Raw genomic sequence first — 72089 nt, forward strand, 5'->3', positions numbered from 1 at the left:
TCAGATTTGACATCTGAGCAGCGGATTTTCAGTTCATCCCTGAAATAGAATCTTTGAGGAAACCCGAGGGAATCTAAAAGATTCCTTGAGCTCCAAATTTTCAACCTCTCTGAATTCGGATTTTGTATAGTCGTTTCAGCACGACGTCAAAAATTTGATGGTGTATTTAGATTTGTCTTTCTTTCATTTCTTATTTCAGACACTTTTCTAAGTGCCAGTGCAGATGTCCATCTTCATGTGTGAATAGTCTTCTTCTTGCGATCGATGTTGTGAGATCGATGTTTCAGCAAGCTTCAACACTTTAATAGCCTTTACTTCAGATGGACTTTAGTGGTGAGGTATATGATGTGTTCATGTACTTCTTCTTTTTGCATTATGTTGTATAGATCCATGATCGATGTTGACGCAAGATTTTGTTTATTACATGTTGTCATGATTCCTTGCTTGATTTGATGTGGAATATTTTATGTGATGTACTTGTTGTCATAACTCATTATGTTATGTTTTGAGATCCCTTGTTGTATGTTGCTGGGATACTCTTGTTGTCATCATGCATGTGTTTATTCTTTGACATCCCTTTTTTGCCATGTTGGTGGGATGCGCACCATGCTTGTTTTTGTGTCATACTGATAGGAGTCTTTTGATTGAGAGTTCTAGTTGTGGAACATCTCTTAGAGTCACTCCTGCGTGAGGGCATTCTTCCTTTTATGATCGAGACATCATCTCCATGTACATCATCTTTATTGACAACACATAATGCAACAGCCTACACCATCTTGACATCGGGGCCCGGAGACGTAGTCCCTCCTAGACGAACTCCGTTATCAACGTATTTTGTTTTCATGTGCTAATGATTGTTATGTTCCTTTTCTTTACAGTATGCAAGTGTATTCATTAATGTTCTTTTAAAAGCAATTTTAACACATCATGAAAGTAAAAGGTTTTGGAAGGGTCCTTCTTCACACCCAGACCTGGATCAAAATCATTCCTTTGTGGAGTTACCCAAGCCCGTCATTCCATGGTATCAGAGCTATAGGTCCTAATTTATCATTTTTTTCTGCTATGTAACTGTTAACTCCTACTATTTTCCTCAAAGTTATCCCTACTCTATCACTGGTGTTACTATGTCCCTCTACATTCGAACGACACGTTATTTGTTGAAAAATATTTGCGTTGATCCTTTTACATTGAATGTCGTACTTTATATGTTGCGTTGGTTCATATCTATATATATATAGATATGCATTGAAATGCATTGAAGTTGTTTCTTTTCTTGTGAATATCAATGAATAATGCATTTGGATATCTCGAAATAGCATGGGAATGGAGCCCTTGTATGTGTGTAACTTCTATGCTATATGTGCATTGTAAACATTGTATATTCATTAGATATTAAATTGCATTGAACTGTCATTGACGTTGAATGTTGTGCTCACTATAAATTGGTCATTATATACTATTATTGATCTACACCTGCATTGAATTGGTCGGTTCATCTCTAAAGTCTTGATGGTCATGAGTCGTAATAAATGAATCGTAATTGCTACATTGAAGGGGTATGGTCATTGTAACATTAAACTCTATTGACCGCCATGCATTAAACTATGTCTCCTCCCTCTTTGTTGATGCCATTGTCCATATATGGATTGGGGCTTGGTATGGTTTGGTTCTTGTTTCATATATATGATTTTTCATGTATGGTATGCATTGATCTTGTGCCAAATTTTCATTGAGAGTAACACTTTTCAATCATTTATATATACATTAAACCATTTATGTAGTTAATTTGGATTATATATACATGGAGCATGGATATTTAAATGTTCTTGTTCAAGATAAAGAACTTGATGTCAAATTCTAGCATTATTTGTCTTCATATATTTAAGATTAGAAGCCAACATTGTTTTTTGAGTTATTTTGAAGATTATTGCAAAGACATGTCAGATTTTTGTTTCAAGTATTGTGACTATTTAGAGCCCAATTTAAAATTTCAATAATGCATTCACTCATATCCATATTTAGAGTAGTTCTCTTTGTGAAAGATAATTACCATGAATGGTCCATAAATATAAAGCAAAACCCCATTTTTAATGAACTTTGGAAAGGAATTTGAGAAGGAAAAGGCAGAAAACCACCTGAAAAACCCACATCTGAGAAAGAGCTCGCTATATGGGAGAACAAGAACAAAAAGGGCTATGCATTGATTGCATAATCAATCAATGAAGAGGTGATTCATCATATTACATCATTAATAAATGCTTTTGAATCCTTAAAGAAGCTAAAAGGCTTATATGAATCACACTCTGAGCTTGGAGTAGTCCAATTATCAAACTGTTCAATATAGAATTAAAATATGATGATCCCCTTGCCTTAGCCTATGAAATAAGAACCATTATGCATGATATAGAAGCTACCAGAGTTAAAATATATGTTTCTCTCACAACTTTTGTCTGTAGGTTTTAACCCCGTACAAAATTACCTGCATACAAATTCTAAAACACAGAAAATAAACAATCATGCAAGATCATAACACATAAAACACATATACACAGAGATTTTCCCCTGGATCCCAAAACCGAGACTACCAGCTTGATTTTTCATTATGTTCCTTTTAATGTTATAATACATATTTATACATGTCGAAGCATCCAATACCATGGACCGAAAACCATCGCATCCAAAACCATGGACCAAAAACCATCGCGTCCAAAAACATGTGCGAAAATCATGCACAAAACCATAGGTGGGTCCCCCCAACCTAACATAGGTTCCAAAACCAAAATTTTCTAGGGCGCTGCCCCGGACCCCATAGAGTGGGGTTACTTGCACCCCTCAAACCCCCTATGATAGCCCCGCTACGCAATCAGCGCAACAAAGGGGGGGCTCTGCCCCCGTTCTTACCCCCCAGTTAACTATGTGGGCTAGTCGTGGAAAGAATATAACACAACCCAACATTCTCCCACTTGTTGTTTTCTTTCCACAAGGGGGGCCACAAGAGAGCTTAGTCATTTATCCAGCCCTACAATGCCCATTGTTTCTCTACACCAAGAGAATTTCTCAGAGCTCACAGATTTTTTCAATGCATCTGCAATATTCTTCAAACTGTCCACCTTTACCAGCAACACCTTTTTGTCTTCTATCATATCCCTCACAAAGTGATACTGAACATCAATGTGCTTTGTCTTTGAATGATATGTAGGGTTCTTTGCCAAGAAAATTGCACTTTGGCTATCATAGTCTATCCTTATAGCTCCCTATACTAACCCCATACTTGAACACAATCTCTGCAACCAAACTGCTTCCTTGCTTGCATGAGTGGCTGCCATGTATTCTACCTCTGTAGTTGATAGTGCCACTACAGATTGTTTCTTACTCATCTAACTGACTGCACCTCCAAATAGGTTAAGCACATACCCACTTGTAGATCTTCTGTGATCTAGATCTCTAGCCCAATCTGCATCAACAAAGCCACAAATATCCAACACTCTTTCCAATCCTGGTCTTCCTTGGTAGCACAAAATATAATCACTAATGCCACGCAAATACTTGAAAACCCACTTCACTGTTGTCCAATGCTCCTTTCCTAGTTTTGACATAAACCTGCTCAATACTCCCACTGCATGTGCAATGTTTGGTCTAGTACAGACCATTACATACATCAGGCTATCGACTTCACTTGCATATGGAACACGGGACATGTCCTCTTCTGATCCGGATCTTGGGAGGGAGGCCCCTAAGATCTAAAAAAAAATTGAAATGGATCTTGGGGTAGAGTCCCCCAAGATCTGAAAATTTGAATTGCCAAAAGAAAAAGAGGAGAATGCCCAATGAACAAAACCACAAAGAAACTTTTTATTAAAAACCGATAATAACTGTAAAGGCTACATTGTGGCGGACAATCTGTCATTTTACAAAATGTGACTTGTTACTTATAGTTTTTTTCAGTTACAATACCACGGGTCAATTCCATGGGTGAATGAATACCATGGGTGGATTTTACAATACCACGGGCAGATGCCATTTACAATACCATGGGTGGATTTTACAATATCACGGGCAGATGCCATTTACAATACCATGGGTAAATTCCATGGGTCAATGAATAATATGGGTGGATGAGTACCATGGGTTGATGCCATTTTCCATTTGGATCATTCCTCCATCCTTAAGAAGCAATGTTCCCCATTGCGTAAAGTTCCCTCCTGTGAAGCCTTTATTGAATATGAAGAGCCATTGAAGATAATGGTTTTATGTGGTTAACCCAAAACCCTGATAAATGAAGATCCGAGGATAGAGATACCCTATAATGCTTGTGACCAACTGTGATTCTGATAGTGTGCGGCCTAGCAAATGGACTTCGATGACAAGGATTTTATGCGATTGACCCATAACCATGATGTTGGTTGCTGATGAAGTAGCAGGTGTCTACACAGCCTGGGGTGGGAGGGCACATCTCCAAATAACCCAAGCCGAATGCTGCTATGTTGAAACTGATGAATGTGAAGCAGGTGCCTACTAAAGTGGGGTGGGAGGGCACGTCTCCAATGGAAACCCATTCCGAATGCTGCTCCAGAATTAAAATGGACATAACTCGGCCAATATAACTCAGAATATTTATTATAACCTGTTTTTAGAAGCAGAAGGATCATTTTGCATCTTCCCATGAGTTGGAAATATCTGGACACTCTGAGATCTCATATTCGCGCTGCAACAGTTTCGTCGTCACAAAAATTCTGATAAAATAGCTGATTTTAAATCAGCGATATCTCCCACATCCGAACTCCGATTCGACCCATTTTTTTTTTGGAATTGGGTGATTTTTCGAGAGGAATCCAGATATGCTATTTGTTTTTGTAAATTATGTACCAAATGTTTCATATCTTATCTTCAAAGTCGCCGCCCAAAAAAATTTCAAACAGTAATGGAAATAAACCAGCTAGGGCGATGGTAGCTTATCTCTGAGAAGAGATGTGGTGGCTACATGCCTCTGAACTGTAAAGGCTACATTGTGGCGGACAATCTGTTATTTTACAAAATGTGACTTGTTACTTATAGTTTTTTTCAGTTACAATACCACGGGTCAATTCCATGGGTGAATGAATACCATGGGTGGATTTTACAATACCACGGGCAGATGCCATTTACAATACCATGGGTGGATTTTATAATACCACGGGCAGATGCCATTTACAATACCATGGGTAAATTCCATGGGTCAATGAATAATATGGGTGGATGAGTACCATGGGTTGATGCCATTTTCCATTTGGATCATCTTCCTCTTCTTGTGTCTTGGGACACTGTTCAGTGGATAACTTTACACCTACAAGAATAAGAACCTTCACTGATTTACTATCATGCATATTAAATCTCTGCACTATTGTCTCGACATACTTCCTCTGGTTTAACTAGAGCTTCCTCTTTTCCCAATCTCTTTTAATTTCCATGCCCAAAATATAGTTTGCAGCACCAAGATCTTTCATGTTGAATTTGGAGGACAATTGGGTCTTCAAATCCTGGATAAATTATTTTTCATTTCCAACCAGCAACATATCATCCACATACAAGAACAAATAAATAACACGATCGCCAATTAATTTAAAATACACATAGTGATCTGCTTTGCTTCTGGTGAAGCCAAGTCCCCGTATAAATGTATCAAATTTATGATACCACATCCTCGGTGACTGTTTTAACCCATACAGAGACTTATTTAACTTGCATACTAGTGCTTTGTTACCCTTCACCGCAAAGCCTTCAGGTTGCTTCATGTAGATCTCCTCTTCCAGATCCCCGTGAAGAAATGTTGTCTTCACATCCATCTATTCTACGTCAAAATCAAAAGCAGCAACAACAGATAAAAGTAATCTAATAGAAGTTACCTTGGCAATAGGAGAAAATTTATCACCAAAATCAATTCCCGGCACTTGGGAATAACCTTTTGCTACCAACTGAGCTTTGTATTTCTCCACCTTTCCTTCTGCATTTGTCTTCTTCTTGAACACCCATTTGCTACCAATGGGTTTCCTTCCAGTCGACAACTCCACCAGATCTCAAGCCTAATTTTTGTGCAAATATGCCATTTCATCAACCATGGCCTCTTTCCAGAGTTTTCCATCCTTTGAATCTACTGCTTCCTTCACAGTTCTGGGATCATTATCAGTAATAGATATAGCAAAATTTGAATATAAAGTAGATGGACTATACCTTTCTGACTTCCTTCTTTCTCGAACTGATCTTCTCACACCCGGTGTTTGTGGCTCTTCATCTTCTGATTCCTCCTCTGTTGTAGAGTCTAATTCTTCCTCCTTTAACTCAAACTCTATCTTCTCAAGTTCCTTTGGTTGGACTTCATGTTTAATAACATCTTTTACCTCTATGAACTCCATTTTTATGAGGTGTGTATGGAGTAGTCTTCTACCGTCCTAGACCACATTTCTTACAAAATTCTTCAAATTCCTTACTGCAAAACTCTCCACCGTTATCTATCCTCAACACCTTTATCTTCTTCTCTGTCTAGTTTTCCACCAGAGCCTTGAATTCTTTAAACCTGTCATAGACTTCATATTTCTTCTTAAGGAAATATATCCATGTATTTCTTGAGAATTCATCTATAAATGATACATATAACACAAACTTACCGAGTGATGGAACTTTCACAGGTCCAAACACATCACTATGCACAAGCTCTAATATATGTTTCGCCCTCTTACCACTAGAGGGGAAACTCACCCGATTCTGCTTCCCTTATACACAATTTTCACATAAATCAAAATCCAAAGAGCTATTACTCATACCTTCTACCATACCTTTACCATGAAGTATTTGAAGGTCCTTCTCTCCAATATGTCCAAGCCTTTGATGCCACAACATGGTCTTCTCTCCAGATACCACTAGATTTTCTGCTCCACTTTCAAGAACCATAGAACTATTTCACCCATCAACAACAGTGCTACCTTGCAGCTTGTATAGAGTTCCAATCCAAACTCCTTGCATCAATACCAGTGCTCCCCGAACCATCTTGCAGGTATCCTTCTTGAACACTATTTTTACACCTGCATCATCCAGCTTGCTTACAAAAATCAGATTTCTAGCTATTGTAGGAATATGCAGAACACCTGGAAGTGTTCTAACCCTTCCACCTTGCAACTTCAACTTTACTTTTATGTGGCCAATGATTCTAGCCTTCCTGTCATTCCCTAAGAAGACATTACCACCATCATATTTCTCATACTTGCAGAACTACTCTCTATGGGGAGTGAAGTGAAAGGATGCACTTGAGTCAATCAACCATGCCTTGTGATCTACATGTGTACTTGAAGAAGCTAAGTACACATCCCCACCTTCATCTGAGGTGGTTTTTGCCTCTGCAGAAGGAGCATCATCATATCCATTTCCTTTGTCAGGAGCTTTAGATTTACAGTCCATTTTGTAGTGCCCTTCCTTTCCGCATTTCCAGCACACCACCTTTACAGGTTTTCCTGGATATTTAGATGTCCCTTTAGATTTAGACCTCCCACTTGATGACTTATTTTTGTTTATGTTCTGGGACCGTCCTCGTACAAACAAGGCATCACCATTCTAGCTCTCCATATTTTTCCGTCTCATTTCCTCCGTCGGCAAGGATGAGACTATTTCATTAAACTGCAAGGCAGTTGCAATGCTACCTATTGCAATAACCAGACTATCCCACGAATCTGGTAGAGAACACAACAAACTAATGCACTTACCTTCATCTAAAATTTTGATATCAACAGACAATAACTAACTTACCACAATATTAAACGCATTCAAATGCTCTATCACCGAGTCTCCATCTTTCATCCTCAGGTTATACATCTTTTTCCATAGGAACAATTTATTCACCAGAGACTTAGATTGGTACAAAATCCCTAACTTGTCCCACAAAGCCTTCATCGTAGCTTCCCCTGATACATTCAACAATATTGAATATGAGACACACAATTGTATTGTGCTCTTTGCCTTCTGATCCAACTTCTTCCATTCTTCATCAGACACTCCCATTGGTTTAGTACCTAGATCTACCACGATCCACTGATCTTTATCCACCAACAGATCCTCCATCTTGAGTTTCCACAACTCAAAACTCTGACCATTAAATTTCTCTGTCTCTATCTTTCCACTGATCACTGTCTTCTTTCACCACCAGAATTGATTTCGCAGATCTCCCACTGAACAAGGTCTACCATAGGCTTGAGCGAAACCCCTTATCAACAAAGGCATCCCCTTAAAGCCAAAACAACTTTGATACCAAATGTAGGTTTTAACCCCGTACAGAAATTACCTGCATTCGAATTCTAAAACACAGAAAATAAACAATGCGAGAGCATAACACATAAAACACATATACATAAAGATTTTCCCCTGGATCCCAAAACTGGGACTACCAGCTTGATTTTTCATTATGTTTCTTTCAACGTTATAATACATATTTATACATGTCGAAGCATCCAATACCATGGACCAAAAACCATCGCGTCCAAAAACATGTGCGAAAATCATGCACAAAACCATAGTTGGGTCTGCCCAACCTAACATAGGTTCCAAAACCAAATTTTTCCGGGGCGCTACCTCGGACCCCATAGAGTGGGGTTACCTGCACCCCTCAAACCCCCTGTGACACCCTCGCTACGCAATTGACACAACGAATGGGGGGCTCCACCACCCCTCTAACCCCCCGGTTAACTACATGGGCTAATCGTGGAAAGAATATAACACAACCCAACATCGTCAAGACTCTATATCCCTGATTATCTTGAATCATTAGAAGCGAGTGGTAAACTTAAGGATATTTCCTTTGACTCTCTTGTGGAGAAGTTTGTTGAAAGAGAAAAAGATTTTGGGAAGAAGAATATAGTTGCTCATTCTTCTGAAGAAGCTTTGTGCCTTGCAAAGAAATAAAATAATTAGGCACAATATTCTTTTAGAGGAAGAGGTGGTAGAAGAGGACTTGGAAGGAAGAATAATAGAGGCAGGGGGGTAGACATTACCAAGGAGGAAGACTTGATCTTCATTGTGTATGGTGCAAAATAAATGGACATGATGCTTTAAAATTCAAGCTCTCTTGGTATGTGAGAGAAAGGAAAATCACCAGATCCAAGAATATGCTCATTATATTGTGGCACATTGCAATATTGGAGTAACTGAAAACTTGTTTAATGCTTCACTTGCTTCGTTGAAAGATGCATGGTTTATTGATTCAAGAGAATCTTGCCACATGACCTTTCAAAGAGATTTCTTTGAAGAATTCTATGAAAAAGTTGATGGAGCAGACTACTTTGCAGACAAGTCAAAACCCAAGCCATCCATGATTGGCACCAGCAAACTCAAACTACCTAGTATCCCTAAATTTCTTCTACATGATGTTATCTATCTCCTGGAGTTGTGGAGAATTTTTTTATCCTTGGTACACATCCACCAACAAGGACACTCCATTCACATATTTGATGGCAAGGTTGAGGTTATAAAAGCATCAAACAACTCACTTGTCATGATTGGGATAGAAGAAGAAAGACTCTTGAAGATGCAAGGAACATCTGCTCATGCAAAAAAAATTGCACATAGTTCTCAATATGATGAAGGTAAAATTCCATCCACTCTCTTATGACATGCTAGATTTGGACATTTGAACTATGGCACCCTTTGTTTATTGAAGAGAAATGGTGTTACTAGTTTTCCAACCATTCCTAGGAAACTTAAGGAATGCGATGCTAGTATCTTATGAAAACAAAACAAACAATCTTATCATGATTCTCATTCTAGAGTGCATAGAAAGATTGAACTGATTCATTCTAACTTGTGTGACCCTATGCTTATTCCTTATACAAATGGTAATAAATACATGATGATGTTTATTGATGATTACAACAGAATGTGTTGGGTAAATATGTTGAAGAACAAATATGAAGCTTTTGAAACTTTCATGCATGGATTGAAAATGATATACAATCTCATATTGCCTCTATTCACACTAATAATGGAAAAGAATATACTTCAAATGAATTTGAAAAATATCTTTGCCAACATGGGATCAAACATCAAACAATTGTTCCTTATAATCCTCAATAGAATGGTCTAGCTGAAAGAATGAACATGACAATCTTAAATATGGTACGTTCAATGATGTTTAAACAAAATATAAATCTAATGTTTGGGTTGATGCATTTCTATGTGCAATTTATATTAAGAATAGGTGTCCATCTCATGCTCTCAAAAACAAAACTCCCTATGAAATGTGGTATGGCCATATCCCTTCGGTGAGGCATATCAATTTTTGGGGTTCCACTTGTTATGCCTTGATACCTAATGAAAAGAGAAACAAACTTGGTGCAAGGAGTTGAAAATGTATCTTCTTGGAGTACTCAGACACCTCCAAATCATATCGTATCTTTGGTGAAGTAAATAATTAGTTTATACTATTTAGATATGTGATATTTCTTGAATCTTCCATGACTAAAAATGTTGTTAAGTGACAACTTAATCGCTTGGACAAATTTGGGCATGCAAAATATTTTAGGAATTTGATAATGATATTCTACATCTTGAAGGAGGGATCCCTTTCCTAGATCAATCTGTGGAATATCCTTCTGAAGCACTCTCTCCCCCTCATGAAGCTTCAACCAATGATCAAGAAGACACTTTGAGTGATGTTATTAAGAGAACTCGAAGGATAAATATTTATTCAACCCCATCTCAGTCAACTAAACAAACTAAGCCATCTTAGAAAGGTCTTCCAAAATGGCTCTCTAAGATACTTGAAAGTGTTCATCTTGACGAGGTTGGAAATATATGAACAAGAAGCTCTACTAGAAAAAATAGAGGTGATGTAGATGATGAGCACTAGTATTGTAGCAAGAATGCTGCAACTCTTGGGGTTGCCAACTTTACTTTATCAACCCGGGGTTCGTACAAAATTGGAGGTGACAGTGATGTATACACAAGTAAAAGTGATGGTTCTGCATTTTGTCACTGCTTAGCTAGCGAGAGACCACTAGGGTTTTCAAGCTAGACTTCTATGGACTCAGAAGAAGCTTGATTATTGATGAAAGAGAGAAATATACTCTAGGAGAAATCTTGTCTACTGCAATAAGGAAAAGGACTAAAATCAAATGCTAAAAACACACCATTTCCTAACTAATCGCTGAGAAACTATGCTTTACAAGAATGCCAAGCTAAGATGTATGAAATGCTACTATCCTAAGAATGGAAGTTCAAAACATCAAACATCATTACTGTGCATGTAAAGAACTGAAATAAATTTGTTTTTTTTTTTCCTTTTTATTCTTTTTATGGGAAAAATAGTGTGAAAGCTAATGTCTTTTGGTGGTGTGGCAGGTGGCTTAGGAATGTTGATGGATGGTTGGAAGGTTTAGGAGACCCTTAGGTGACCTTGTGTGGCTTCCTGGAGGTTTTCCCTCAATTCGGCCTCAAAACAGGCCACTACAGGAAAACCTACAGGATGTCCTAAAAACTTACAGGATTCCCTGTATTTCTACAGGATACAGCCGAGAGCAAAACGATGGGCGTTGAAGGTGATGGAAGACTCAAGGAAGGTGGTTCGTGGATGGAATGGAGTGATAAAATGCCTAGGATCACTCAGAACTCAAAACCAAGGTTGGGAGATGGTTGGATTTGCTCAACATGCTTGGAGAAGTTTCCATGTAAAATGATGAAATTGGTGAAGGTCTTAGTGAAAGCAAGGAATGATTATGGATGGATGAAGCTGGAAGGAGGTTGCTTGCTATGAAATCTTTCTCTACTTCTAAAACACCTGCACTGCATCAAACAATGATATTTTCCCAAAAATCATGTAAACAAGAAGAATTTCAATGAGCTAGAAAAAACAGAGTTTAATGGGCTAGCTGTCTACTTCACTCATGAGGAAAATTTGTAGAATAAGATGAAATCATTGATGAGATCTACTATAAGAATGAAAATGGAAGAAATGATAATTAAATCCTACACTTGCAAACTGATCAAATGTTGGTTCAAGTACAGTAAACTCTAAATTCCATGGGAAAGTAGAAACTTGTCTTTTTGGGGCTGCATAGGGGTCCTTTCCTCAAATCGTGATCCCTAAAGGAAGAAGTGAGGCCAAGAAACATATTGACAGATTTTTGGTGCTCCTTTTATCCCCTCTAACCTATTGCTGAAGTAAAGCACAAATGGAAGCAAACTAATAAACAAACTAATCAAATCTATACTACTTGCAATGAAATACTTCTAAGGACAATTTCACCATGAATCTATGAAACTAATCTAAGCATACAAATACAAGAAGAGGAGTCTTTGCTGCTAGGGTTGGGTCCTAACCCAAGAGATTCAACCCTCTGAGTTAACTCAGTATTGGATCATGAAAAAACTCATTCTCATTATCAAAATGGAAAATTACATAGCAATGGCTTCCACAAGTATGGAGCTAAAAACTAACTAGTGTTTTTAAAACAAAAATTCGAATCCTAATAAGGCTCTAGGCCTATTTATTTATCCAACTGAAGTCTCCAACGACATCCTTAAATCTAGGGAGTCTTAGCTCCCAAACTCCAGATGAACTAACTCTTTGAATATCACTTGCTCGGCTGCCTTTTGATCTTCATGACTTAGCTACTTGTACTTCGAGCTAGTGTGATTGATGGAGGAATATTCGAATAAGGGAGGAGTAAATGAGGATGATTTACCTCCTACAATCTCTCTTCCTTGTCCCATTCAAGTTTCAACCTTTAATCTTGCCAAAATTCCCCGATTTTCTCTCACAAACCTGCATTTAATGCACATTAGTCCACTAGGCATAATATCTCTCTTTGACTCATCTCATTAAACAAAATATAATCAAAACATGTAATAAATTGTGAGAAGATTTGATTTGACTAAGCTAGGAGGTGAATTAAGGTCCATATAGTTACCCAATGATGAGGCTCATCAGTAGAAAATTTTGATTCACTTGTTGATATGGATGTTTCTTATGATTGTGAATTAAATTTGTCTACAGATTTTGAACCAACTTCCTTCAAAGAAGTTGTTTCTCATGATGAATGGAAAGAAGGCATTTAGAAAGAGTAGCATGCTTTCATAAAGAATCGAACCTAGAAGCTAATGGACTGTCCATTGGGAACCAAACAGATTGGTTGCAAGTCAGTCCTTAAGAACAAGTATAAATTAGATGGCTCACTTTACAAGCATAAAGCTAGGATTGTGGCAAAAGGATTTGCACAGAAGGAAGGGGTTGATTATGAGGAGACATTTTCCCCCACAAAAAAATGGGCTACCATCTAGACTCTCTTTGCCTTGGCATCTTAGAATGGTTGGAAAGTCCATCAAATGGATGTAAAAATAATTTTCTTGAATGTAGATATGAAAGAGAATGTTTTTATGTCTCAACTAGAAGGATTTATTGTGAAGGGATAGGAGTACAAAGAACATAAGCTTTTCAACTCCTTGTATGGCCTTAAACAAGCACCGTGAGCCTAGTACGAGAAATTTACTAAGAATATTCTGAAACTAAATTTCAAACACTATGATCTTGATGATGCAACTTTGTTTGTCAAGAAATTTGGAAAAATTGTTGTATGTCTTGTGGTGTATGCAAATGATCTACTGATGATAGGGAACAATGAAAATTATATTGCATCAGTAAATAATAATTGAGGAAATGTTTTGATATGACAATTTTGGGATATGTTCACTATTATTTGGGTATTGCAGTAACCCAACATCCAAAGTTTATATTCCTATATCAAAAGAAGTGCATTGGATTGTAGAAAGTATTAACTACCTGAATACTACCAGACCAAACATTTCATTTGTTGTTGGAATCCTCTCTAGTTTTATGAAAAATCCTTGTGAGGGTAAGTTGTCTACTACAAAAAGAGTTCTGAGGTACATGAAGGGAAGTCAATACTTTTGACTCAAGTATACACAAGTGGATGACTTCAACTTGATTGGGTACTTTGATTCAAATTTTGATGGAGATAAAGAAAATGGAGTATCTACTTCAGGTTATGTTATGAGACTTAGATCATAATTCGTCTCCTAGAGGTCATGCAAATAGTCATTTCCAACAAATTCCACAACTGAGGTAGAATATGTGGCAGTTGTAGAAGTAACGAAGGAAATTATGTGGCTGAGAAAAATTCTTGAAGATTTTTAGGAGAAAAAAGGGCATTCTACTCTTGTTTTAATTGACAATACTTCTACAATAAAATTTTCGAATAACCCAAAGTTCCATGATCAAACCAAGCACATAAATACAAAATATCATTTGATTCAACATCATGTTGAGGCCAATACTATTCACCTACGCCATTATTCCACAAACGAGCATATTCCAAACATCTTCACCAAAGCACTTGGAAGAGAAAAGTTTGAAAGATTTAGAATGATGCTTGGACTCATCAACATCCCTTCAAATTGAGGGGCGTAATGTTGACACCTAATCCTTGGGATTGGGAAAATTGTAAATATTGTAAATAAGAAAATGAGAAGGTGAGGAGACACTGGAATATGAATTCCAAGAGTCTCTCTCTCAATTTATGTATCAATAATTTCTCTTAATTAAAATCATTCATTTTTGGAGTTACCCAAGCCTGGCTTGACATTGGTGATGTATGTTGATGATATGTTCCTTAGTAGGGAAAAGAGGCTCATTTTTAGTTGCAAGAGGGATTTGGATTCAAAGTTTAAGATGAAGGATCTTTCTTAATGCATTATTTCTTAGGATTGGAGGTGTGGCAGAGATATGGTGAGATATTTCTTAGACAAGGGAAGTACATAGTGAAAATATTGAGGATATTCGATATGATTACATTTCATATTTAGATTTGGTGGATCCCAAAATGTATAGGAAAATGATTGGATCCTTGATCTACCTGGTGAACACCATGCCACATAGTTGCTTTGCAGTGAACACCCTGAGCCAATATATGGTTGAGTAGAGGCATGTACATTGGCTTGTAGTGAAACATGTGTTGAGGTATCTTCATGGTACAATTGGATATGGTCTCAGATATTCCTTAGGTGTCGAAGGATGCAGGGGTATACAAATTATGATTGGGCTGAGTGTGGAGGATAGAAAGAGCACCTCAAGGTGTTGCTTCAATTTGGAATCAACTATGATATATTCGTTTAGTAGGAATGATACTTCTATCACACTCAATAAAACATAAGAAGAGTATATCGCAGCCAATTCCACAAGTTAGGAAGTAGTGTGGATTTAGAAGCTACTTGTAGGGCTATTTAATCAAGCGATATAAATGACCTTGATATATTGTGATAATCAAAGTTGTATTAAGTTTTTGGAGAATCGATTATTTCATGGCAAGTCAAAGCATATTGAGATAAAATATAAATTCATTTGAGACATGGTGCATAAGGTGTAAATGAAGCTCCAATACATATCGACATACGAGTAGATTGTGGAAATTCTCATAAAGACTTTGTCTAGGGAGGGAATTTTGTATACTTCCGAGATAAACTTGGTGTGATGAAAAATATCTCCCTCACTGAGAAGAAATGTTGATTTTTTTGCAACATTGGGAAGTCATTCTCCTATGGGGTCATGTTGATTTTACTAGTGGGGGGATGATACATTCACCCATATCGCCATGCTGATTTGGCTAGGGGTGAATGGCCTAGGAGAATTCTTTTCCCCAAAACACCATGTCAATTTGTCTGGGCCATGTTGATTTGGTCAGGGGATAATGGCCTAGGATGCTCATATTGAGCTTCGAGATTGATCCAGATTCAAACAGGAATGGAACAACTTACAAACATAATCATAAACATAGAGATGCAGCAGAAAAACACTTCATTTCATTAATATCAAATACTAAAGTATGCTTACAAACAGAATGGAAAGAAGACTAGCTCGGGCGATGATAGCTTATCTCTGAGAAGAGATGTGGCGGCTACATGCCTCTGAACTGAGTTAAAATGAGGCTCAAGGGCCTTTTATTATTGAACAATAAGAGAAAACCCTAAACAACCAAAACCCTAACTCGAGGAGATGTAACACCAAGAATTTATGGGCCTTGTTGGGGTTAGTTAGGCAACCAACTTCCCGGGGTCGTAGCTTGGTCATATTATCTCTGTTTGACGCATATGATAGCTTGTTGGAAAGAGCTCTCTAAGGACTACAATTGCTGAAATGATTGATATAGCGATCGCAAAAGCCATTTTGTCAAAAAAATGTCATTTAGGGCCTCGAAACAGCTCTAGAAGTTCAGGACCCAAAAAACTGCCAAAAATAATAAACTGTGCTACAATTAAGGAAATTGAAAAACTGAAAGAGGCAGTGGTGGGGGTCGAAGTCGGATAGGCAGGGGGCCACCAACATCTACTTTGATCATTCCCCTCCCTCCCCTTGTAAACAATGGTCCCCATTGCATTGAGTGCCTCCATGAGATGAGGAAAATTTTGCTGAACTTGGTCCCTTGTGAGATGTTCTGCAATCTCTGATGTAATGGATTGCAGATTTCTGTGGTTTGGTTTTTTATAATCTGAACTCGGATAATCCACAATTTTCATTCTTTCTTTGTCGACGTTTCGAGTCTAGACCAAGACTCATCATCAGGACTTGATTTACAAAGGAGAGAGAGAAATGAGTTGATAAATAGGGTTGAGGCTGAATTGTCAAGAATGAGAGCCGACCAGTTTCATGCTTGAATGAACAGGATTATTTTTATTATTTTTTTTTATCTATCTAATATATATTCTATTAGGTTCTTTTTAATTTCATTTATTATTTATTATTTAAGGATAATTATTATAGTTATATATTAATTTTCTTTTAGTGAATAGTTTTTGTAATAAGTTTTTTATTTATAAATGATGATTTTGTTTTAATTATTTGTAACTTTATGTTAATTATGATATATCTTTAAATTGTTAGAAGGTTTCTAAGGGAAATGTATTAAAGGATTTCAATATGTTAATGTTTTTTATAGTTTTAATAAATTAAAGTTATTTTTAATTTTTATTTATTATACATGTAAATACTTATTTTCTTGATTAATACGAATTTCAATTAATAAATATAAAAAGATTATTATGCATGAATATTCTTTTTTAACCAAATAGATTTTTTTATTTTCTAAATAATTTATTATAAAGATTTGTTTTATTTACTTGAAATATTATTTATGTTTATATTTCTTTTAGTCTTTTAATATTTTATGATTTTTTTATATTACTATTCTTATAATTTTGATATTTTAATTTTATAACTTTATTAATAATACATGAATATACTTATTATACATTATTATTAATTGCTTGAGATTTTTTTATTAATTTTTTGTTTACTTAATAATTTATCATAGTGATTTGCTTTTTACCTTATTGTAATATTTTATATCTTTGTCTATTTTTCCTTTAATTTATTTAATTCATGTAATATTTTAAGAGGATGAAGTGTTATTACAGATTAGGCCTATAAGCTAGATTAAGAAGGTGTTTATATTACATTAATCTTTTAATATTTTTATAATTTTGGTATATTAAAGCTTATTTATAATTTTATTTATTATACATGAATATACTTCTTATTATACATGCTTATTAATAGCTTGAGTTTTTTATTATTAATTTCTTGTTTACATGGTGATTTATCATAATGATTTGATATTAACATATTTTAATATTTTAAATTTATGAGTCTATTTTTCTTTAAATTATTTGACTCATGAAAGGTTTTAAGAGGATAAAGAGTTATCAAAGAAGGGTTTATAGGCCTATAAGCAAGATAGGTTATAAACAAAGTTATAAGGGGAGGGGGCAGATTCGATCTAAAGAAGGGAGGATAAGAAGCAAAGAAGGCAAAAGGAGGGCCAAATTTACTCTATGGGGGTGAGGAGGGAGGTCCAATTCCTACTAATTTCCAAGCCTCCATCTCTGTTGAGGTTATGCGGGTGTTTTATGATCTCAAGGGCCTCCCAGACTTTACGTTTGAACTGGTGTTTTTCATTTGCAATGACTTTCGTGTTTTCAAGGCATATATGGTGGTTTGTCTTACCTGCATGTTCTGCCAAGGCCGAGGAACGGGTTCTTTCTCTTCGGATATCTGCACTATGCTCTTTTAGCCTGATACTGACTGATCTACCTGTTTCCCCGATATATTGATCTCCACAGGAGCAACTGATGATGTAGACACCTTTTTGTTGGATATCTCCAGTAATGGTGGGAAGCATGGTCAAGGGCAGTCCACATTGAACACTCGGTGCAAGAAAATGAATGGGGGAACGTTGTGCTCCAAATCATTATTTCCCACAACCTTAGTAATGGTGTAAGGACCATACCGAAGTGGTATGAGCTTCTGATGGGCTATTGTAAGGCGTTCTTTCTGCAAATGCAACCAGACTTTGTCGCCCACCTAAAACTTGTGTGGCACCTGATGTTTGATCATGTCACTACTTGTACTTGGCATTTTCCAAAATGGAGCGGCGATATATTGGCCCATTGGGTAGAGGTTCTCCGAGAGTCAGATTGAACGAATGCTTGACCTGACAATGCAATAGTACCCCTGTGGGTGAGGAGAAGATGTCCCTGTTTCTTTCATGACCGTATTCACCTGCTTCTGCTACGTGGAGGAACACTTCCCAGGGGCCATGGATGTGGCTATGATCTTCCCCTTACTTTGAGAGAAAATCATAAAGAAAATAAATTTCCTAGTTTGGGAGATGATCTTACTTCATTTCTTAACAGAGATCAAAGAGGTGGCGATAGGTGGGGCTACCTCCAGTATCCTGTATAACTTGTTACCCAAAGAAATAATCACAGAGCGAGGTCTAGACTCATATACATCATGTCACTTCCACAAGTATGTTTGTCCTAATAATACATCACAAACATCGAGAGGAGAAACATCACATAATACCTTATCTGTGGAGGGATTGATGCTCTAGGAAAGGCGGCACTGCTGGCTGACACAGAGATCTCATCCTTGGTGAAGCCACCCAATGTTGTACAGTTGCGGTGTTGTATGGTTAGTAGGCTCAGCCGCTTCACGACCTCTATTGAAATGAGGTTCTTTTGGTTCCCACTGTCGATAATGAATTGCAGCAGTGAACCATTCACCCAAATCTATGAGTGGAAGAGATGTTCCCCTTCCTCTGGATCTTTGGGCTCATCCTTCTAGATCTTGGTGGTGGCAAAAGTGGTGTTGGGCTCCACATCAATAATCTGCTTTCCTTTTTCATTCCTCTTGTTGAGTTTTGACTTAGAGTCGGAACATGCATCTGAGTCTGAAGCCTTCAGCTTGGACACTAGTGATTGCTTGGCCCGACACTCACTTGTGTTGTGAGTGGGGCTCTTATGGAACTCGCACCACTTTCGTGTGTCCTTCTTTGACTTCGTGGTGGTGTTCTTTTCTTACAGCTTCGACGGGTCGTCTTAGGTCACCCCGTCTTGGCTTGGTCCCTTGTTCTGTTGTTTGGGGAATATTTCCGTTGCTTCGGATTCGCAAATCCAAAGTCTCACTTCTTCTATTTAAACTTCTACTCAATCTTGACAACGTCTCTATACGCCATGCCAAGCAAGGAGATGTCCAAGAACTCCATCTCATCTTGGATGTACCTATGTAGGCAGTCGCAGTATTTGAGTACCAAATGCTGCTCAGAATCCTTAGTACCTAACTTTGTGCAAAGGGTATGAAAAATATTGGTAAACTTCACCATGTCTTGGTCCCTTCCCTGCCGCATCATGGTCCACTTTATGTATTTATCCTCATAGCTTCTGACAGGGTAGTACTGCTCCTTGATGACATCCTGAAATAAATTCCAACTGGATGTGGCTGAAAATAGTGAGGTCGTACTTTTATCCTTCTGATCATAGTAGGTTTCCCACAAGTACTTGACATGGGGGTTGGCTTTGAGAAGTGCAAAAGTGATCTTTTCCCGGCTCCAAAAATCATGAACAAAAAAATATCATTCTAGTAAATTTAACCATTTATCTATGACATTCGCATCTATCTGACCCTCAAATATGGGAATGTCAAAATTAACTTGTAGCTTAAAGGATGTGGCTCTTCCAGAGTAGCTACTAGAAGTAGATGCGTTGCCCCTGGGTAGCCACTGAAGAATCTAGGCAAAGGTGTCGATCATCACATTCCTTTGTCACTTGAGGGATTCTTCGAGCAAGATTTTGATAGGATCCCCTACCCCCTTGTCTTTCTTTTCATCCGCCATGGGAGGCCGTCAAGTTTTTCGAGGCTAAACCTCCAATGGTTCAACCAAATCGAGCCCTAACTCCTTTACCCTTACCTTGTTTGGGACATGTAAAGAAAAATAGAGAAAGAGCAGACCGCTCTTATACCACTAATCCAGATTTAAAAAGAAACGCAACAACTTACAGATATAATCACAAACACAAAGATACAGAAGAAAAACACTTCATTTCATTAATATCAAATATTGAATGCTTACAAACAGAATGGAATGAAGACTAGCTCAGACGATGATAGCTTATCTCTGAGAAGAGATGTGGCGGCTACATGACTTTGAACTAAGTTACAATGAGGCTCAAGGGCCTTTTCATTATTGAACGATAAGAGAAAACCTTAAACAACCAAAACCCTAGCCCGAGGATATGTAACACCAAGAGTTTATGGGCCTCGTTGGGGTTAGTTGGGCAGCCAACTTCTCGGGGTTGTAACTTGGTCATATTATCTTTGTTTGATACGTATGATACCTCGTTGGAAAGATATCCCTAAGGACTACAACTTCTGATGCAATTGCTAGCAATTGACTTAAGCCATTTTTCCAGAAAAAAACGTCATTTAGGGCCTCAAAACGGCTCTGGAAGTTCAGGACCCGAAAATTTTCCAAAAAATAGTAAATTTTGTTACAATTAAGGAAATTGAAAAGCTAAAAGAGACAGTGGTGGGGGTCCAAGTGGGATAGGAGTGTGGCCACCAAAATCCATCTGGATCAGAGATGCAGTGATATATTTTTTATAGAGTAGGTTTGATTTGTTTACCTAATGGGGGTTTTCACCCATTTGTAGGGTAAGATTTTATAGTCTAACGTTGGGTTGACATGTTGGTTCCATTTATGATGGATCTCCTTATGCTCAGGGGTTTCCTAATAGGGCCTAATCCACATTACAGATATATATAAATAGATATACATGTGAGAGGAAAATTATCAACATAGCAAACTCACTTGAATCTTTACTAGTGGAGGAGAAATGTGTCCAAGAAGAAATATGTTGTTAGGAAATATCTTTATCATTTTTATCTCTCTTGTTCTAGTCGCACATGCGAGTGAAGACTAATTTTGACCAACCTTTTATAGCCAAATGTATGGAGGATTGACCGAGCTACTTTTATTGAGTTTGAATGAAACCTTTGACCAAACATTGACTAAGTTGTTTGACCATAGAAGTTTGACTGCACGTGACCATTGACTATAGGGATGAATTTAACCAAGAAAATTTTTGACCATCATTGACTAATAGTTGTTTTGATTAGGTTTGATTGATATTTTGACTTGTATATTGGCACATATTTCTAGACAAATAACTGATTTGCAACCTTGCTAAAAAAGATAATTTCTCCTCGTGAAAATATTGTTGGGTTTTCTCCCATGGTTGGGATTCCCAGGTGAAAATTTTCGTGTCTATTGTGCATGGTTGTCTTTCTATGATCTCTACTAATTTCGTTGCATCTACATTTGATATTTTCTGAGTATAACTATTGAATGATAATAGTGGAATAAAAATACTATTTGAAAAATCATTAGGAAGTATTTATTAGGTAGAAAATGTATTCTACTTCATTTTTCTTATAAATTCAATAGCCTATAGAATTAGTCTACCACCATACATTTGCCTTTACTTAGTTGTGAATGTTGATAATATGAAACTCTATGATCCTTCCATGCTAGTTTAGGAAGAGGAAAAAGTCCTACATTTTGTAGAGGATTTGATGCCATATGCTCAGGAAGAGTTGAAAAAGGATACACTTTTACAGAAGAGGTAGAAAAATGAAAAACAACAGTAGCATTACCTTTGGAAGATTGGGTTGAAAAGAAAATGATCCAGGTGGCTCCAGAAATAGAAGTGGCCTTGAAAAATATCAAAAATCAAAGTCATCAGATGGAAGTGAAACTAGGACCAAATCATAAAGCTCCTCACCTTGATTCCAATGGTGTGAACGGCAGTGAACTACGAGTTTGTATGCTCAAGATATAGTCATTCAATGTTCTAGTCAAACTAGGCCAAGTGGCAGTCACTAACGAGGCAACAATTCGGTGAAGGGACGACACATGGAAAACAACGGTTAGAAAGAGTGAATTTTTCACCTCTTTAATTCGCCCATTGACCCTTAAAAACCAGATTTGAAATTTTGTCCATTATTGCATATATATATATATATATATATATATATATATATTTGGGATGATGGGCTACCACCCTCGCCACCCCCCAATGGTCCAACGACATTGAATAAAATATTATTAAATAGGGTTGGAGGGCTACTCACCGACAGACCTGGCCGACACATTGGTCAAACAACAGAATCATATAAACAACACATATAATGGGTAGGGCTATGAGATACCCAACTGCTCCCAACAAGAAAACAACACCACGTGGAAGAATCTGAAGGGGTTCAAACTTACCCTACCCATGTGGGTCGGCCTACCAATGGGAGGCCCCAAAATTCAAACAACTGTCAACCTTTAAAAAAAAAATATCATGTATTAACAACGACTTCGAACCATATATGGGTGCAACGAGTTTTGAACCTGACCCACCCCCACCATATTTGTCACCATTTGCCAACAAGGCAACAACTTGTTTTGATTACTTTGCCCACATAATGTTATTTAAACCATTGTCATTCGACCGAATGGAGGAGGAGGCGGTGGGGCCGAGGAGTAACGGATCATTTTTGCAGGTGGAACCAGGAGCACCCAAGACAAAACTGCACCTAGGTGGGCACGTAAACTGAGAAATATTCTGAAGGAATCTTCGAAGAATATTCTTGTAGGGAATATTGATGGAATCTAAATATTCCTTGAAGCTCCAGAGATCACTTGCTTAAAATATGGTCAAGTTTATAGTCGTTTGACACGATTGCACGCCACGAATCCAATGGTGATGTCTTTTTCTTCATTTGAGCTTTACATTTTTCGTCCATGACAAAAATTGGAGTTATAAGGGTCATTTATCTAAAGTTTATTGTAATTCATTTTTCTGCCATTTAATGGAAGAAGGCCTCCACACCTTGACCAAGGGCCGAAGACGTGGCCCACATTGGGTGAACTCCATAATCATTTCATTTGTGTGTCTTTGATCTCATGGTTTCTTTATGATTTCTACTTCTTTTTCATGTGTTTAAGTTACTTGGTTACATGATCTTTTATATGCAATTTTGCATGCATCCTTGAAGTTAAAATATCTGGATCAAGTTTGGTATCAGAGAAAGTCTTCTTGATGCGAGTTGCATGAGTGAATGTTAACCAGGAACAAGCTCCAAAGAGGAGAAGGAAAACTCAAATCCTTTGATCCTGAAGCAGGGCATGCACCACGAAGATGAAACATGGCATATGAGGAAGCTCGAATGGAGGAAGAGAAAAATTATCACAATATCTTCTTCACTATGGCAGAGAAAGTTGACAAGTTGTTTGCAGAATATGAGAAGACAATCAATCTTGGGAAGAAAGAACCAGATTACCATGCATTGGTAAACCATGAAGGTGGAAAAGGAGAGCCTCCTAAACCATCCTCTCCATCCTCTAGTGACAATTCTTTTTATTCTTCTTCTCATCACTTTAACATGCATCATAGGAATACATCTAAGAAGCCATTTTTAAAGCTAGATGTAAAGTTTGAATTTCCCACATATAATGGAGGTGTAATGCAAAGAAACTAAACAATTTTATTAGAGAGATCGAGGTTTATTGCCAGATTCAGTAGATCGAGGAAGATGAGACCAAGATCTAATTAACATCTCTTCGGGTGATTGCCACCACTCTTGTATCGTGGGAGAGCAAGTTGCAGAAATGCAACAAAAACTTGGGTAATCTCCTTTCTTCTTGGTCAATAAAGTGTGCTATATATCATTCATTAACCTAATAAATGTAGTTGGTGCATTGCATAGGTCAAATGGCATCATCAACCACTCAGATAAACCTTTCCTAGTTTTAAAGGCAGTCTCTGAGGTATCTTCCTCTCTAACTCAAACCTAGTGATATCCAAACTTTAAGTCTAATTTGGTGAAGTATTTTACCTGTTGCACTTATCCAACATATCATTTATTCTGGGAAGGGGGTGCCTATTCTTGAGCGTAATATTGTTCAACACCATGTAATCTATACACATTCACCAAGTCCCATCCTTCTTCGGCACAATTATGATGGGTGACCCACATGGTGATGTACTTGGTCAAATGACACATTGTTCTAGTAGTTGTTGCAATTGATTCTTCACGTCACTTGCTTCTATAAAAGAATTCATTTACAACCTAATGTTTAGCTATGGGGAGTCCAACAATAGATGGATCTTGTACTCCACTTCCCTCTTGAGTGGTATCCCTATAGGCTCTTGGAACACATCCTTGTATTCATGTAGAAACTCTTCCAATTTCTTTTTTTATTTCTTATTACACCCCTCCATGGATTCATTTTCTCTTATTGAATCTTCTACAAACTATTTTTCTCTTAAAAAAAGTAAGACATAATTCTACTTATAACTGATGAGTTTCTTGTCTTAGTTGGAACTTCCTAGTGAAAGTTTTGACTTGACTTTATGTGCGTTGATGGTGAATAATTTTCCATCCTTGACGAGTCAGTATTGGTTGTCTCTCTGCATGAATATTTCATCCCTCATGTACATGCAGAGACTTTCAAATACCACTTTGTATGCATCAAGGGACTACATATAGTTCTATTTCATTAATAAAATTAGAAGCAAAACTAATTTTGCATTTTTTGTTACCTTTGTCTCTGCATCCTTATTTACCCATCCCAATGGATATGGGCAGGGAAAATTTTAAGGATGGAAAATTATCTTGAAGTTGAAAAACATTGGCGAACCTCATTAGGCCCTAATATGAAAACTATAAAATGTTTTTGGATATATTTGTAAAATTATTCAGATTTATAATGATTTTACATATAGTTTCTATATAATGTTGGAAATTTTTAAGGTAAAATAAATTTATATTGTTAAATTTGGGAGAACCTTTAAAAAATTGGAAATTGGCGATTTTTTTTTTGTTTTTTTTTTTTTTTGAACTCATGGAAAACTAACCCACCTGCAAGTATTAGCCCCTAAAATTTTCCATGGATATGGGCTTGGATGATCATGAAGTTCCAATCCCAATTTTTTTAACAGCTCTACTGCAATGATATTTCTTTGTGATCTTGAGTCAAACAAAAAATTTATATTACTACTTATAACCTATATGTTTATATGTAAGAGCATGGTATTTTCCTTCTATTCCTATTGCTAAAGGCTAGTCAAATTCACCTCCTTTTACACTAAATTATAGACAATATTCTCATCTACATCCAAGTTGCTTCAAACCTGGTTTCTTGAATCAATGGCCATGAGATTCTTCTTCTTATCATTCTTTTTGTTCTTCTAGTTAAGCTATGGATGCAACTTCCAACACTCTCCTCTATATGTCTATCAATGTTAAAGTGGTTGTAGTGGTTGTTGATATCTTTGCAATGATGTGTTATGGCCCTCATGTTTTTATATTTTCCCCCTTTCCATTTCTTCTTCCCATCCTTCATCTGGATGCTACTTTTGATTCAATCCACTTGATTTCCCTTTCTTCAAGCCTTTATTCTACAATTATTGTTCATGTGCACAAGCCTCCTCCACCGATATGTGCTTGAACATCATAATTTTCTTCCGAAAATGGATGTGTGGACCCCCTAGATACTTGAGGAGTACATCTAGGTTCTTTAAGGATATACCGAACGTTATGGCCATTTTCTAAATTCTACAGTGTACTCCTATACACTTTTCCCTTACTTCTCCATGAAGTAGTGCCACTGAATCCACTAGTCCTTTACATACCTAATAGGATAAAATTGTGACTTTATGAGAGTTTTAAATTCATCCCACTTAGTCACAAGAATATCTCTGTCAAACCTCAAGGTTTCTGTGTGGATTTCCCACCAAGACAGGTAATGGCCCTCTAATTTTAGTCACACAAATGAAATATTATATTCTTCATGTATATGATGATCATTGAAATGAACTTCCAATTGTTGAAATTAGCGATTTAGCTTCAGAGTATCGATATCACCTTCATATGACTTGATATTGACCTTCACTTCAATTTTGAATAGGGATTGTGAATGGTTCACAACACTCGAACTAGGTTGATCTTTTTTTAGTCATTTCTTTGACTCATTCTTTGTTTCTTCCTGATCTCTTGATATACATTATGATTAGACCTCTACATTAGAACCCCCATCTTCACCGAATAGCTCAAGCTTATTTTTCAAGGTCTCCATTGGGAGAATCACATTATGGCTTATATCTGCAACTTGTGCTTCCAACTGTAAAAAACCTCTCCTCTAGAATATTGTGAAGGTTATTCATAGATTTGTTGGTTGCAACTAGGGTTTTATGACATCTGGCTTCTCCGATATAGATCACCTACAAATATCCATAATATACCCAAAAAAATGTGATCTGATACCAATATGATTCATAAATCTTCATGGATATTCCACTGGACAGTTTGTCATAACATATCTGATAAATTATACTTAAAAATCCAAAATCTACAATGACATTTTATTTATCTTTAGATTTTTGGATGTGTAAGTTATTGTGTATTATGTATGCATGCATATTATAATCATGTATAAAATATGGAATAGAAAAATAAAAAATAAAAAACCATTATTGACACAAAATATAACCTAGAAATCCCTTTTGAAAGAAAACCCAACTAGAAGGTGAGGTCGCTCTACTTTCTTTCTCTAAATAGAAAATAGATACAGGTATAAAGAAGTAAGGTATGTGGCCCATGGGCTACTACAATGCACAAATCCTATCTATGTGTTGTTTCGCTACCCCTCTCGGCTACTCTACTCGTTTATGGAACAAAGTACACTCGAAAAGAATGGAACCCATTTTCCTCCCAGTGGCCCACATCCTAATAGCATACTAGTGGTTAGGTTTGACTTCCTGAACTCTTAAATAAAGTTATCATATGGGATATTCTTGAGCCTTCTTCATTGTGATCACATGGATAACCCCTTTTCAATGAATAATGGAGGTTGACGTGGTATCCTCTCAAATTGTTGTGGCAAAAATAGGAAAGTCAACTTCTGAGTGACATAACTTTTGCATATGGACTTCAATTAAGGTGATTCTAATGTTGTTGGAAAGGTGTATGTGTGTGAATATGAAATGGTACATCCAAGGGTGGAAAATTTTTACCCCAAAAAATATCGCTTAATGTCTCAAAACACTCCTGGAAGGTTTCAGACACCAATTTGCTAAACTGGATCCTGCTGATAAAAATGGACTTGTAAGCGGATTCGTCAACTTTTTCCACTTTGAGTGCATCAAGATGGATGAAAAGCAATATAAGTATCCAATTTTAATAATATGCTAAAGAGACACCATAAAAGTCCCATCTAATGGTTTGAGGATGTATCTCGTGCTATAACTTGATTAACTTCTTGGGTTGTAGGTGTTATTCATACAACTTGAGCTTAATAAGCTTCATTTAGCTTTTAACACCCTCTTTTTCATCCCTTGACCTAATATATTCCTCAAGACCCATTATTGATTCATAACTAACCTCTACCATTTATAGGTGATTGATGCCCTACAAAGGTCATATGTGATGATTTGAGGAGTTGTCGCCCATGATGCCTGAGACAAAGAAGTAAGGCTTAGTGCGAGGGGTTCTTGTTAACCATCCATTACCTGGCTATATACAAGGACCCTCGACCCATCCATGATTCCTAATACCTTGCAACGGCATTTTTATTCTAGTTGAATGCCAAATACTCATTATAGAGGGCATGCCTCATAATTTCTAAGCAATCTCACTTCTATCAAACATCAATGTAAATGCAAGGAAAGGAAGGAATTCTAAGACATGTCGTGATCACTGGGGTGTCAACACAAAGATCCTTCTTGACAAGTTATGATATTTCACAATTATTGAACAAGGTGTTCGTGCAACCATGAATAGTTGCAACATGTTATCCATGTCATTCAATGGTCAATCTTGCTTTTGCAAATGTAAATAAATTAGAAGCATTAACCAAAATAGAGCATCAATGCATCTAAAAAATTGAATCACAAATCTAATTATGAGTTAATGTATTAGAACAAAAGTTGGGTTATGAAATGAAGAATATCTAATTATAGTTCTGATGATAAATGAAAGGAAAGGGAATCAAATAAAATCTAGTTATAAATTATTAGTATGCAATTTAGATAAAGAGAAAAGGATCGATATGCAACTTAAGTATAAATTGAAAGAGTTACATACATGATCTATAAATGAGATACAAACCAAGCTACATTACAAAGTTAATGAAACAAGGGAAACATGGTTGAATTATTGGGTCCTTCTCAACCAACATCACGTTTCTTGAGAAGGAACTAAATCACATGCAGGATTAAACCAAATTCACCTCACGAAAAAAACGGACAATGGATTTTTATTAATCTATCTCAAAAACACATAAGAAAATGCAAAAGTGCCTAGCAATCAGATCAATCAAAATATATATTGAAAACATTATACTATAGTTACTTATCAGACTGATGGATCTTTATATAGAGTTTACATGGCGAACGTTACAAGCAGGGGGATTCCACGAATACCCTGTGTTTGGCATAGTAGTTATCAATACATATAAAAATAAAGCATGTTGGGTAACCTTAGTGGATTCCCATGCAATTTTAGAATTTAACCCAAATTATACAAACTGCAAATCATTGGAGGCATGTGAATTTTTGTGAGCTATTGCATAGGACCAATTACCCTATTTAAATTCTCCATATTGAGGTTTGTTGACTGTGATGTTTGCTAGTGACTAACGCTTCCTTCAATAATCTGTTATGTAACAACCTCACAAAAAGATAAAAAATAGAGATAAACGCCTTAGAATTCAGCCTCTTCGAGGGGGCAACCTCCTTTACATTACACAAATGAACAATTCTTGGATGATACAAATGACAAGACCTCCTTTTTATATATAGGAGTCTAAGGGGTCATAATATAATTAGAGCCAACATAACAATAATAATGTAAGGGCACAATAATAACAATAGTGGGCTTCTATGGGGCACATTAGTAACAATATGGGGACTACATGGGTACAACAATATAATAAGGGGGTTGTACTAATAACAATAAGGAGTTACACTAGTAGTATAGGGGCCTAACATGCCCCTCTCCTTAAAAAAGTGTTGTCCTCAATGCTTGAGTAGTTCTTGATGCTTCTGTATAAAATTCTTGTCCTCCCATGTGGAATCTTAAATGGGTAAGTTCTTCCACTTGATGAGATACTATGAAATTGATCGATTTCATATCTGTCAGGTTCTTTTTTCTGTGACTGCTCCAGGTTCCAATATGATTTTTCCTTCCTCTTCAAGTTCTAGCAATATTGTTTGAATTGGGTTCTTCTGCAACTTTTGAATGAGTGGCCACACTTCTTCGTCCTTCTTCCATTCATCCCTGGTGTTGTACCTTAAGAAACCAATTTCCTAGCTGTGGAGAAATTGTGCTTAAGACATTAATGATTATTGTTTGTTGTCACTTATTTGTCACTTTATTGTTTGTTGTATTCTTAAATGAAGGACCTGGAAAACTTGGTCTTTAACCCTTAATACATATGTGACCAGAAAATCTCAGAATGCCATTTGTTGCTAGATATAAATGATGAATGAAGAATGCTTGAAGGAGAAGTTTAAGATAATATGATGCTTAACATAGAACCTACTATCCGTCACTTAGAAGAATTATGAAAATGAGAACTGAATCATAGACAATATGCTGCTTGACACAGAAACTATTATCTATGACCCTTGGAGAAGTTAAAGATAATATGCTGCCTTACACAAAAACTATTATCTATAACTTAGAAAGGAAGATGAAAACTTCAAGTATAGGAGCACTCTTTTAAGGGATTTTAACTTTATCTACATAAGCAAATAAAGACCTGCAGCTTCATTACTATACTTGAAAGAAGAAAACATAAGATGACACATGACAGAGAAGTTACAAAATTATACCCAACAATTCATGGAAACTTCTGATTCTTTCATTAATCAACAACTATATCAAGAATACAGTGGCTTAGTCTCTAGGTTCTCCAAAATTCGAGCAAACCCCCACTTCTTTATAAATTTTCCTCTTTTAATACATTGTGAAACAGTCGTTGATCTCTAAAACTGTCAAACTACTAAAATTGTTTCTCAAACTATCTGAAGTAAGAATTATTACAAAATATTACACAGAGGGTAAAGACATCTCAAAGAACATAAAATAACAGAAAATAACTGAACATGGCAATGACTGCTGGTCTTTCAGCTCTGTTAATCTGTTGTCGAGTTCCTCTATATATGCCTTAATAATAATTAATCCGCTTTAATCATAATAAATTGTGCTTGACTTGTGCATAACCTGGGCTTACGTATGTATCAGATGCGTTTTGATTGGCCAAAACACCAGAAAATACACCCAATTTCCTTCCTCTTCAGATTCGGTTTTATCATTAATTTTTCTGTTTACACACCGAAATTGACGCAAAACACGCAAAGTGGAACTGAAAGGAATTAACTCTGTTTAATAAATCTATCGGATCTGCCTATTCAGTGCTCCATTGACTTCCCATCACAAATCGTAATCAGCGCTTTACATTGTTATATCAACCCAATCCTTAATAAACTGCAATAAGACGGACGCGTCGGAGTTATAAAACATAGCATATAAACTATTGAGTCCGGGATCTTTATCACTGATCGTAGTCGGTGGGACCATATACATATACAAAGGCGCTTTGTGATATGACAGACGCGCTGGAGTTATAAAACATAATATATACCATATCGGGTCCGGCCATTGCATATCGTAAAGTGTTATGCGATGATCGTGGACCTGTCGTGGCTTATAAAACATAATATATATATGCTTCAAGTCCAGCCCATCCACATATCACAATCGGTGGAACCAAATGCCTGTACATAATGCGTTATGCTATATAGTGGACCCTCCGGAAATATTAAGATGTAATATATAAAATATCGGATCCACTTATTGCAAATCGAAATCGGCAGAACCAACACCCATTGCTCTACAGACCCACCGGGACTTTTAAACACAATGTATATATGTTTCGGGTGAGGCCCGCAATCGCAAATTGCAAATCGCAATCGGTGCTATTAGCGAAACCAATCATCCATAACATTGCGGACCCGCCGAATTTATAAAATGCAATATATATATATATATATATATATATATATATATATATATATATATATATATATATATATATATATATATATATCGGGTCTAGCTCCATATAACCATTTATATAGCGATTTGATTTGTTCGTATATCAACCTTGGCTACACCAGGGCAAAAGTGCCTAACGATCAGATCAATCAAAATATATATTTAAAACATTATACTATAGTTACTTATTAGACTGATGGATCTTTACAATATGCAGGGGTCGAGTTATATAGTTTTTACATGGCGAATGTAACAAGCAGGTGTATTCCATGAATACCCTGTGTTTGGCATAGTAATTATCAATACATATAAAAATAAATCATGTTGGGTAACCTTAGTGGATTCCCATGAAAATTTAGAATTTAACCCAAATTACACAAACTGCAAATCGTTGGAGGCATGTGACTTTGTGTGAACTATTGCATCGGACCAATTACCTTATTTAAATGCTCCATAATGAGGTTTGTTTACCGTGATGTTTACTAGTGACTAATTTTTCCTTCAATAATCTTGGAGTTGATCCAATGAACACAAGAGCTTCCTAAAGGTGCCAGAAAGAAAACCCATGTTTTGTTTCTTACTTTGGAGGTCCACAACCATATTAACCATGGATGGGGATTATTGAATGTTGTGAGGGTTACAAGGCCTGGATTAAAATCATCATTAGTGCTAAATAATATTAATTCAAGCCCCAAGGGTTAGCTCAATTGATCAAGCCAGGGCCTCGCCAATGGGAGGTCACAGGGTCGAAACTCGAAAGCTCTTCGGGTCAGGTCAGTCAATAGGCCGAGGGGGGTAATCCCCTTCAGGTGGGGTCCACCCTAGCGTTGTTCGATCCTGGACGTAGCGGATCCACTGACCATGGGTATCCGTGAACCAGTAGTGAAAAAAAAAATTAATTAATCCCTTTAAATAATTAAAACATTGGAAATAATAATAAATAATTAACAAGTTACCTTGTATCCCTTTAGGTGTGATTTTTCTTATTAATGGCGTGGAAAAGATTATAATATTTAAAAAAGAGCAGAGTTTATAGGGTCAAAAATGGGTTGACTAATAATGATAAGCATCAGTTTAGAGCCCTAACAATAACATCAATAATGTTGATAACAATGAAAAAAATGATCAATAACCATGAGAAAAACAACAACAATGAGTATTTTTCATCACTGTGATCACATTCTTCACTTTCGTTATTATTCCTTGATTATTATCATTGTTATCATCATCATTGTTAGGTGATTTATATGAGATAAATTCCATTACATTTAAATGCCAACCTAGGGCTCGTAAGCTTGCAAGATGCATGCACAATATGTGCGGGATCAAAGCTCACGAATCATTCTACTTGTAAAGCAAAGGAATCGTTTTGTAATATAATCAAATATCAAGAAACCGATTCATGAAGGAAACCTCAGACACTCTCATTTTGTTCACATAATTGATACTAAGTGTGACCAGAATTCAATTGCTCTAAATATCATGTCTAGACTGCTTATATATGCATGAATATGACTATAGTACGATCTTTTGTTCTATGCCATTTAGTGAATTTATAAACCATTTGTGTCCAAAGGAAATTAAATCTTTGATGAACAAACTAGATTCAAAAGTCGGTGACTAGTTCTTTGTTCTAGACCTCCGTATGAGGCATAGGAATTAGTCTTTCACTTAACAACTCAAGTGTTCTTGCTATAAAAATGAGGTTAGATTTGAGCATTAGATAATTATAGCTATTGTTCACAATAAATAGAGCTCAATTCTTTGAACTAAAAGAGCATGTTGAATTCATTTTCCCAATCTTTGAATTGGGAAGAAATTACAAAATACCATTTACTCAATCTGAAAGAATATGAATCAAGTAGGTATCTTGAGAATAAATTACAACCTAATTTCTAACCATAAGCCAATTTTATTTTGCCTATTTTGCTAATATGAGCATAATTTGTATTTGCCTATTTATTTTAAATATGGGCACAACATGAAATCTAGGAAAACCTTAATTAAACAACCAACCATTAATCTCAAATCATGCCTTATTTTGAAAAATGGCCCTCACCTTACTCAATTTGGGGCATCCTACCAAGAAACCCATGTTCTATAGCCTTTAAGATTCACCTTGCACAGAAATCAACTTCAAAGATCATTTCTTGGAAATTGTTGCCAACTTTGACCATAACCTTTAACCATGAGTTGGAGGCTCATACATGCATCCTAGGTGCACTTTGAGTATCAAAAAATCATTATTATCAAGGGTACTAGCAAGAAAACCCCTATTCTTGATTTTCTCCAAAAGGTATGCCAATAGAATAATCTATGATGTTGGGTACAAGAATTGCATTGTGGTAAAGGAAATCTAGAAATTAATGACGATGACAATGATGATGACGATGATGACGACGACGACGACGACGATGACAATAATGATGATAATCATGAGAAATTTTATGAATATTACGATGGTGATGTGGATGATGCTCATGAGGATGATGATGATGAGTGTGATATTTGCAGCATGTCTAGGTCAGTTGTGAACCAAGAGTGGGCCTTAAGCCCTAAATGAACTTTATAGAGCTTAAGTGCCATGGTAAGAGGAGGAAAACAAGTCTTCGGCCTTAGGTTTAATTAGCGTTAAGCGCTAAAGGTCGATTCTTAGGTTTAATTAGTGTTGGGCGCTAAAGGTCGATTCTTAGGTTTAATTAGCGTTGGGCGCTAAAGGTCGATTCTTAGGTTTAATTAGTGTTGGGCGCTAAAGGTCGATTCTTAGGTTTAATTAGCGTTAGGCGCTAAAGGTCGACTCTTAGGTTTAAAAGCCATAGAGAGGCCCTCTCTAGGGGTTCTTTGGAATTATAGTTGGCCCATGGATGCCATTAAAAGGTCTTAGACATTGAGGATGGGTCACAACACCTTGACCATGGTCGAAGAAGGAAAATGAGTAGCATGAGATATTGTTGAATCCTTTTAGACTCGAGAGCCTTGAATGAGTCCCCAACCAAAACATGCGTCCTTGGAATGGATGCGTCATTCAAATATCCAAGTACCTCATAGAGAGCAAAGCATGGATATTTTGGTAGCACATTTCAGCTATCATAGTTCCTTGCGATGAGCCAAGTAGTGGTCAAAATGGACAGCGCATGCATATGAAAGATGGACATTAATGAAGTTGATTAATGAATATTAAAAAATGGCACCAATTAACTCGATGAATGAATCTTAAAAAGCGTCATTAATTAATAAAACACCATAGCGCATTTCCGTTATCATAATTCCTTGCAATGAGCCAAGGGGTGGTGAATGGCATGAAATTCCATGCATATGAAAAATGGGCATTAATTAAAGTGACTAGTGAATATTAAAAAGGTGGTATCAATTTTCACTGGATATTAAAAGGCTGTGATTAATTAGTAAATAAAACACGATAATAAAAAGAAAGTGGGTTAATGAATATTAAAAAGCTGTGATTAATTAATAAATAAAAGACGATAATAAAAAACGCTGTGATTAATAAAAATAAAGAAAAGCTGTGATTAATTAATAAATAAAAGAAAAACGATAATAAATAAAGAAACGCTGTGATTAATTAATAAATAAAAGAAGAACAAAAAGCTGTGATTAATTAATAAATAAAAGAGAAACGATAATAAATAAAAAAATAAAAGCTGTGATTAATTAATAAATAAATAAAAGAAGAACAATAATAAATAATAAAAAATTTGGACCATTTCTCGATTTGTGCGTGTCATCCTTGCGCAGGGGCCATGCTAATCTTCTCTGTATCGTTCCAATTTTATCGGATGTCTCCGAAGAGACACTAGAGACTGCACTCTACTTCATTATCCAAAGGCTAAATGTATTTCGCGTTACGCATGTGGGAATAAATTGCAACGTTCTGTATGTACGTGTCACCAATAACAAGAAGCCGATGCCGATGATGTTTGTGTCTAACTCCCAATCAATAATATTATTCATTCATTGGTTTGCGTGAGATTTGGGGTTTGAATCTGAGGGGGAATTTAGTATTATCATCAACTATGCGCTCTCACATTTACATTTTGTGGTTTGCAAGACGGTTACCATAATTGTTACAGCGAGAGCGTTTGCGGTCCAACGGTTACGGTTAGAGCTTCCTTCCTTCCTTGTGCGGAAGGTGAGCAGGCGCAGGTGTTTGCCGCAAAGCGTTTGTAGTCCAACGGTTAGGATAATTGCCTTCCAAGCAATAGACCCGGGTTCGACTCCCGGCAGACGCATCGGTCCTTGACCTTTTTTTAAATTTGTATTAGGTTGGATTCCAATACAAATACATACATACATTTAAATCCCAGAAGATCTCCGCTCCGCGATGTTACAATGAAAAAAGTAAAATCCGATTCCAGCTCTGTCCTCCCTCATACATACAAAAACGGTTTTGCCGCGATGAAAAAGGAACAATCCGATTCCAGCTCTGTCCTCCCTCATACAAAAACAAAAACATTAACATTTTTAAAACCCGCAATGTAAAATTCCGTTGCCGGGACTCGAACCCGGGTCTCTCGGGTGAGAGCCGAGTATCCTAACCAGCTAGACTACAACGGAGCTGTGATCGCTTTGTGCATGGACGTTTCTCTGAAACCCAGAGCCACATCCATCACTCACTCTACTCTAATAATAGGTTGCCTCAATCTACCAAAAAGGAGAAGTATGGACTTACCGCACCGCATAAAAAGAAAAACAAACACAAAGTGCTCAAATCTTATTTCGCACCGCATTAAAAGAAAAAGAAAAACAAAAACACAACACAACCATTGGTTGTGAAACAGAGCAACGAGGTTCCACCGAGATTTGAACTCGGGTTACTGGATTCAGAGTCCAATGTCCTCACCACTAGACCATGGAACCACATGAAATGCCAAGCATAAATTATCCCAACAATTCCCCATACGAATTTTGCAATGAACAGAAATTGATATTGATGGCACCACTACTTCTCAGATTCACAAGCGTGCTTTGGCCACACATCTTACAAACTTAATTATTCCCATTCCCATTCCTATTCATGTGTCGCAAATTTTGAAAATCGTGTGGAACTAACCGTTGTAAAAATCCCAAATGCGCTTCTGTCCAACGAGTGCCTCTCTCTCATATTAAGGTTTGGAACCTTCACCCAATAATAATGGTAATCGTAATCGTGCACAATAAATAACATAACCCAATATTATCGCAAAATTTTGCCATTCGGCTTAGATTTCCATTTCGTTCATCAAAAATATACACACAAAAAAGGCTTTTTCCTCACTTCTATCTTTCCCATCTGATGTACGGTTTGCTCTCGTGCTTTTATCTTTCCTTGTCACCTTGTTGATGGCCCTTTTACCAATAACTCCCATTTTCATGGAGTGCCTCTTTGAAGATGGTCTTCGTCAACAAAGCTCATGGATATCTTAAATAAGGTCACGCACCTAGACCTTGACTTTTCACTTCACTCAACTTCTTCTCAACTATCAAACAATTAATCATGTAACTCAAATGCGATTATATATATATATATATATATATATATATATATAATGTACTATGTGAACCATAGGAAACATAAATTCTTCTCTTAATGTGTTTTCTTACTAAATAATGTACATGTCATTTACACAATGATTAATGAATGAAAACCTTTGAATTCAAAGGGGAGTAGTTTGTTCATACCCAAAATTGGCTACTTCTTAGTGCTACTCATTTATACGGCCTAATCAAATTGCACCCTTCAATAAGACTCTCAACATTAGATCCAAATATTCCTTTGCTTCTTCTCACTATAAGCACATATGAACCAAATTTAGAATACGACCAATGAACATGAAAGCCCCTCGTCTCACTTCAAATAATATAAACTACTCTTATTTTCTCCCTTAATAATGATTAATATATCTAAAAACCATACATGTCGGTTGTATAACGAAATTTAGACAATGAACTATAGAAAACACTAGCAATATTCCATTTACGTGTAAAAAAACAAAAGATATTTTACATTTTACACTTATGTGGTTTGCTTTTGTAGATAGAGAGTTTGGATTTTCTACAGTGGTATTCGAAAGTTGTCGACTTTTCAATATATTTTATGAAGAGAGTACTTGAGGCCTACCGTTTCAATACATAGTTCAACAAGAGTGTATCTAGGAATGCAAGAATAAAGAAAAGGTCTACTTAAAGGTATGATCAACAATAGGAGATGGTAAACCTTTAACAACCCCTAACTTGAAGCCTTGTATAGAACTAGGCTTTATTAGGGCACTAAATTTCCTAGGCTTGATGACGTAATCTCTAATGAGGCACTTTTCACCATGAAATATGTTATATTTCAAGTGGTTGAGGTCAATCATGTTGGAAAATGTAACTAGTTTCGGTCTTCATAATTGTCAATGTACTCAAATCATTATGTATATCTTATGTTTACTAAAAACTGATTTAGATTAGGTTTATAATAATATACATTTGTGTGTTAGAAGATTAGGTTTATAATAAGATACATTGGTGTGTTAGAACAAACCCATTGCAATGGTTACAATTTAAACATCACTTTTTGTCTTTAGTCTATGTTTTTTCCTCCACATACAAAAGCAATTATTTTGTTCGATGGGATTATTTAGGCTAAAATTGTGTTACATAAGTTTATTAGGTAAACATACTTTATTGAGTCTTATCTATGTATTTTAGTTGTAAATATATTGGGATATATTTCACGGATAAATCAAAGGCATTTCAATAATATGGGGAAGTGGGCTAGAGGGTGGTGCTTTTTTTGAGGTGTTTAACAATCTTATAATTCACTTCTCTTAGAATAGTGGATAGGAGTTTGGAATATTTGGATATATTGTACACCATCGTTAGGGTGTGCTTTAATGACACCAATTCCATTTTCTAGCTAATTGGTGTTGAGCATAAACCAAAGTGGTTGAACCAACCATGACGATGTATGAGAGATGGTGAATTTGTCTATTATTTTGGAATTCCCTTTGGGGTTATTATTCCTCTCTTACATATGTGTAACTAATTCTACAAAATCGTTAGTGAGAATTTCAACTATAGGGATATAGAGACCCTCCATTCATTAGCAAAGTTTACAAATCTTGGTAAAATCCTTCACTCTCTTCCCATTTCATGTCTCTCTCTTTTTTTTCTTTCATCTTCTCATTTTATTGATTAAATAAATGTTTATCTTATAATAAAAGTTTAAAAGTTTCGGGAAAATACTCTTAGTATCATATTAATATGTAAGGTGTGCTTGCTAAATGGGTTATTCCATGTTTAGTTGGGATGAAATGTGGAAGATCTTTCTTAGCTTTATATCAGATTTGGTAGGCATATTAATAGGATTAGAGTAACAAGTTGATCAATGACATTATCATTACTCATAGGAGCCTAATACAAGTGTCCTTTGTATTTGTTGTTTTTTCTCTTGATAATTGTTTGATGCAAACATCTAATAAAGAAACAAAAGAAGATAACTAATGTTCACAAGCAATTGTTAAGGTTAAGGAGAATTTGAATTAGTAGCTACCCTATTGCATTCTCAAACATGGTATCAGAGCTAAGTTGAACAAGAGATGGCATCTGGAAGATCATCTTGAAGGGTTTGTTTGTCAATGGGAATCATTTGCAAATAGGACACAAGGAAATAAGAAGAAGAACCATTTACCTAAGAAGGAAGATTACTGTATCTAAGGAAGGACAGATAAGTTCTTAATGAAGGCTCTCTAGTAAATCATCTCAAAAAAGAGGAAGCATGAAGGAATCTTGGGATCATGATTCACTCCTTAAAGCTGATAAAAGAAACCATTGTTGAAGGAATCCTAGAAATCATCATTTTAGAGCATCTTTGAAGTCTCCTTGAAGGTCTTGAAAACATGAAGAGAGTTGGAACCATAATTAAAAGGGAGGACTCTTGGTTGACAAGTAAGTGTTATGTTGTCTTCTATGTCTTAATCTACAGATCATATGGCTACATTTTGCAAGGAAAGAAACAAGCTCGTTGGATCAACAAACTTCCTTGCATGGAAGAAGAGTATTGACTTAACACTCACTAAAAGAGAAGTCATGGAATATGTCCTTGGTGAAGTAGTTGTACCATACAAAGAGAAGACCCAAGAGTTATAAAAATACACAAAGGGAGAAGTGAGGGCACAAATGATCATTGTTGAATCCATTAAAGATCATCTTGTTCCCTTTATTATTGATTTGAAAACATCCAAGGCTATGTATGAAAAGTTGGTAATGTTGTAATCTATAAGTACATCAGGTCAAAATATTTCCTTGAAGAATAAACTATATAGAATAATAAAATCAAAGGATCAAGACATAGAAAATTATCTCATGAAGATATCACAAATAAGGGACCAATTGCAAGGGCTTTGGGAAACAATTTTCAGCTCTGAAATGACCATTTGTGTATTAAATGCTTTGCCACTTGATTGGAGAAATTTTGCAACTATATCTACTCTAAGAAGCATACTACACCTTTTGATGAGTTATGGGCTCAAGACATCTTGGCAGAATATAGGATCAAGGCAAAGGATGACACCAAATTGAATGAAAGGTCTCAAGCCTTTACTACAAGAATCAAGAAGATGAAGAAAGGGAAGTTTTGAAAGTCCAAGAAAAAGATAGATATTTCCAAGAGTCAATGCTTTGGATACAATGAGTATGGACACTTTAAGAGGGATTGACCAAACAAGGTGAATAACAAAATAAAGGAAAGAAGTGAAGCTCGCATAGCTAAAGAGAAGGGAGAAATTGAGAAGAAGCCGAAAGGAGAAGATCCAAAGGATATTTACTATTGGAAGAGGCTTTATCCATACCAGGTTCTTTATGAAATTTGTCTCTTGAAGTGTCTTGATTTTTGTAAAAACATGGCATCATAGAAAGAAGCATATGATAGTAGAATAATTAGAGTCTACCTGATTAAGTTGTTTGGTAGGAACCATCTAGATTTCAAGAATGAGAATATTGTGACCACAATGCATATTATTGTTCATTCAAGAATTTTCCATCATATACTTAGAGGTAGTCATTTTACAAAGAGGGATCATCAAGATCCTATACGAACCATCATTTTGGAAGGTTCTTGGAAAGAACATTATGACATGACTAGTATATATTCCATCTAGTATGGAAACAATACTCTTGAAGGATGAAGGAATGTAGATGGTCAAGTTGTAGTATGAAAGGCATAATGAAAATATTTCTTGGAAAATGAAACCTATCTTTGACAGGTATAAGAAGAAGGCTCATTCAAGAAAAGTTGACTAGATGGTTGTATGGAAGCAAAGGTACATATTTATAATTATCTCTTCTCTAGAGTAGGGTTCATATATATAAGAATCTTACAAGAAATAGATGGTTGGTAAGTCTTACATATGGTTACAAGATGTTTGAAAGAATAAATTCGACATTATTTGGAATGGCTAGAGATCAAGACTCTCACACAAGATTGCATGGCATAAATATGACAATATTGATCAACATCAAGTATAGTCTTCGGATGAAATAAAGGGAGTTAACAATGACAACTCCAAGGAAGATGTTGTAGCTTGGTAAGGAAGTTGAATCCTTGGACACCATGATTAAAATGAATGCATGGAGAAATATTCTTATGGAGATGGATCATGTGAAAGGATGTTGATCTCGAAGGATTTAAGTAAGAAAATACTTTGATAAAAGAGGCCATCATGACAAGGTAAGTCTAATATTAACACTTTGATTTTGGTTATCTGGTTAACATATTATTTAGCTACCTGTAAGGATGTTGAAATAAATAAGGGCAGTTGAGGAAAGTTCAATTGTTGATGTTAAAACTTGATTCAAAGAACATATGGATTGAGTGATTGTTTTCAGTAATCCTTAAAGGATTGTGAACTCAAGATGTTTATATCATCATCTTGGAATTGAAAGGTAGCAATGTAAGAAGATGACTTGATTTTCATGTTCCTACATCAATAAAGATCACACTTAAGAGATATATATGACTAGATTGAAGTTTGATAAGTCTCAACATAATGCCTTCATTGATGATGACTAGAGGAAATTGATATGAAATATTGATGGCCTTAATCTTGTCACAAGATTGAAGATGACTCTATGACATCTAGGAAGAAAGAAAACTCAATATGATGAGATACAAAGGAAAGGAGCCATGCAGTTATCTCCAAGAAGAACTGGTAGTTGATACAAAATTAAAGGCAAGCTAAAGAGCTTGTGGTTATGACTTCCCAATTGAAAGGAAGTGAAAAAATTCCCTTTATTCTTTAGAGGGAGTAGTAAATCCCCCTTAATAATTGAAAAGGAGCAAGGATCAATTCCTTAATCAAGAGGGAATGATGATCTCCTCTCTGATTGAGAGGCAGTGGTGATGAACATCACATTTGTATTCTCTTCTTCATGTGTCATGCACTTGACTAGGATTAAAAAATGTACATCTAAGTGAATTCCATGGAGGGATAATGGAGAACGAAGGATTGGATAAGCATATTTGCTTTTCCCGAGGATAGAAAAATCCAAGATATGAAGTGGACTGACACTCTTTTAATATTGGACATGTATCCAAGACAAGAGTGGTCGAAGAGGACTGATATTATTTGAGGATTGGGAATCCAAGACAAGAATAGTCCTAAAAGGACATACCTAATGAACATTCAGATGGGGTATGTACCTTTAAGGGGTAGTGTGGTATCTCATGTAAAACCTCCTAACATTATGCTCTTGTATAAGAAAGAGCTTATCAAGTTAAGGCCTTAATATGATAACAATGTTGGTCATGATATTGATGCTTAAGATGGCTTACCAATCCGACTCTTCTTATAAGAACTCTTCAGTTTGAGAATAACCTTGTACCAGGCGTACAATTATGAATACATCCCTAGTTAAGAGGGAGTTTTTGAAAATGTAACTAGTTTTGGTCTTCATAATTGTCAATGTACTCAAGTCATTATTTATATCTTATGTTACAAGAAAAGGAAGATAGAAAAATATTATTTTAAGCATGGGTTTCATGCTCTATTTTGATGGTCATGTAGGTCAAGCATGTTTTTCATGATTCTAGGCTTTTCATGTCAAAAGAATATTTTTTTGAGTCAAGAGAATCCTTACCATTTGTATAAGACCCTATTTGGAAAGTTGTAACATGTAAAATATATTAATTTTGAGTCTAGAAAGTCCTATGAGCCTCCAAGCACAAATTGGCCCTGGCAGTGAAGAGTCAACCTAGAAGAGGTTATTCGACCTCATGGAAAGCCTATAAATACAAGAAGCTTCAACATAATTCATCACTAATTCTATCATCTCAATAAAGAAGTTTGATTTGAGGCGAAGAAAAAGGAAGAAGCTAGAGTGAAGATCAAGGAAGCAAGGAGGAGTCAAGAAAATTTGTTTTTGGGAGTTATTCTCTCACACGTGTGAAGGTTAGGCTTTGTACATCTATTAGGAGGCTAAGAATTGTAGGTTCGAATTGCAAAAGACCGAGAATTGTAGATCCAAGTTGTAGGAGGGTTGAATACTTTGATTTGGTCTAGTTTGACTTTCATTGACTTTGGAGACTTGAGTTTGTTTGAAGGAAGACTTCTTGAAGGATTGACATGTGCCAAAAATAAGGTTTCTACAGCTTCTACAGGGCTAAAGATTGCAAGTCAGAATTTGAAGTTTCAAAGCTGGGGGTCAAAGTTGAAGTTGGAAGATAGAAGTTGGTTGAAGCAGAATTTACCTTTGTTGTCTTGGTTGATCTTTGACCTAATTGGAAGGAATTCTTGAAGGGTTGACTTGGTGCTTGGAGGACTTGGTCTAGGGTTTTGGGTCTTGGATTTTTATTTGAAGAAGATCCTATAAGAAGAGAATAAACTCTGTATGGGTTTTCCCCTTGCAGGGGGTTTGTCCTGTCTTGGAGCCTAATACTTGTGTCCATTGTCTTTATTGTTTTTTCTCTTGATAATTGTTTGATGAAAACATCTAATAAAGAAACATAAGGAGATAACTAAAGTTCACAAGCAATTATTAAGGTTAAGGAGAATTTGAATTAATAGTTGCCCTACTACATTCTCCAACAAATCGAGGTGAAATATGGAAAAATCAGATCCAATATTTCAATGACGCAAGCTCTATTTGAATTTGGTGAAAAAGTCCTAGGTGAAAAAAACCCCATTTGTAACTTTATTTTGAAGTAGTGATTTAAGGCATTCCAATGGACGATTTTTGATCTCATTTCTTTTAGGTAATAGCTCTTGAGCCCCTCTCCATTTTTGATGTCATTATTTTTAATATTCTTGATGATTTCTATTAATTTCAAACTTTTATTTAGGGAGAAAATGCACCCTTAAAGTGTCGCACCCTGCCCATATAGGGAACTACAACACTTTAGAGTTGTTGTAGGTTGTGGAAAGGAAAGGTGTGACATTGTTACACTGTCACTAACTAGACAAGTGTGACATCTACAAGAAAAGAAGGGTTTTTAACTTTTAAGCAGGAAATATGAAAAATTATTCATGTTGGCTAGATAATCAGTTTTCTCCTTAATGTCTAATTTTTTTTTATTATCATCAAGATGTTAGAGTGGAGAGAAAGAGAAAATGAAGCAAAATATTTGGTAGCAACCAATGATCCAAAAACATTGTTGGACTTTCCTGAGTGTTACAAAGTGTAGCAAGAAAATATCAATTTGACTTTAGCCTTAGCCAAATTTAGTAAATCGGATTTCCACATCAACGAGACAACTTGGAGGCAGTTAACTAGTGTGACATGGATCTTGTCACTCAACTGGATCAATATATTCGAGTTAGTGGGCCTGCAGTTCAGTCATGCATGTGTTGATTGTTAAATTTTAACAATATAGTTTAGTTACGCAGAAACTGACCTCTAAGTATTGATAGAGTCAGTTGAAGGTTAGTTGTGCAGCGAAACAACATTCTAACTCAGAGATGTGTTAGTTAACTAATTGTTCAACCTAAAAAAGCTCATGCATGCATAGAATTTGAATTCCTCAACTTGAGTGGAGGAAATAAGGCTAATGAAAAATTATTTGTACACTAGTTGAGTGCACAATTGTAGTATGTAGGTAGTTGATCAATTCTAGGGAATTTCACAAGGAAAGAGGGACTTTTCCTATTGTTTAGGAGCTCAAATTAGCTCAAATTTGCACAAGGAAATAGGAGGCCAAAACTTCTCATTCAATAGAGAGAATAGTGTTTCTTTTGCAGGTTGTGGTCAAAATTGGAGCAACCAATTGTAATAGTTTCTCTATTCAACTGATTAATGCAAAGAGGCTTGAGGGGATTTTCCCAGTCAGGTTCCCCTAGAAATCACTGTGTACTTGTGGTTTTGCTTGTTGCATGTATATGCATGTGTCTTTAGATTGTCAATTCCTTTTCACATAATTATAAAGTAGAATTGTGTCTTTTGTTTTTTAGTTTGAAATCTTGATCAATTTCAATTTATATCAAATTAATACATTGTATCAGAGCCTTGAAATCACATTAGAAACAATATTTTGAATTTTTCCCTTGAGAATTTTGAATTTTCAGCTTCAGTGCAGTAGGCTTCCTTCAGATCTAGGAGAATCAATTTCAACAGACTAAGATTGGAGTATGCGTTGGAGGGTAGCTCGAATTTCATAGACTGGAAGGACCAAATGGAAGCACTGCTTGATGATAATGGTGTGTTAGAATATGTTAAAAATGATAGTGCAAAACTTCCATAGTCGGATGAACAACAGTTAAACCAGTGGAAGAAGGATGTTGCAAAGGCCAAAATAATTATTTTGGAAGCGGTGAGAGACCATGTGGTCTCAAATCTCCATGGAAAAGAGAAAACATTTTCTATGTGGAAGAAACTAATATAAGTTATTTGAAAATTGCAGTGACCATAGAAAATTGGCCTTTAAAGAAAAACCTCAAAACATTAGAATGCAAAAAAATGACACTATTTTACAGCACCTCCCTAGGTTTACACAAGTTCGAGATGAGCTTGGGGGGGTTGGGGTGAATGTTTCAAAAGATGATCTGGTGAGCCTATCTCTTCTTGGCCTTCCAAAATCTTAGAACAACTACAAGGACTCTGTGAATGGAAGGGAAAATTTACCAAATTGGGAAATATTGCGGTCCAATTTGGTTTAAGAAGAATTCAAGAGAAATACTGTAGATGGAGTAACATCCAAAGAAGAGGAAGAGGAATTTTCTCTAGTTGGAAAAGGAATGAAGGCCAAGGGAAAGAAGTCCCAAGGTGAGGTTAAGTCTAGCCAGAACAATGGCAAGAAGAAGGATATAAGCAAGATAAAATGTTTTCACTGCCATGAATTCAGACACTATGAAACAAAGTGTTTGCAAAGGAAATCTACCAAGGAGCCTGCAACAGGAGCAGGAGGAGATGCCTTGGCTTCTTAATTTGAGCTAGATTTCACCCTCCTTGCTTGCTTGGACAAAATAGTAAGAGGGAGTGATTGGTACCTAGATTATGGTGCCTCTTACCATATGAAAAGAAACAAGGAATTTTTCAGTACCCTGGAGGAGAAGGATCTCCATATGTATATAGAACTTGGGGGCGATGGGAGGTACAATGCTACAGGAATTGGTACCTTAACCTTTAGGAGGGAGTCTGGATTCCATGTTCACCTCAAATATGTTATGTTTATACCTGGGCTAAAGAAGAACTTGATATCTATAACAGTATTAGAGGATAGAGGCTATGAAGTTACTTTCAGTAAGGGAAAATCCTTCATGAAACATGTAGCTCCTAGGAAAGTGAAACAGATTAAATTTAGAGTGAAAAATATCTACAAGCTAGAGGTATATTTTTCCATACATGCAGCTATACCTCCAGGAGTGTGGTGGGGCGATGTAGAGCCTTAGTCCCAGAGCTGCAAATATTTGGGTAGGGTCCATTGAGGTGTCCTCCCCATGGGTCATTACCTTGCTACAAAGGTCCACAGTGTTCAATAGCAGAAGGATTTGTGTCAGTTGGTACAATTAGATGTTGAGTAGCACAAAGGAGTGTTGATAGCAATGCAAGAGGCACAATGTAGAATCAACAACAATGTTACTTGTTTCCCATTAGACAGTTGCAGAGACACAACTGATTTTGTATTTTGGATGCTTCTCAGTTGCAATTGTTGCAGTAGAAATAACAACAACGAGAGGTAGTGCTACAATATATTCCACATGTGCAAGATAGGGGTGGTGAAAAATCCATTTCTTGCTAAGAGGGAGTGTTAGAAAGTGTAGCAAGAAAGGTTCAATTTGACTTTAGTCTTAGTCAAATTGAATAAATCAAATTTCCACATGAGTGGGACAACTTGGAGGTAGTTAACTAGTGTGAAATGTATCTTGTCACTCAGTTAGCTCAGTAAATTCGAGTTAGTTGGCTTGGAGTTCAGTCATGCATGTGTTGATTGCTAAATTTTGGCAATCTAGTTTAGTTATTTTTAGTTTTACTCAGTTAACTGACCTATAACTATTGATAGAGTCATTTGAAGGTGTTGTAGCGGCTACAAACACCCTCCAAAATTTTGGCCTGCACCTAATTTCGAAGCCTCCCTTCAGAGTTTCTCTTGATGACTACACACACTAAGGTTCACTCCATGAGCTCATGTGAGTCTTCGCATTCACCTTGCTTGTTCATTTCACCAAGTCTTGCATGTCGATGTCAAAGTCATGCTTGAGACTATGTTCTGGTTATGATTCAAAGCCTTCACTTCGTGTGTACTTCTTGTGTTCGCTATGAAATCATTTGTCGCACTCACACACAAAGTGACATTCATCCGCCTAGAGAGAGACAGGAAGAAACTCATTAGGCAAAAACTGGTCCACTCAAAAAACTACACAGAGCTCTGTGTTCAATGTTGATCAGTGCGCAAATCCCGAGTTCTATTCGTTCCACGAAGAACATCACCCCGAGAACTTCTATTCGGACTAGAAGCGATTCGAAAACTTGGTATATAGTCATACACTCGATGCAGAGAGCAGTATGCAAGAGCAGTTGGATGATAGAGATAATGATGAAGGTTTTTCACCTGATGAAGCATCAAGTTTTGGGCATGTGGTGAACACCTATAAGTGCTCCCAAGCAATGCTGAAGACAAACACCGAGAAGAAGACCCCAAGACAAAATGACCGTTACAATATTAGGAGTAAAGGGGCTCCCCTTACGCTTGGGGAAGTACAATAAAGGATAATACTATTGATGAGGAAGGCTGATACACTGACCGCCCAAAAGCAGAAAACAAAAAACAAGTTTGATAAGACAGTGACTAGAAAGAGTACCTCCATGAGTAGCAAATCGCAAAACACTCCACCGGACAACGTGAACATCAGTCTTGCCCCAGACACCTCAGTGAGTATTCCACCTCTGGATTACAACATTGTAGATGACATGAAGAAAACTCGAGCAAAAATTAGTTTGTTCGAGTTAGCTAAGATCCATAGTCAACGAGACATCCTGCTGTGCACATTGGGATAGAGAACAATGAACAACACAATCTCTACTAGCAAGGGAGAAAGCACACCTCCCAGATCACTTTCTATTGTGCTCAACAAACTCCAGATGGAAGAAGCAAACTCAGGTTTCCCTCCATTCCTGCTATCATTTGAAATTTTTAATTGCAATGTTCACAACTACTTCATTGATTTTGGCACGACAGCCAACATCATGCTGCTCTCCATTGCGAAAAAGATCAATGCACAATGGAGCGAGACATCCACGTGGATCATCCAATTTGATCGAACATCGGTACCAACCATTGGTGAACTATGAGACGTGATCATATGAATATCTCATGATGGTCGAGTCCACCAGTGCATCAACATAGTTGTTGTGGACATACCAGAAGCATACAGTCTATTACTCAATAGAGACTGGTCCAACAAGCTGGACGAATATTTTGCTACAGACTGGTCGCACATGTGGCTTCTGTACAAGGGCAAATGCAACCAAATCTGAGTAGTGTCTGAGAGGTATATGAAGCACAATGTCACTTCCCTTAACGGTGAGAACGAACTGCTGGCCTTTGCAATGCTCATGTTTGGCAACTGCCTCCTAGAAACAAAATTGGAGTTTTATCCATCATGACCAGCTCCAACCCCACCAGACACGTAGTTGGGACTCCTTTCTTGCCCAACTGATGGTAATGAAACATGTACAGTGCACTGTATTAATAGTAGTAGTAGCAGTAGCAACGACAATACTAGCATGCCAAATAGTCTGTGTATAGATAAGATGTGGGCCATGGATTTTGACGAATCAAAGACACATGATGGTTCAAGGACCGGGTGTATCACAGTCACCCAAAATAATAGAAAATGAATGATTTCAATTTGTTTGAAGTTCGAGTGCACAAACAACATTGTTGAGTATGAAGCACTGGTGTTGAGCTTACAAAGGACCATCAAACTAGACGTGGTCGCACTCAAAGTGATACTACACCCCGTCGACAATATTGATGCTCTCAAGGACATAACAAATGATGAAGTTAAGCATGAGAAACCCCTAAAAACTGTAGCTGAGGGAAAGAAAGGAAACCCAAACCCAAAGGGTGTGATTTCCCTCAACAAGCCTTATGATTTGCAGAACTTCTATCCAGGGCCAAGAGATAGCAGAACCCATAGTCCCACCACTACGAACGAGAACCAATCACGATCCGAAGATAGGCAGTCTCGGTACAAACTACACATGCAACAGAAACAAATCTTTGACCGCTTGATAAAATAGTACCGGGACGTGTCTACATGGGCAGATGATGAACTGAGTACATACTACATGCGAGCAATCCAACACAGGATTCTAGGTAAAGGAGGAGCCAAGACATTGTAGCAAAGGCCAGGTAAAACACATATGTCATTTGAACTCCTTATACAGGAAAAATTGACTAAAATTTTTGATGATTGGATTACTTGCAAAGTTTGTTATCATATTTGGGTTTCTAATTTAAATCCCGCATGTAAGAAATCTGGGGAAATCCGCTTATGCATTGATTTCAGGAACTTGAACCGCTCCCGGAATAAAAACAACTCCCTGTGCCATCATCTAAGCCTATGTTGCATGTAATATCTGAAGCAGTGGTGTCATCTTCACTTAAAGGTCTTTTGGAATACCACCAGGTTCTGATAGATGAACCATATGGACTTACACTGGTTCATGAGAAACTTGGCACACACACATGTCGTCTGCGCTCACTTGACAGGAGGGTTGAAAACCTTCCTGTCAATGACCAAGATCTCAAGTGTTACTTCCAGTAGGCCGGGCTGTGCCCCGTGCCATGTACATAGTTTGCTTGTTGCTTGTTGTTTTCATCTTTTTTTCTTTGCTTAATATCTTTGTTTTCACTTTGTTTTTTCTGCTTGCTATTTTTGTTTACATTCGTTTTGTTTGCTTGATATATTATAGTTTTTGTTTCTGGAAATAAGTATTGCTAACTACTACATTCTGGATTTTGAATAGATTATGTGGCTGAAATATGAAGAGACTTGTGACACTGCAACACTTGGCCAATCTTATGTCCGCCTTCTCTGTGCTTGGTTACAACCTTTGTCCGATGAAGCACAAACGGAAAATATGAGCCACCTGCAAGGGAATTTTTGGTTCAACCACAAGCCTGTGTCCACACTGGGAAGCCTCATGCCTACACTCAACCTTCTGCTCTGTGTGTTCAAGCTCAACCAACTAGTAGAAACGAAGAAGGGGAAAATCTAAATGAGCAAACCTATGTTAGACGTCTTACATGCTTCTTTGAAGGAACAACCTCTTCTGCTCTCAATAAGTTGGGACCCCTCTTATGCCCCATAAATAAATAAGTGCATATCCACAGTCCTCTTGAAAAAAAACAAAGGTGAAAGAAGAGAAAGGCTTCCTGCGCAGAGAGGTGAAGCATGCAACTCCACCAGGGTACTGACCAGGTGCACTAGTAGTGGAGCAATACATGTGTTCCTGCATGACTCCTTCGGGGTACTGCCCAGGCTTGCTCGCAGCGGAGCAACACCAAAGATGAAAACTTATACTCTAAAAATATTCAACTCACGAGCTAAACTACCCTTCACAAATTCGAAACACTATGATCAAGCTGAACTTATTATTGTGCTTGACTGAGTTGGCAAAAGGTGAACCATATATGTCCATGGGGTGAATGGGGAAGCCAAAGTAACCCGCACAACGATTCAATACCCCCAAAAGACCAAGGCCCTGTGATGTCAATGAACCAAAACAGAGAATCTAGAATTCTGCTAATGTGTCGCCAAGTGTTGTAGCGGCTACAAACACCCTCCAAAATTTTGTCCTACACCCAATTTCGGAGCCTCCCTTGAGAGTTTCGCTTAATGAATGCACACACTTGGGTTCACTCCATGATCTCATGTGAGTCTTCACATTCGCCTTGCTTTTTCATTTCCCCAAGACTTGCATGTCGATGTCAAATTCATGCTTGCAACTATGTTCTAGTTATGCTTCAAAGCCTTCGCTTCATGTGTACTTGAAGTGTTCGCTATGAAATGATTTATCACACACACACGCGGAGTGACATTTACTGTCACGCAAGCATCGTCACAGCCAACCAACGATCAATCACAAGTGTCGCGCTTGTCACCTACACCGTCGGTCAGTCATGTTGTACATATGTGTCTGGATGGTTTGACCGCCTTGTCGTCGAGTCATGCAAGTGTGTGTTGCAAGATCACATATGCATCTTTCACTCGTTCACACACTTAGTCATTTTGTTGAAGTTCTGATGACCAGACTCCCCTCTGACAGCCATACCATCACCTCACCATCGACTCGATCGACTGTCACCCAGAACAGTGCAGGAGCACCAAGCAAGTAATTTCAAGCTGCGCTTCGTGCAAGCAAATCAATCAGTCTCCATGCTGGTCAACCGGAGAGCTGGACCCCGCAGCTAGCCAGGCACTGACTCCCTTGAAAAATTTCGCAGAAGTTGAAAGCATCACCTACTCTGCTGATTGAGAAAATTGCGTAGATAGTCTAAACAAACACCCAGTGCCCATCCCTATCTCCCTCAAGAAATTATGCAATTTTCCAGCCATCTCTCTTAACAAATGACTGACTGCTCATCTAGAAAATTGCACAGTTTTCATGAGAAGGCCCTCTATTGCCCAACAGTTCGCTCAACTCAAAAATTGCGCAGAGATGATCAGTAGGCCGACCTTTCAGCACTAGTTCAATTTCTCTCGCTAGTAGCTCCCAACAGCAGAATGCCAGTTCCCTCCTGGAATTGCGCAGTTTCTGCTGTCAAGCTCCCGGTAGCTGACTACCAGTTCCCCTAAGGAATTACGTCGTTCCTGTTGCCATTGACCAAGTAGAAAACTTCCAGTTCCCTCCAAGAATTGCACAGTTTTAGTTGCCAGGCTCTCGACCAGTTCCCCCAAAAACCTGTGCAATTTATGCCTGCCAAGCCTCCCTGTAGCCTGGCCTGTTCCTTCAAACAATTGCGCAGTTTTGCTGCCCAGCCCCACTACCCATTCGTTCCAAACAAGGCGCAGATTGTGCCTGCCCATCCTTCCTGTAGCCCGGACTGTTCCCCTAAAAAACTATGCAGTTTTTTCCTCCAGTTGGGCCAGATCTCGCTAATAGTCACTGTCGATTCAGATTGCTCATCTCCATCACCCAGTGACTCTTGCACAGTTTTCATCAACAGTGCCTGGAGCCTCCATCTTGCCTCGCAACCTTGTTGCCTCTCCTGGTCACCTGCATCCGAAATGGTCATGTATCATGGTAGACTAAGAGGTTTTTGGGTTTGATGTCGTCTCGTCTTGAGTGACTGCAGGAACAGGTACACAAATAAACATGGTGCGACGAGGAACAGGATGAACAAAGAGTAGCACATGCAAAAGGACAAGTTCACTAATGGATGAACAAACGATGCATGTAAAGAGATATTCTTGCGAACGAATGATCATGCGAAGATGTGTTCGTGGACAGACGGATGAGCGAACATGCAAGATGTGCTCATGGGCAAATGAATGAACGAACATGCACCTTTCGTGAACAGACGAACCTGTCAAGCATTCCAATATGCAAGCAAGGAGCAACATGCAAAAGCAACATCAAGCGAACCAACAACCATCACAGACTCCGCGCACTTTTCCATGCGGAGGTGAAGCTGTGATACACCATGCAGACATCCATCACCTAGCATCACTACAACTCGACATGCACACTAACAAGACAAATGTACCAGCACTGTCATGTTGAGTTATGCCATCCACATCTCCATTGTGGGCCATACTGTCTATTAATGTAATGTAATGTGGAAGTCCAAGAGACCCACTTGTTGTACAAAGAGTCATGTAAAGTCGAAAATTCATGGAAGTAAAACAGTCGTGAGAGTAGTCGAATAACCACAAAGGTTAGTTTCACCCTTGGCTATAAATACCCCTAAATTTGTACGTGAAAGAGACTTTTCACCTTAGCTCCTCCCACATAGCCAAGAGAGTCTGTTATATTTTCTTTGAGGAGTAAGCAGTGGCTCCAATTCCCCTCACACGGGGTTAGTGATGTATGAACAATGTAAACTTTGAAACGGGAACTATAAACTCAAAACGGGAACTCTGGCCAAAAAACCTCGTAAAAACATTAAAAACAGTGCTAAAAACAAAAATTGCTGATGCTGGAATAACACTTTTTTTTTTTCCTAGGGTAATTTTTCAACATGTTTTAAAAATGGCGGCGAAAACCAATTTTTTGTACAAAAATTGTCCAAAAAACACCCTCAAAACGAAAAGTGTTGACGCTGAGTTAACACCTTTTTTTAAGGGTAAAATTTTCAACATTTCGAAATAATGGCGTAAAATATTTTATCATGACCCCGAAAAACATTAAAATTAAAAAAAAAAAAAGGAAAACATTAAATAAAATTAAAAAATTAAAACAATGAAAAGGCACAAAATAAAAAAAAGTTAAAAAAATAACAAAACATAAATTAAAATATATACTAAAAAAGAAATAAAAAACAAAAGAAAATCAAATATATAAAAAAGACAATAAAAAAATTCAAACATAATAAATAAAAAAAAAAAAAAAAAAAAAAAAATCAATCATAAAAATGTGAAAAAAAAAACAAAATTAACAGTAAGAATTAAAATAACAAAAAAATAAAAATAAAATTATAAACAAACAAATAGTAAAAAAACATATTTCAAAAAAAATGAAAAATGAAAAAAAATCTTGTAAATCATAAAAAAAAATTGGCAAAAGAAAAGAAAAACAAAAATATGGAAAAGAAAAAAAAACATTAAAAAACTATGAAATTAAGTAGGTAAAAATAGAGAAATTAAAAAAACATTAACAAAAAACTAAAAGCAAAAAAAATTAAAAATAAACTAGATTTAAAAAAAAAAAATAAAGATTAAAATGTTGATTACTTAAAAAAAATATAAAATATATATAAAAATAACAAAAAAATAAAATAAAAAATGTTAAAAAAACAAAATTATCTCATAAACCACACATTTTTTTTTTAAACAAAATAAAATCATTAAAAAAATTATTTTTTAAAAAACAAATTTAATTTTTTTATTTAAAATTTTCAAAAATTATTTAAAAAACTATTTTTTTTTTTTTTAATAAAATTGGTGCCCCTTCGCCCTCCCACCGCCAGTGGTGGTGCGGCCCTGGGCGGAGTGTCTGCACGCAAGCCCTCCGCCCCAAGGTCGCGCCACCATGGGCGGCGGGTGGGCGGGGAGCTTCCGTTCAGACCCTCCACCTAGGGTCGCGCCAGCACGGGTGGCGGGCAGGCGGGGAGGCCGATTCTGAGCACGCAGGCCCTCCGCCCAAGGTTGCGCCACCACGGGCAACAGGCAGGATTCCTCGCCTGTCTACCACCTGTGGTGGCGCGGGCTTGGGCGGAGGGCCTGCGTGCAGACCCTCCGCCCAAGGCCGTGCCATAATGGGCGACAGGCGAGTTGGGGGGGATATCGCCCTCCCAGCCCGCCCGCCGCCTGTGGTGGCGCAACCCTGGGCGGAGGGTCTGCATGCAGGCCCTTTGCCCAGGGCCGTGCCACCACCGCTGGCAGGCGAGCGGAGGGGCACCGATTTTTTTTTTTGAAGTAAAAAATAAATACGTTAAAAAAAATTCAAAATTTTTTAATAATGTTTTTAATTTTTTAATATTTAGATATTTAAATTATAAATGTTTTAATTTTTAATAAAAAAAATTGTTTAAATTTTTTAATAATTTTTTTTTTGAAATTAAAAAAAAATTGTTTACACATTTTTATTTTTATTTATTTTTAATATATATATATATATATATATATATATATATATATATATATATATTAAAAAAAATGGTTAATAAAATAAAATAATAATCTTTAATTTTTTTGTTTTTAAATAAAAAATGTAAACTTAATAAAAAAGTAGTAGTAATAGCTGCTGTTGTTTTTTGTTTTTTTTTTTTAAATACTTATTTCTTTAAAACTTTAAATGCTTTTAAATTTTATTTATTTATTTATTATTATTATAATTTTTATTTTTATTTTTTAATTTGAAAAGAAATATATACTTTTACCTTTTTTTTAATAATATTAATTTTATTAGTTTTCTATTTACTCTCTTTTTCTTCTTTTTTTTTTCTTTTTTAATCTAGTTTGTTTTTAAATGTTTTTGTTTTGTTTTGTTTTGTTTTTTTCTAGTTTTTGTTAATGTTTTTTATTTTTTTATTTTTCTATTTTTACTTAATTTTATTTATATATTTTTTAATTTTGTTTTTTTTGGCAAATTCTTTTATGGTTTAGGAGATAATTTATTTCTTTTTAACATTTTTTGTTTTTTGTTTTTTTGTTTTGTTTTATTTTTGTTTATATATATATATATATGTTTTTTTAAGTAATCAACATTTAAAAAAAATAAATAGAACAACTTGAAAATTCGTGAAGTAATCATAATTTAAAAAAAATTCGACATAATAAATTTTAAAGTGTGAAAAATAAGTACTCTAAAAAAAATGTATGCTACATCAGCACGTTGCAAAATCAACATGAAAATCACTAACATTTAAAAACAAATATTTATATTTGATATATAAGAAAATTTAAAGTGTCAAAAATATGCTCCCAAAAAAAAGAATTGTATTTTACATTACCACTTTTCAAAATCGGGTCACGTTTTTACTACCCCTACGAAACGGGTAATCGTATTGGTTATTTAAAGTGCCAAAAACTATGCTCTAAAAAAAATGTGTGTTTTACATCGCCTCTTTTCAAAATCGGGTCAATTTTTTGCTATCTCTACAAAACGGGAATAGTATCACTTCCTGTTTCAAAGTTTACATTGTTTATGGTGTAACAATGTGTCTTGGAACTTTTGCTTAATTCAGAAGCCTGTTAACAGGCCAACACATTTTTACCACATGTATTGAATCTGTTGTAAGACTAATCTTAACACTTGTAATGCATATTACTTGAACCTATGTTTAACACTTGAACTAATTCAATTGTTGTAATACACATATGTTAATGGAAATGTGTTGTATATTTTGTTACATTGTCTCGCCCATGTAGACTACTCTCTGTGACATCAGACAGACCTTTCAAGTAAAACTTGGTATAAAAATCGTTGCACTCGTGCAGACTAATCCGCTGAGTGTTAAATGTGTTATCTTCCCTTGCGTGTTGTGACTGCCGCATCCGTGTGGACTATTTTGCCGAAAGCTGTGCATGTCCTATTGTGTTGTGTGTTCCTAGCAGAGTTGGGACTTCACCCAACCGAATTGGGGCTCACTCTCACCCTCTCTCCCTCTACAGTGAAAGAACCATTGACACAAGTAACACTTACACTCACCAGGAATGCGAACGTCACTTCTCAAAGACAAAGTAGACCACTCTCTTGTGTTGGAAAGCAATAGTTGAGGCAAATCTTAAAGATAATGGCAACTGGGCCATCATACCGGATGGGACTCCCACACCAAATAGTGTGAGGTCTAGTTGGGACTTCATATCGGGGTGATCCCCTTAATGTTGGCAGGTCCAGCACCGGCAACAGAATGTCAGTTAGGCAATGAGACAACATTCTAATCAGAGAAATGTCAATTAACTAATCATTTAACCCAAAATAACTCATGCATGCATGGAATTCGAATTCCTCAGCTAGAGTGGAGGAATTAAGGCCAATGAAAAATTATTTGTGTACCAGTTGAGTGTACAGTTGTAGTATGCAGGCAGTGGATCAATCCTTGCAAATTTTGCAAGGAAATAGGGACTTTCCCATTGTTTAGGAGCTTGAATTAGCTTAGATTTTCGCAAGGAAATAGGAGGCATTAATTGACTAAGTGTTGGTTAGAAGTTCTCATTCAGTAGAGAGAACAATGATGGTTTTGCAGGTTGTGCTCAGCACTAGAGCAAGCAATTGTAATAGTTTCTCAATTCAACCAATTAATAAAAAGAGCCTTGATGGATTTTTCCTAGTTGGGTTCCCCTAGAGATCATTGTGTACTTGTAGTTTTTCTTGTTTCATGTCTATGCACGTGTCTCCAAATTGTGATTTCCTTTCCACTAAATTGTAGAGTAGAATTGTGTCTCTTGTTTTTCAATTTGAAAACTTGAGTAGTTGCAATTTCTATCAATTTTCTACAGTGAATGTGGTTTAATGAACTTTTTCTTCATTCTGAGCATGAGATCTCAATTGCACTTGTTGGAACACTTGGTGAGGATGGGAGATGAAAATGAACAATTCTTTTGAGTTGGTTTCAATATCCTTACCATTGTTTTGGAGTATAAAGATTTTTTATTGAGCTCTCAAGAAAAGGAGCCTGAGTTTTACCAGTCAGTTCAAGAAGAGATGGTGAAACTAATGATGAGTATATTTCTCGATACTGTTCCGCGGGAACAAAAAAAAATATTGGTAGAATTCCAATAAAAAATGTAATGGCTTTTCCACTCATAACTATTTTGTTCACCATAACCCACATATGAGGAAGTGCAACTCCGCATTTGGCTACCGAAGCACAAATGTAATATGCATTGGAATGTATGGAGCCTACAATTTTCAACCTGTGTGAAGGGCTAGCAATAAACATGAAAGGTTAATTGACTAACTGCAAGACATGTTGACTGAAGCAATTCAATTATGGGTTCATTTTGGTGTCTTTTTCCTAGAAAGGGTGCTCTTGATATGTACACAAGGTATAAAGGTGGATGATCTTCCACTAAGAGTACCTTGCATGAGGAGATTGGTTGAGTTGTTGGCACACCATGGAGGAGGTCATATGTCCTCATTTGGTCTTGAATTTCAAATGGTTACAGAGCCAACTAATCATGATTGAGGATTTTTCATATGCCAACATGAATTTATGAGGAGATAAAGGTTTAGCTCTTCCCAAAGGAGAGTGGTGTGATGCATCATGTGAAAAGAACTTTTGAAATATTTTGTTTTTATTTATTTATTTTTATCATGCTAAAAATTAAGAGTAATACAAATTTTACATGCAGATATTGGATCGATTCAGCCAGATGGGATGTCACCAATCCATAGGTGGGGTCAACAACATTGATTAGGTGATTATGACCATGAAGCAACATAGGAGCTCCAAGAGGTGAAACAAAACCTTAAGAGTCTTACTGAAAGTATAGAAGATATGGGTGAGCTATATGCCTACTTATGAGTTTGTGGGTTTACATGGTATATGTTTTGCTCGTACAACTAATAATATTTCAGAGTATAGGCGAGGGTCATAAATGGTTGGAAACAATTTTAATACTAAGAGGGGGGTGAATCAATATTAACACTAATTTTAACTTTTTATGCCAATTTATTTTTCATTCAATCTTGGCATCCATTATATGAGAGCAACCTTTAACCAACCATAAGAGAAGCCATATAAATCAAACAATCATATACATAATGAGCAATAAACACATGAGACAGAAGTTTTATGTGGAGACCTTTTCGAGAAAAAACCACTAAATCTTGTTGTTGTTATTGATGTAAAATAAGAGCACCTACTCTATTGCATCAATATGTTTGTGACCCACTACTCATAGGAAGCACCAACTCCATTTTATTGTTTGCTAGCACCCATTAGAAGGAAGCACCAACTCTCTCATTTTATAAACACTAGTCCAGCTTACCAGAAGCACCATGTGAAGCACCAACTTCATGGATTTATTGCAAGCAACAACTTGCAACTGCTTGGATATATGCAAGCACCAACTTGCAAGAGGCACCAACCTCCAATCATTCTCAAGCATCCAATAGATATGGAAGCAAAAACTTCTTGTATGCAAGCTCCAACCCAAACTCAAAAGAAATTCAATGTTCATTGTAATTGGCGGCAACTCTACCTAATTTCAAATTTGTTCTTTGTCCTCTTCTCACTCTGCTCATTCTGTAGCAGCCTACTATTTTTCTCAATAGTAGTCAGTCATCGCAGATCTCTCAGCATATTTTCTCACTTTTCTCATTCTGTAGCAGCCTACTATTTTTCTTAATAGTAGTCAGTCATCGCAGATCTCTTAGCATATTTTCTCACTCTGCAACAACTTACTCACCTGGGATCTCTGCTCACAACACTCTTCTCTCAACACATATAGTAAGCATTCGACCTTTCACACAACACACATGCTCTTTCTCTCACGGCCTCTCACAATAGCACAACATCTCTCTCTCAGGGTCTCTTTATTCTACTTAAGCACTCCCAACCTTTCTCTGTAGACTAAGCTCACTCAACCTTTCCTTCACAATGCACTCGCACTCACAAATTTCTCCACACTTAGCTCATAGGCCACTATTCTGCATTCCCCCCATTTCCCAAATGTGATCATGTGTTTTGTTCCTCTACTGCACTCTAGTTGATGTTGCCTTTAATTCCCATCACTATGTCATTCACTCTACCCGAGTGTACCTCTACATGGCTTCTACATCCTAATATTGCATCTGATCTAAGCATTTTTGCCTCATTAACACTTGAGAATGGGCATCTGAGTACTTCTCCATACTGAGAAATAAATTTTCAATCCACCTGCACACTCAATGAGGCTCTTTATACTTATTCATGGCTCTCTAAGCTTGAATGTTCCTCAGGATGGCTTCTCTACACTTAATTTAATTCATTGAGTTGTGTCTCAGCTCATGTTAGACCCAACACTTCATTCTTTGCAACCGTGGTCCTGTCTGTCATGGTCTCCTACCTTCAACAGTTACCATTGACTCGGTCGACCCTTGATAGTCGTTATTTTCTCCTGCGACCAACCTCACTATGCACACATGTACTCTGCTACTGCCCCATTCATCCTTTAACAACTCTCTGTTGCACTGTCAGATCTCCACTCATCATAACTTTTATTATAATGACTTTTCGAAATCACGAGCTTCCGATTTTACCTTTAGCGTGTTTTTCTTAGCTCCTTCTTGTTTTACACCATAGGACTGGGAGTTGTGACCAGCAGCTTACGCTTAGTTGCTAAGGCCTTCAGATCCTACTAGGGGCCTATCTTCCCTTGTTGACTACTCTCCGTCCTTGGTTTCTTTAGTATCCTTGACCAAGCTCCACCACATCGGAGCTCTATGTATTGAGAATTCCTATTAATTCAATTTCAAAGGAGTTTCGAAATTTTGACCTCCGAAATACTCATAGTACTTGGGTGTTAGACTTGCTCTTCACCCTCGGTTGTTTAAACTCCAAAACCAAGTTCCAAAAGAACATTAGGGCCCCTGGTATCATAACTTTTCTTCAAATGCAATTATGAGGGAGTTACTAAAACTCTAACCTCCGAAGTCTCAACCTATGAGATGACTTGATGCTGATGTCATCAACCCCATGCGACATCACCTTAGTGGTGACACGTTTCACCTATATTTTCCCTATTAGGCCACCTAATTTTGTTCAATATGACTCCCACGTGTCCAAAGTGTAGCCACGTCACGCTGACGACATCTACATTATCATCCCTTGAGGACCAATCAACTACCACCATGTGTCCCGTCTTGAGAAGATAGAAAGGGTCCCTCAAATCTTTGGTTTTGTAGCAATTTCCTTTGTAATTCATATTCTTTGCGTCCTCAATGCTTCTTAACGCATTGCATTCATAAGAACTTACGAGGTTCTAAAAACACAATGTTCTGAACGTCCAAGGTTCTACTTCCCTCATGCCATTTCGTGTCCCCTTTTTTTAAAAATAAACTGTTGAGGTCCCAAGGCTCCGAGGTTCCGAAACGCTACAATGTGTCCTTTCTTTCCAAGGTTTCGAGGTGCACAAGCTACCAAAAGTTGGCTCCGATATGACCTCTGCTCTGAGGTTCCGATATGCCTTCTTGTGCCATCTACTCCATCCTCCAATATGACCTGCTCAGTCTTACTGATATCGGGTCCCGATGCTTTGAGCCTTCCAATATTGGGCCTTCCAAAATTCAGCTCTCGATGTTCTCTGATCCCAAGGTTCTAAATCTTTAAGGTTATGTTTTTCTAACCTCTGATATTTCTCCTTCCGAATTTTTTCCTACTGGAGTATTTGCCCTTCCAATCTTCGAACTGCCAACCTGCTTCGATATTTCGGGTTCCGAAATCTCTAAGGTCCGAAATTCAACCTACCTTGGACTTAAGATCCTAACTTCGATAGTCATTAAATTTTGATCCAGGAGGCCATTTATGGACTTCCACATATCATTGGAAATCTATTTCAGAGCACTAACCAACTATCTTAATTCCAAGAGTATATGAGTTGATATCTTTGGGGAAAATATCCTTTAAAGTCTGGGACTCCCAACCACCATAATCTTCTTTTTATGGCTTCTCCAGTAATCCTAGTACTATAGTGATTCTCTACCACGAACTATAGCAACCATATGACTCCCCCTAATATTGACACATCAAGCAAGGGCACATCAATGCTAGCCCAATTACCATCTCAGTTAGGATAGAGAACACCAAAGCCAACATCTGTTGCCACAGACTATCATACTGGTCGAGTTGACATTAATGCCAACACTCTTGCCTACTGTCAAACAATACCAACTACCCAACACATATCCCCAGCATGATTGTTGACATCAATCCCAACACACTTGTAGCTACTAGCCATCAAGACAATGCCAACTGTCCAACAATATCCCCCTTTGGCATTGATGGAAACACCTCAACCTCATCTTCACTTTGATGGCCACTCCACAAGTTGCTTCCACACTTATCCTAGCATAAGCCGCCAATGGCTTTCTCTCCTCTGCATGGGCCATCACAACTTCTCCAACACTTCTCTTCCCATTTGATATCAATGGAAAATGGCTACAAGATACCTTTTTCTTCTCCATGCAATCATTAGCTGCCAATGACCAAGTATCTAGTTACTAATGTGCATTCTTCTCTATAGATTTCACTTCAAGGACTAATCGTTGCTTCTTCTCTATAAACTAGATATTATGTGATATGCTCCACCTAAACATATACTTCTTCTAATTTTCTTGAACACCTTATCACTAATGGTTGAATACTCCTCTTGTCAACGCATCTTTTGTATCAGTTTAAAGGATATTGATACCAATTAAACTATTCATGGTAATGTTGCTGCTACAAATACGAATCATTAGTAACGCATTTCATCTTACTCTTCACCGTGTCTATTGCTTCTTCCTCTCTGCTTACTTCTCCTGACAATCTCAATCACTCTTTCTTGTCTAAGATCATACCTCAAAATATGGACCATTGCTTAAACAATACCAATTACACTAAGAAATAGATACATACTGGAAGTTGTACCAGGTGTTGTCATTCCGTATTTTTGAGGTTGAGGGAGTAAACACATAGGACAACATCAAAACCACTTTGGAAGCTGGGATCTAACCCTGCCGGCTTCAGAGAGGGATCTCTCTGTAAAATTTAGCTATGTTTGATGTGAATTTTAGGCTAGTTATGACTGTACTGATTGTTTTTTATTGGATTGCTTGGTTGATTAAATTTCTATAATTCCACTGGGCTATGGAGTCTAAGGATTAACTGGATCTGCATCAAAATTTGAAGGAGTTTCATAGGGAAAACTAGGTTGCACTAGTTGGATCTTTCAAAACTATAAATGGCTTATGAAACATAATAAATGTAAGATTCAATAGAAACTAAGGAGCAATGAAGAATTCCTTAATTTGACTTCAACAGAAAACATATCAATTACTAATAGCCAGAATAGGGTGTTCTGTACAACTTATCCTATTCATCACATTTTTTGTTATCTAATTAAGATTTTAAGAAATAACAGAGAAAAGAGACAATGATTAAACACATAAATTGAAGAAGAACATCACCATTTCATACACCACGTGAATCCCGTGAAATGTCCCTATATTATTGATGTTTCTATAAAATTCGAAAAATTACAATTTGCAGAGGAAATTATATTCAACAATCAACATCTCTTACTTCAAATGATGAAGTATTTATAAAAATCCTAAATTAAAATATCTTGAAAAAACATCAAGATTTGTTACAAATATCTCCAACTGTATTACACAAATAGAATTGAAATATAGAACATTCAAAACTAATGAATCTACTTGGAACTATCTTTATGGATTTTGGTGACAAAGAAGAGAAATTTGAATTTGATTGTAACTCTTATTTGATGATGTGGCATCCAAGTCACTAACTGTCTTTGAGCTTTTTCCTCCCGAAATTTTGAAAAATAGGGTCCTGTAATACATTTGTATATCCCAAACAATAATTGATGTTAGAAAACTGAGTTTTTTGTAAATGATGATGTTGGCAACACAAAACTCTTTCAATTTTTGAAAATTCATTTCCACGTGCTCGGAAACTGCATTTGAAAACACTAGCTGAAAACATGAAAATTCAGGAAAATATACCTGCAAAGATTCATCTGAAACTCCCAAAACATAACAGCTATTAGAAAACTAAGAGAGGTTTTTGTACATGAGGATGTTATCAACAAAAACCTCTTTAATGTTTTTAAAATGCATTCGAATCTGTTTGTAAACCATGTATTAAATGACTGTGCTGTATATGAAAAAACATATTTTTAGCTGACCATGAAACGAACATATGACGTGGGAGGCATGAGGTGACATGGAGGTAGGGGATGATGTGTAGACATGACGTGGAGGTGAGTGGGGACATGGAGGGTGGACATTGGCACGAGAGTAATAGGTGGAGGATACGTGGTGGTAGTGAAATGGCGATTGACATAACCAAGAAGGTGATTTGCTGCAAGGAGCGGATACCGCTTTCAGAGGTGGGTAGAGGCGGATTGTGGTATTAGTGAAGGGAGTTCCGAAATGTTTAGGAGTGAACATGTAAGGGTGGGGCTGACGGTGAGGAAACCATTTTTTGGACCCCCCCTCCTGCTAATAAAGGTAGGATGGCAAGGGGGGCCAAAAAACCCTGTTGACCATTGATCTGATGGAGTGACGATCAGGTGGCTGGATGGTGCACGAGACTTAACTACAAGCGACAAACTCCTTTCTTCATTTCCAACCCTCATGACATGAGTAGAAAAATTTGGTGATAATACATAATGCCTACGAACTTTAGATAGAGACATAGTGAACTCAAATATTAGGATTGCATGTAAAATTGACCACATTTTATCTTTTTGACCACCTTCTTGGAAATAATTTGGAGGATGAAATATTATTTACAACATTTCAAATATAATAATCATCAGCTATAATCAAGTGACCCTATAAAAATTATAGAACCCTAGTAGTGGCTCCATCTAAGGATGGTAGTCTCCTTGGAGGTGCTAAAAACACTGTAGAATAGTAGTCTGATCCATTGGGTTGATCCCAAAGCCTACAACCTGTTCTTTAGTGGCTCCAATGCCCCTCACATGGGGTTAGTGATGTCTGGTGTAATGATGTGTCTCATAACTTTCGCTTAATTCAGAAGCTTGATAACAGGCCAACACATTTTTCACACATGTATTGTATTTGTTGTAAGACTAACCTTTAACACTTGTAATGCATGTTGCTTGAACTTGTGTTTAACACTTGAACTAATTCACTTGTTGTAATACACATATGTTAATTGAAATGTGTTGTATATGCTGTTAACGTTGTCTCACCCATGTAAACTACTCTCTTGGACATCAGACAGACCTTTCACGTAAAACTTGCTATAACAACCATTGCACTCGTGCGGACTAATCTGTTGAGTGTTATATGTGTTAGCTTCCCTTGTGTGTTATGATTGTTGCATCTGTGTGGACTGTTCCGCCGGAAGCTATGCACGTCCTGTTGTGTTGTGTGTTCCTAACAGAGTTGGGACTTCTCCCAACTGACTTGGGGCTCACTCTCACCCGCTCTCCCTCTATAGTGGAAGAACCATTAACAAAAGTAACACTTACACTCACCAGACATGTGAAACTCACTTCTTGAAGACAAAGCAGACCACTCTCTTGTGCTTACAAGCAAGAGTTGAGGCAAATATTTAAGATAATGGAAACCAAACCATCATACCAGATGGGACTCCCACACCAAACGGTGTGAGGTCTAGTTGGGACTTTATACCAGGGTGATCCCCTGAATGTTGGCGAGTCCAGCACCATCAACATTTCTGGCACTAGAAGGAGGGCAGCCAGTTGTATATGGCTAAACGTCCTCTCACACTCATTCATCAACCATCTTGTCAAGGCAGTAACTCACACTCCCTCTCACCTAGCGCGGCTCCTCACCTCCTCGGATTGAACACAAAATTCCATATTAACACCTTCGCTTCATCCATCCCATCACTCGCCAGTTCGCAAAAGCAGTTGGACTGATCCTAGGCACACAACATCTTCCATACGCATCAAGAAATCCAAAAGCCACTCCTAAAGGGGTTGTTGTATCATCAATGGAAGAATTAGTCCTTGTGACACTTGAAGGTTTGGCAGAAGCTATTGAAGATGGAGAGGAACCTCCAGTCTTCCGGTAAGGCGAACGAGACACCCTTGTGACCTTGGGATCAGACTCTGGTACAAGAGGCAAAGGGGGAGGCAACAGAGGAGGTGGAGGTGGAGACAAACCAATGGACTGAGAGTTGGAACCATCAGATTCTGAAAGAGAGGAGGACGACGAAGAAGAAGAGATAGATGACCGAAATATGGAATGGATGACTCAGGGACCATTTGATCTCTCGACTGTTTTGCACAATATGCTGAAACGAACGGAGAGAATCAACATCAAGTTTAACCCTGACAACATGGTGAAGGCAGAAGATCATTTGGACAACTTCTACCTGTAGCTGCAGACCCTTGAGGTACGGCATGATGACATAGCTTGTAGATTGTTCCCATGTACCTTGGATGGTCGCGCAACTGCATGGTATCACAACCTTCCACCAAACTCCATACAGAACTGGGGTGCATTCAAACGCATGTTCCTTGAAAATTTTGCTGATGACAAGACCCCAACTATGTTACTGAAAGAATTGGGTAGCCTGAAGATGGAGGGGAAAGAAAAGGTAAAAGACTTCAACTAGAGGTTTACACGCATATTGAAAAAATTTGTAGTGGACACCAAACCTCATGACTCCATCACTGTTGATTACTACACGTCTACACTGCCGACCAACATTGCATAGTTCGTCAAGCGAGCTGCAAAACCAACACTCTTGGAAAATTGCGAAGAGGCTATTGTTGTAAAAAAAGACCTGTGCGTGATTGGAGTCATCAAGGATGATGAACCAGCAAAGGACTCCAGAGATGTGTCCACGAAGAACGCACCCCGAGAACTTCTGTTCGGACTGGAAGTGATTCACAAACTCAGTATACAGTCATACACTCGATGCAAAGAGTAGTCTGTAAGAGCAGCTAGATGATAGAGATAATGATGAAGATATTGCACCTGATGAAGCATCAAGTTTTGGGCATTTGGTGAACACATATAAGTGCTCGCAAGCAATTCCGAAGACAAACACTGAGAAGAAGCCCCCAAGACAAAATGACCGTTACAATATTAGGAGTAAAGGGGCTCCCCTTACACTTGGGGAAGTACAAGAAAAGATAATACTATTGATGAGGAAGGCTGATACGCTGACTGCCCAAAAGCAAAAAACAAAAAACAAGTTCGATAAGACAACGACTGGCAAGAGTACCTCCATGAGTAGCAAACCACAAAACACTCCACCGGACAACGCAAACATCAGTATTACCTCGGACACCTCAGTGAGTATTCAACCTCTCGACTACAACATTGTAGATGACATGAAGAAAACTCGAGCGAACATTAGTTTGTTCAAGTTAGCTAAGATCCATAGTCAGTGAGACATCCTGTTGTGCACATTGGGATAGACAACAACGAACAACGCAATATCTACTAGCAAGGGAGAAAGCACACCTCCCAGATCACTTTCTATTGTGCTCAACACACTCCAGATGGAAGGAGCAAACTTAGGTTTCCCTCCATTCCTGCTATCATTTGAAATTTTTAACTACAATGTTCACAACTGCTTCATTGATTTTGGCGCGACAACCAACATCATGGCACTCTCCATTGTGAAAAAGATCAATGCACAATGGAGCAAGACATCCGCATGGATCATCCAATTTGATCGAACATTGGTGCCAGCCATTGGTGAACTACGAGACGTGATCATACGACTATCTCATGATGGTCGAGTCCACCAATGCATCAACATAGTTTTTGTGGACATACCAGAAGCATATGGTCTATTACTCAGTAGAGACTAGTCCAACAAGCTGGACGGATATTTTGCTATAGATTGGTCGCACATGTGGTTTCCGTACAAGGGAAAATGCAACCAAATCTGAGTAGTGTCTGAAAGGTATATGAAGCACAATGTCAATCCCTTTAAAGACGAGAATAAACCACTGGCCTTTGCAACACTCATGTTTGGAAACTGCCTCCTAGAAACAAAATTGGAGTGTTATCCATCACGACTAGCTCCAACCCCACCGGACACGTAGTTGGGACTCCTTCCTTGCCCAACTGATGGTGATGAAACATGTACAGTGCATTGTACTAATAGTAGTAGTAGCAGTAGCAACAGTAGCAGCGACAGTACTAACATTCCAAATAGTCTGTGTATAGATAAGATGTGGGCCATGGATTTTGACGAATCAAAGAGACATGATGGTTCAAGGACCGGGTGTATCACAGTCACCCAAAATAACAGAAAATGCATGATTTCAATCTGTTTTAAGTTCGAGTGCACAAACAACTTTGTTGAGTATGAAGCACTCGTGTTAAGCTTATAAAGGACAATCAAACTCAATGTGGTCGCACTCAAAGTGATACTACACCCTATAGAAAATATTGATGCTTTCAAGGACATAACAACTGATGAAGTTAAGCACGAGCAACCCTTGAAAAACTGCAGCTGAGGGAAAGAAAGGAAACCCCAACCCCAAGGGTGTGATTTCCCTCAACAAGCCTTATGATTTGCATAACTTATATCGAGGGCTAAAAGATAGCAGAACCCACAGGTCCACCACTATGGATGAATAGAGAAACCTGGGAACCAATCACGATCCGAAGATAGCCAGTCTCGGTACAAAATACACACCACGGCAGAAACAAGTCTTTGACCGCTTGATCAAATAGTACCGGGATGTGTCTACATGGGAAGATGATGACCTGAGTACACACTACATGTGAGCAATCCAACATGGGATTCTAAGTAAAGGAGGAGCCAAGCCATTGCAACAAAGGCCAGGTAAAACACATATGTCATTTGAACTCCTTATACAAGAAAAATTGACTAAGATTTTGGATGATTGGATTACTTTCAAAGTTTGTTATCATATTTGGGTTTCTAATTTAAATTCCGCATGTAAGAAATGCAAGGAAATCCACTTATGCATTGATTTCAGGAACTTGAACTACTCCCGGAATAAAAACAACTACCCTGTGCCATCATCTGAGCCTATGTTGCACGCAATATTTGAAGTAGTGGTGTCATCTTCACTTAAAGGTCTTTTGGAATACCACCAAGTTCCTGTAGCTGAGCCCTGTGGACTTACACTGGTTCATGAAAAACTTGGCACACACACATGTCGTCTGTGCTCACTTGACAGGAGGGTTGACAACCTTCCTATCAACGACCCAGATCTCAAGTGTTACTTCTAGTAGGCTGGGCCGTGCCCCGTGCCATGTACATAGTCTGCTTGCTGCTTGTTGTTTTCATCTCTTTTGATTTGCTTAATATCTTTGTTTTCACTTTGTTTTTTATGCTTGATATTTTTGTTAACATTCGTTTTGTTTGCTTGATATATTACTATTTTTGTTTCCGGAAGTAAGTGCTGCCAACTACTACATTCTGGATTTTGAATAGATTATGTGGCTGAAATATGAAGAGACTTGTGACACTGCAACACTTGGCCAATCTTGTGTCCGCCTTCTATGTGCTTGGTTACAACCTTTGGCCGATGAAGTACAAACGGAAAATATGAGCCACCTACAAGGGAATTTTTGGTCCAAACACAAGCATGTGTCCACACTGGTAAGCCTCATGCCTACACTCAACCTTCTGCTCTGTGTGTTCAAGCTCAACCAACTAGTAGAAACGAAGAAGGGGAAAATCTAAATGAGCAAACCTATGTTAGATGTCTTACATGCTTCTTTGAAGGAACAACCTCTTCTGCTCTCAATAAGTTGGGACCCCTCTTATGCCCCATAAATAAATAAGTGCATATCCACAGTCCTCTTGAAAAAAAACAAAGGTGAAAGAAGAGAAAGGCTTCCTGCGCAGAGAGGTGAAGCATGCAACTCCACCAAGGTACTGACCAGGCGCACTAGTAGTGGAGCAATACATGTGTTCCTGCATGACTCCTTCGGGGTACTGCCCAGGCTTGCTCGCAGCGGAGCAACACCAAAGATGAAAACTTATACTCTAAAAATCTTCAACTCACGAGCTAAACTACCCTTCACAAATTTGAAACACTGTGATCAAGCTGAACTTATTATTGTGCTTGACTGAGTTGGCAAAAGGTGAACCATGTATGTCCATGGGGTGAATGGGGAAGCCAAAATAACCCGCACAATGATTCAATACTCCCGAAAGACCAAGGCCATCTGCTGTCAATGAACCAAAACAGGGAAGCTGGAATTCTACCAGTGTGTCGCCAAGTGCTGTAGCGGCTACAACCACCCTCCAAAATTTTATCCTACACCCAATTTCAGAGCCTCCCTTGAGAGTTTTGCTTAATGTCTGCACACACTCGGATTCACTCCATGATCTCATGTGAGTCTTCACATTCACCTTGCTTGTTCATTTCACCAAGTCTTGCATGTCGATGTCAAAGTCATGCTTGCAACTATGTTCTGGTTATGCTTCAAAGCCTTCGCTTCATGTGTACTTTTTGTGTTTGCCATGAAATTATTTATCACACTCACACATGGAGTGACATTTACTATCGTGCAATCGTCATCACAACTGACCAACAATCAATCACAAGTGTTGCGTGTGTCCCTTACACCATCGGTCAGTCATGTTGTACATATGTGTCTGGATGGTTTGAGTCGTCTCGTCGTCAAGTCATGCAAGTGTGTGTTGCAAGATCACATATGCATCTTTCACTCGTTCACACACCTAGTAATTTTGCTGAAGTTCTGATGACCAGACTCCCCTTTGACAGCCATACCATCACCCCGCCATCGACTCGGTCGACTGTTACCCAGAACAACGTAGGAGCACCAAGCAAGTCATTTCAAGTTGCGCTTCCCACAAGAAAATCAATCAGTCTCCATGCTGGTCAACTAGAGAGTTTGACCTCGTAGCCACCCCATGACTGACTCCCTTGAAAATTGCGCAGAAGTTGAAAGAATCACCTGCTCTGCTGACTAAGAAAATTGTGCAGACAGGTCGGACAGACACCCAGTGCCTGTCCCTATCTCCCTCAAGAAATTATGCAATTTCCAGCCATCCCTCTTGACAGACGACTGACTACTCAACAAGAAAACTACGCATTTTTCATGAGAAGGCCCTCTGTTGCCAAACAGTTCGCTCAACTCAAAAATTGTGTAGAGATGATCAGCAAGCCGACCTTTCAGCACTAGTGCAATTTCTCTTTCTAGTAGCTCCCAGTAGCAGAATGCCAGTTCCCTCCAGGAATTGTGCAGTTTTTGATGCCAAGCTCCTGGTAGCTGACTGCCAGTTCCCTTAAGGAATTACGTAGTTCCCGTTGTCATTGACCAAACAACAAACTTCCAGTTCCCTCTAGGAGTTGCATAGTTTTGGTTACCAGACCCCTGGCCAGTTCCCCTAAAAAACTATGCAATTTTTTCCTGCCAAGCCTCCCTATAGCCTAGCCTGTTCCTCCAAACAATTGCAAAGTTTTACTGCCCAGCCCCACTGCCTGTTCGTTCTGAACAATGCGCAGATTGTGCCCGCCAAACCTTCCTGCAGCCCGGACTGTTCCCCTCAAAAACTGTGCAGTTTTTTCCTCCAGCTGGGCCAGATCCCACAGACAGTCACCGTCTATCCAGATTGCTCATCTCCATCACCTAGTGACTCTTTCATAATTTTCTTCAATAGTTCCTGGAGCCTCCATCTCGCCTCGCAACCATTTTTCCTCTCCCGATCACCTGCATCCAAAATGGTCATGTATCATGGTAGACTAAGAGGTTTTTGGGTTTGATGTCATCTCGCCTTGAGTGACTGCAGGAACAGGTACACAAACAGAGATGGTGCAATGACGAATGGGATGAAGAATGGGGAGCACATGCAAAAGGATAGTTTGACCAACGAACGAACAAACAATGCATGTAAGGAGATATGCTTGCGAATGTATGATCATGCGAAGATGTGTTCACGAATGGACGGATGAGCGAACATGCAAGATGTGCTCATGGATAGATGAATGAACGAACATGTGCCTATCGCGAATAGACAAACCTGTCAAGCATTCCAACATATAAGCAAGGAGCAACGTGAAAAAGCAACATCAAGTGAACTAACGACCATCACGGACTCTGCACACTTTTCCATGCGGAGGTGACGCTGTGATACACCATGAGGACATCCATCACTCAGCATCACTACAGCTCGACATGCACACTAGCAACACAAATGTACCAACACTGTCATGTCAAATTATGTCATGAGTCATGTCATCCACATCTCCATTGTGGGCCATACTGTCTATCAATGTAATGTAACATGGAAGTCCAGGAGACCCACTTGTTGTACAAAGAGTCATGTAAAGTCAAAAATTCATGGAAGTAAAATAGTCGTGAGGGTAGTCGAACAACCACAAAGGTTAGTTTCACCCTTGGCTATAAATACCCCCTCATTTGTATGTGCAAGGGACTTTTCACCTCAGCTCCTCCCACATAGCCAAGAGAGTCTATTATCTTTTCTTTGAGGAGTAAGCAATGGCTCCAATGCCCCTCACACGGGGTTAGTGATGTATGGTGTAAAGATGTTTCTTGGAACCTTTGCTTAATTCAGAAGCCTGCTACAGGCCAACACGTTTTTAACACATGTATTGTATCTGTTGTAAGACTAATCTTAACACTTGTAATGCATGTTGCTTGAACTTGTGTTTAACACTTGAACTAATTCAATTGTTGTAATACACATATGTTAATGGAAATGTGTTGTATATTTTTTTAACATTGTCTCGCCCGTGTAGACTACTCTTCGTGACATTAGACAGACCTTTCACGTAAAACTTGCTATAACAACCATTGCACTCGTGCAGACTAATCCACTAAGTGTTATACGTGTTAT

The 72089-nt window shown here is 37.5% G+C and overlaps 4 non-coding genes across 4 annotated transcripts; 1 reads left to right on the plus strand and 3 right to left on the minus strand.

Moving 5' to 3' along the window:
* Positions 1 to 35178: 35178 nt before the first annotated feature.
* LOC149189189 (U6 spliceosomal RNA) lies at positions 35179 to 35281 on the minus strand. Its single transcript, XR_016256654.1, has one exon. It is a non-coding gene; the product is annotated as a U6 spliceosomal RNA (small nuclear RNA).
* A 365-nt stretch (positions 35282 to 35646) lies between these two features.
* TRNAG-UCC (transfer RNA glycine (anticodon UCC)) lies at positions 35647 to 35718 on the plus strand. Its single transcript has one exon. It is a non-coding gene; the product is annotated as a tRNA-Gly (tRNA).
* Positions 35719 to 35970: 252 nt separating this feature from the next.
* TRNAE-CUC (transfer RNA glutamic acid (anticodon CUC)) lies at positions 35971 to 36043 on the minus strand. The gene has a single exon. It is a non-coding gene; the product is annotated as a tRNA-Glu (tRNA).
* Positions 36044 to 36274: 231 nt separating this feature from the next.
* On the minus strand, positions 36275 to 36346 carry TRNAQ-CUG (transfer RNA glutamine (anticodon CUG)). Its single transcript has one exon. It is a non-coding gene; the product is annotated as a tRNA-Gln (tRNA).
* Positions 36347 to 72089: the final 35743 nt, after the last annotated feature.

The sequence above is a fragment of the Pinus tabuliformis genome, chromosome 3_1 (assembly GCF_031772625.1).
Source record: "Pinus tabuliformis cultivar Carrire ecotype Pingquan chromosome 3_1, CPIR1, whole genome shotgun sequence".
Classification (NCBI taxonomy): domain Eukaryota; kingdom Viridiplantae; phylum Streptophyta; class Pinopsida; order Pinales; family Pinaceae; genus Pinus; species Pinus tabuliformis.